The sequence below is a fragment of the Ricinus communis genome, chromosome 5 (genome assembly GCF_019578655.1).
Source record: "Ricinus communis isolate WT05 ecotype wild-type chromosome 5, ASM1957865v1, whole genome shotgun sequence".
In the NCBI taxonomy this organism is placed as follows: domain Eukaryota; kingdom Viridiplantae; phylum Streptophyta; class Magnoliopsida; order Malpighiales; family Euphorbiaceae; genus Ricinus; species Ricinus communis.
Window position 1 is genome coordinate 959269 of NC_063260.1, and position 69062 is coordinate 1028330.

The 69062-nt window shown below is 31.2% G+C and overlaps 9 protein-coding genes and 2 non-coding genes across 23 annotated transcripts in view; 6 read left to right on the forward strand and 5 right to left on the reverse strand.

The window, feature by feature from the left end:
* The first annotated feature begins 5262 nt into the window (after positions 1 to 5262).
* LOC8258346 (PHAF1 protein At3g51130) lies at positions 5263 to 10223 on the forward strand. Of its 5 annotated transcripts, none has more exons than XM_048374658.1 (15): positions 5263 to 5536; positions 5653 to 5735; positions 5816 to 5890; positions 6032 to 6099; positions 6179 to 6284; positions 6382 to 6442; positions 6521 to 6687; positions 6926 to 6988; positions 7365 to 7412; positions 7724 to 7867; positions 8030 to 8120; positions 8254 to 8279; positions 8731 to 8835; positions 9012 to 9074; positions 9860 to 10223. In XM_048374658.1, exons 1-14 carry the CDS (start codon positions 5428 to 5430, stop codon positions 9057 to 9059), a joined length of 1194 nt encoding a protein of 397 aa, XP_048230615.1. In that variant the 5' UTR covers positions 5263 to 5427; the 3' UTR covers positions 9060 to 9074; positions 9860 to 10223. The 5 variants fall into 5 exon arrangements, with proteins under 5 accessions (XP_048230615.1, XP_048230613.1, XP_048230614.1 ...); XM_048374656.1 differs by having other exon boundaries at positions 5266 to 5536; positions 8230 to 8279; positions 9796 to 10223; XM_048374657.1 differs by lacking the exon at positions 9860 to 10223 and adding an exon at positions 9248 to 9575 and having other exon boundaries at positions 5266 to 5536; positions 8230 to 8279.
* On the reverse strand, positions 9859 to 12091 carry LOC8286655 (probable pectinesterase 53). The gene is made up of 4 exons (XM_002531460.4): positions 11396 to 12091; positions 11066 to 11255; positions 10495 to 10937; positions 9859 to 10407 (listed from the first exon to the last, which is right to left on the reverse strand). Exons 1-4 carry the CDS (start codon positions 11713 to 11715, stop codon positions 10257 to 10259), a joined length of 1104 nt encoding a protein of 367 aa, XP_002531506.2. The 5' UTR covers positions 11716 to 12091; the 3' UTR covers positions 9859 to 10256.
* A 4800-nt stretch (positions 12092 to 16891) lies between these two features.
* LOC8286654 (protein CHAPERONE-LIKE PROTEIN OF POR1, chloroplastic) lies at positions 16892 to 19835 on the forward strand. 3 transcript variants are annotated; one of them, XM_025159511.2, is made up of 6 exons: positions 16931 to 17042; positions 17245 to 17274; positions 17483 to 17650; positions 17788 to 17867; positions 18600 to 19044; positions 19423 to 19835. In XM_025159511.2, the coding sequence occupies exons 3-6, from the start codon at positions 17505 to 17507 to the stop codon at positions 19577 to 19579; spliced, it is 828 nt and encodes a 275-aa protein (XP_025015279.1). In that variant the 5' UTR covers positions 16931 to 17042; positions 17245 to 17274; positions 17483 to 17504; the 3' UTR covers positions 19580 to 19835. The 3 variants fall into 3 exon arrangements, with proteins under 3 accessions (XP_015582297.1, XP_015582296.1, XP_025015279.1); XM_015726811.3 differs by lacking the exon at positions 17245 to 17274 and having other exon boundaries at positions 16892 to 17042; positions 17498 to 17650; XM_015726810.3 differs by lacking the exon at positions 17245 to 17274 and having other exon boundaries at positions 16893 to 17042.
* Positions 19836 to 21036: 1201 nt separating this feature from the next.
* Positions 21037 to 23060, forward strand: LOC8286656 (fructose-bisphosphate aldolase 1, chloroplastic). Its single transcript, XM_002531462.4, has 6 exons — positions 21037 to 21285; positions 21440 to 21709; positions 21802 to 21911; positions 22046 to 22136; positions 22228 to 22497; positions 22594 to 23060. The coding sequence occupies exons 1-6, from the start codon at positions 21115 to 21117 to the stop codon at positions 22870 to 22872; spliced, it is 1191 nt and encodes a 396-aa protein (XP_002531508.1). The 5' UTR covers positions 21037 to 21114; the 3' UTR covers positions 22873 to 23060.
* Positions 23061 to 24326: 1266 nt separating this feature from the next.
* LOC8286657 (probable serine protease EDA2) lies at positions 24327 to 30687 on the reverse strand. 5 transcript variants are annotated; one of them, XM_015726818.3, is made up of 13 exons: positions 30365 to 30687; positions 29892 to 30017; positions 29548 to 29703; positions 28730 to 28912; positions 28436 to 28552; positions 28252 to 28305; positions 28068 to 28172; positions 26334 to 26539; positions 26138 to 26232; positions 25498 to 25572; positions 24929 to 25012; positions 24465 to 24563; positions 24327 to 24364 (listed from the first exon to the last, which is right to left on the reverse strand). In XM_015726818.3, the coding sequence occupies exons 1-13, from the start codon at positions 30527 to 30529 to the stop codon at positions 24354 to 24356; spliced, it is 1476 nt and encodes a 491-aa protein (XP_015582304.2). In that variant the 5' UTR covers positions 30530 to 30687; the 3' UTR covers positions 24327 to 24353. The 5 variants fall into 5 exon arrangements, with proteins under 5 accessions (XP_015582304.2, XP_015582305.2, XP_015582303.2 ...); XM_015726819.3 differs by having other exon boundaries at positions 24327 to 24563; positions 28261 to 28305; XM_015726817.3 differs by having other exon boundaries at positions 24327 to 24563.
* Positions 30688 to 31617: 930 nt separating this feature from the next.
* On the reverse strand, positions 31618 to 31689 carry TRNAH-GUG. Its single transcript has one exon. It is a non-coding gene; the product is annotated as a tRNA-His (tRNA).
* Positions 31690 to 33528: 1839 nt separating this feature from the next.
* Positions 33529 to 42059, reverse strand: LOC8286659 (kinesin-like protein KIN-7H). Of its 2 annotated transcripts, XM_015726825.3 has the most exons (16): positions 41805 to 42059; positions 41320 to 41490; positions 41104 to 41185; positions 40471 to 40693; positions 39899 to 39988; positions 39696 to 39796; positions 39467 to 39580; positions 39300 to 39381; positions 39147 to 39214; positions 38993 to 39058; positions 38784 to 38908; positions 37279 to 37615; positions 36046 to 36150; positions 34991 to 35935; positions 34338 to 34657; positions 33529 to 34242 (listed from the first exon to the last, which is right to left on the reverse strand). In XM_015726825.3, exons 4-16 carry the CDS (start codon positions 40667 to 40669, stop codon positions 33915 to 33917), a joined length of 2880 nt encoding a protein of 959 aa, XP_015582311.1. In that variant the 5' UTR covers positions 40670 to 40693; positions 41104 to 41185; positions 41320 to 41490; positions 41805 to 42059; the 3' UTR covers positions 33529 to 33914. The 2 variants fall into 2 exon arrangements, with proteins under 2 accessions (XP_015582311.1, XP_002531511.1); XM_002531465.4 differs by lacking the exon at positions 41104 to 41185.
* An 8200-nt stretch (positions 42060 to 50259) lies between these two features.
* LOC8286660 (glyoxylase I 4) lies at positions 50260 to 51729 on the forward strand. Its single transcript, XM_002531466.3, has 3 exons — positions 50260 to 50519; positions 50876 to 50990; positions 51116 to 51729. Exons 1-3 carry the CDS (start codon positions 50356 to 50358, stop codon positions 51404 to 51406), a joined length of 570 nt encoding a protein of 189 aa, XP_002531512.1. The 5' UTR covers positions 50260 to 50355; the 3' UTR covers positions 51407 to 51729.
* A 1737-nt stretch (positions 51730 to 53466) lies between these two features.
* On the forward strand, positions 53467 to 53538 carry TRNAH-GUG. Its single transcript has one exon. It is a non-coding gene; the product is annotated as a tRNA-His (tRNA).
* A 688-nt stretch (positions 53539 to 54226) lies between these two features.
* LOC8258344 (purine permease 3) lies at positions 54227 to 57833 on the reverse strand. 2 transcript variants are annotated; one of them, XM_015726809.3, is made up of 3 exons: positions 56873 to 57833; positions 54929 to 55696; positions 54227 to 54831 (listed from the first exon to the last, which is right to left on the reverse strand). In XM_015726809.3, exons 2-3 carry the CDS (start codon positions 55676 to 55678, stop codon positions 54508 to 54510), a joined length of 1074 nt encoding a protein of 357 aa, XP_015582295.2. In that variant the 5' UTR covers positions 55679 to 55696; positions 56873 to 57833; the 3' UTR covers positions 54227 to 54507. The 2 variants fall into 2 exon arrangements, with proteins under 2 accessions (XP_015582295.2, XP_048230971.1); XM_048375014.1 differs by lacking the exon at positions 56873 to 57833 and having other exon boundaries at positions 54929 to 55814.
* An 8024-nt stretch (positions 57834 to 65857) lies between these two features.
* The window catches only part of LOC8286662 (probable LRR receptor-like serine/threonine-protein kinase At4g36180), a 4289-nt gene continuing 1084 nt past the window's right edge, over positions 65858 to 69062 (forward strand). Inside the window, exon 1 of the mRNA XM_002531468.4 lies at positions 65858 to 69062. This exon is cut by the window's right edge and continues 1084 nt beyond it. Coding sequence (XP_002531514.2) covers positions 66580 to 69062 — 2483 coding nt within the window. The 5' untranslated portion in view covers positions 65858 to 66579.

Genomic DNA, 69062 nt, shown 5'->3' on the forward strand with positions numbered 1-69062 from the left:
AAATCATGAACAATTGATGTAATTATAAAAAAATTACAATATATTAACTATCAATAATCATCTCAGGGACCAGCAGCCCTTGGTAAAAATATTAATTATTTTTATGTAATTATTGTTGATATATAATTATAATAAGGCTTTGTTAAATATTTAAGTATTTAAATAGTCCATTAATGCAAGAAGAAATGATATTTATAATATTCATGTAGTTTTTAACAGTGTGACCAAACAAGAAAGTAATTCATTTTCTTAAGAAATATTCATTTATTTAATATCTTTCAAAAATAAATTATTTCAAACAATCTCAAGGAGCATAAAACTATGAAAAACAATTTGGTGACTATACTTGTTAAGCATATTATTTCACTGAAGATTTTCTTGGGTTAATTTAGTTCGTAAAAAATAGAATGAAAATAGAAATAATATTTTTAATGTTTAGTTTATCAAAAATTACTCTGTAATTAAAATGAAATTACTCCATTAATGGAAAAATCACTCTTATTCTCTTACTTTTGAAAAATAAAAAAATTTATTCTCAAGTCAAATTAATTATAAAATTATTAAACAAATGAAATAATAACTTATCATTTATATAAATACTATCTTTATATATTTATTGTATATAATAATTGAAAATTAAATATTGCAGTTTTTAATTATAAATTATTAGTGTCAGCAATAAATAAATTTAATTTCTATTTCATATTAAAACAAATAACATATAAAATATAATAACCATTTTCATTCATCTCCATTCTTATTTTCATTTCTAATTTTGAATTAAACAGACTTTTTTTCCATATTATTAATTTAAAAGGAAAAATACTTTTTACTTTTTAATAGAATTCAATTAATGTCTATCGAGCAACCTTTTTATTTTAAATTTTAAATAAGGGTATTTTTATTTATATAATTAAAATTGCAAAAATTGTAGAAAATAATTGAAAAGAAAGTACTTTATTCTCTCCAAAATATACTGCCCAACATCATCTTTTAAATCCTACTTTCTGCTGCTTTTATGGTTTCATATATACTTGTATATATTCTACCACTTTTTTATGCTAAGAATTAATCATAATGATACCAAATGATGCCTTATACTCTTTGTGACAAAATAAGAATAAAGTAAAATCAGACCTTTTAAGTCAGTAGGATATATGGAAGCAAAATAATAAATTTAATTTAAATTTTAGGAATCATTATAATAGAATCTCTTATGGTTTCATCATATATTTTAGAGGTTTTAAATATACTTTAATATTGTTAAATATTAACCGTAATGTGAATCTATAATTTTATTATTTAATTATAAATTTTTATATAACTGAAAGATACAATTATACCTTTTTATTTTTATTTTTATATTCCAGTCTAAAAAAATTAAACTATTAAAACTCGCAGGGGCATATAATTACTTATAAGATTATAAATACATTAAATTAAATAAATTATAAAATTTAGGATTAAAATTTATTATCAAGGGCTCTTCCTAGATATTTAGCCATTAAAAAATCTCCTCCCTTTAGTTTTATTTTTTTCTTGATATATACTTATATTATCGACAGAAGAACATATATTTACTATAGTTAATACCAATTTATATAAATATAAATTGATATATTAAATAATACTGAAATATTAGTTAATATATATAGCCATATTACAACTAATGTATTAGTTCTAAAATATTTGAAATTATATTAAGAAAAGATTTTGAAATATTGAATTGGTTCTAATATTATCAAATATTTTATTTACTGCAATTTTTATATGTACTATATCTATTATTAACCACATTTTATATCTATCTTTTCTCCAACAAAAAATATAATTATAATCTTAAACTTATTTATAATTAATAATAAGTAATAGAAATAAACAACAAATGGATGGTAAATCTGGCAGGCTTAACATTGACTCAAATAGAATTATATAATAACTATTTTATAATAGATTGAAACATTGCCAGGTGTAAATTAATTTTAAACTAAATAATAAATTATATTAAGCAGTTGGAAATCAATTCACTGATTTATATAAATTAATTTTATTTATTTTTATCTTACATATATATTTTATATAATAAAATATATTCTATGAAAATTACAGTAAATTCTGACAATAATATACAGAATTTTATATTATGATATTCATTTTTTTCTTTCTATTTCTGCATTTAAAACGTCAAAATAAGCATTAATCTCTTATTAGTTATATATTTAATTTCTCTGTCTCCGGTACACGTATATGTATACTAGCTATGGTAATTTCAAATTTTAGTGACTTAAATTAAAGGGGAAATAAATAAGAAATTGGACGGTGGAAATGACAGCAATGTTATCCACATGGTTTACGTGCCTTAATTTGACCAGAATTACAAAAGTTCAAACGACAAAAATTAATGCGATAGTTAGGCCTAAAGACCGTGCGGCCGCCTTAATGAATTCACATTTCTTAGATTGTCACTCTAGCTGGCCTTTACCAATTTTTAGTTGTTCCCTTTAACTACCCCATTATGTCCTTGTTATTTTGAAAGAGACCCTTATAACTTTGCCTAGTTGGTGCCCTAGGAAAAATGGCGAGCAAACTAGCGGGATGGAAGGAGAGTTTATCAAAAAAAGCAACCGCGACGTATCTTCTGGTTTATATTATGTATTGTTTTCTATTTTTTTAAAATTTATATAAAAATATTAAGTAATTTCTAACGGGCACAACAATTAAAACTACAAAAATAATATATAGAGGTACTTAGAAAAGTCGTGCACAATAAAGAAAAGATGAGGATTTGGGTTTCTGAGATTTAGCAAGTCATAATCTTACTTCATTAGCGAAATAGTGTTAGCAATTAATTCAGATCCCTAACTCCTTACTAACTAAAGTTTTCAAAGAAAATATTCACCTTCTAATAATTTTATAAGTGTAAGTTCTAATCACATTTCTTCTTAAAACATGGAAAACCATTTTTAGAGGAAGGAGGTCATGGGGAGGGCAACAATGAAATTGAAGAACACTAAAAGATAAATGAGTGACTACTTACAAAATATCCCTTCAAAGCATCACTCTATGATCACTCTTCCTTAAGAAATCCATTAAGTCTTCCAATTGTTTGATGACCATTTAGAGCTATGGAAAGAGGATCCCCTGAAAAGTAGGTTCCATCTAGTAGATGCATCAAATGTTTTAGCTCCACCTACTAGCACCACAAGGGCCAATCTTTAAGAGTGTTTAATATTGAGGTTGGAAAAGTGTTATTTTTAACTTCAATTTTTATTTTATATTATTTTTAAAATTTTATAAATAACTTTTACAAAAACTTAATCAATTTTTTTTTTGTAAATAGATTTAAGAAAAATAATTTATAAATAATAAAAGAATTTAAACGTACCTTTTCAATACCGAGCAACAATTCCAAACACACGCTAAAGCAATTTTTATTTATATAATTATAAATTATATTATAAATATTAAATTAAGTGACGGGCTAGCAGTTGGAGATATATAATTAAAAGAAAACTTCCTCGGGTATTTCAAATCTCAAATGAGGTGAACTCTTCCGCAATGGCTAATTTATTATTCCTTTGAAAGGCCCTCTTATTTCAGCAATGACAATATACCTATTAGTTAACATAATTTTTGAAAGGTCTTCCAAACCTCATATAATCTTTGATGGAAAACTAGTAAGCTCATGCAGCTTCGAATGGTATTGTTGTTATCAACTTAAAATATGTTTAACGAATGATTCCTTCAGCCGATCTTTTAAAAAACTTAACTTTGATGTTGTGTTTGCATTACAATACCGGAAGAGAGTAGTTGCATAACAACTTCTAAATTTAAGTAATAGTTTTAATTATACATTATTATTTTATTTTTTTTGCCAATAAGACCCAATCATATAAGCAATTATGTTTTAACTCTATTAGCTAGTAGGGCAATAAATGAGTTGCGCCGCTCGTAAACTACTCGAAACTCGCCTAGATAGAAGCTCATTCGTCAAGATAAATGAGTCAAATTCCGGCTTCGTTTTCAAGCTCGTTTAATAAACAAGCTGAGTTCTAGCTTAGTAATGTCCAACTCATTTAAGCATGCAAGCTAGCTCGTTAATGAGCTCGCAAGCTGGCTTGTTTACTAGTTCGTGAGTTGGCTCGTTTATGAGCTTACGAGTTGAATTTATTTTTATATCACAAACTTGATCTAATTAATTAGGTTTTTGAATCTAAGTACACATTTTGCTCTATGTATAATTTATTTAAAATTTTAAGATTTACAATTACATATTTAGTAAGCTTAAAGCTACTTAACAAACTTTATTTCGAGCTTGAGTTTAAGTTTATATATGAGCCGAGCTCAAATTTAACTTATTTATATAGAATACCCAACTAATTTACAAGCCAAGGTTGAACTTAATTTGTTTATGTAAAATAAAAAATAATTATCGAACTCGAACTTAATTAACCTTATACGAGCTCGAGCTCGAGCTCGAGCTCGTGAGCTGAATTTAAATATTGACTAAGCCCATTTATACTCATATTAGTCAGCACTTACCGACTTTCACTAAAAAGTGAGTATTCATCCGATTCGTAAATCAAATTTATTAATAAGTCGACACTATTTTCTATATAAGTTGATTCCAATTTAACTCTCGTTTGAACTCGAACTTGACCTGTCATTATTTTTAATCCCACCTTTTATTCTATTACATCTTATAGTATATAAACATATTAGAATTAAAACTTGTACTTTTGTGTCCAATGTTTTCTATTACTCTTTAAATTATTTTTAAATGCAATCAAATCTTTAAATTGAAACTGAGCATTAATGTCGAAAAAAATATTAAATAATATTTAAATTAAATTAAAATTTTTAAATTAAAAATATTAATATATAATATATTTATTAAACTTTTATTTAATATTTTATTAAAATATTACATACTAAAGGATAAAAAATAAAAATAAAAATCAATGAAATGTTTAATATTTTTTGATTATAGATAGATTTGAAATAAAATTGACAGTCTAAATCAATTCAAATAAAAAAAGAAAAATATTATATAAACATATATATCTATATGTATATAATGATTATTTTTGCTAATATTAAATTTTCCATCTATTCATTTGTTATATTTTAAACTTAAATTAGACTTTAATTAATTAGAACCGGTATAGAAACAGAAAAGGGAAGCCATATGGTAATGGGGTTGATATGACCGGACCGGTTGTGGTCCGAATTGAACCTTTGGGCAGTTATAGGCGTGGGACCCCTAACACATTGATGTTTCGTGCACTGGGTGCCAACAATCGAACACAACACGTAAAAGCTGTTTGTTTAAACCAAAACGAAAACAAGAACACTTGTTCTCTAAACAAGCTTCGATTCGATCGCTAAAGCTAACCAAACCCAGAAACAATTGAATCCATTTCCTCAATGCTGCAGCCCCAATCTCACCGTCCTCGCCGCCGCTGCGAGGGCACAGCTATGGGCGCAATCATCCTCGATCTCCGCCCTGGTGTCGGAATCGGCCCTTTCTCTCTGGGTAATTATGTCTCTGTTCCGTTCAATTCTTTGTTATTATTGTTATAATTTTTGAATCTTAATAAAACTTATTAATTAATTAATTAATTTATTTATTTTTCTTGGGTTTGTTTTCAGGTATGCCTATATGCGAAGCGTTTGCCCAAATTGAGCAGCAACCTAATATATACGACGTCGTTCATGTTAAGTACTATGACGAGGTTTGTGTTTTTGCGCTAAAATGGTTAAATTTATGGGTTATATAATTACCACTGGTGAGTAATTATGGGTGTGAATGCAGGAGCCTCTTAAACTTGATATTGTTATTAGTTTTCCTGATCATGGGTTTCATCTCCGGTTTGATCCCTGGTCGCAGGTACTTCAGTTTCACTTCTATTTCATGGGCTTAGTGATACTTGGTCATAGAGTTTGTTTCTTTTTCTTTCTTATTTACTTAAGCTCTAATTCTGTGATTTTTCTCTCTCTCTCTCTTTTTTGGTAATTTGCATTCTCTTAGAGACTGCGGTTGATTGAAATTTTTGATGTCAAACGGCTTCAAATGCGCTATGCCACGTCTCTTATTGGGTATCATATGTTGTTAACTTTTACTTTATTAATGCATTCTATAAATTTTGAGTTAACTAACTATTGTTTTAACACTCAGGGGACCATCCACTCTAGCTACCTTTGTGGCTGTATATGCTCTTTTTGGTCCAACTTTTCCAGGCATTTATGACAAAGATAAAGGGGTCTACACTCTCTTCTACCCAGTATATATATCGAAAACTTATAGTCATAATTTTTTCTTTCTTGCAATGGATGTAGTTTTTCTAGTTTGTTTATTTTTTTGCTGGGCATTTTGCATAGGGCCTGTCCTTTGCATTTCCAATTCCTAGCCAATATACAGATTGCTGCCATGATGGAGAAGGTAATGTAGTCTATTTCAGTTCAAACATGTACTTTTTATTTTTGCAGTTTTTTTTTTCTAATTATATTTCTTGGGCAGCGGAACTGCCATTGGAGTTTCCAGATGGCACTACTCCAGTAACTTGCCGGGTCTCTATATATGACAGTTCTACTGATAAAAAAGTTGGTGTTGGATCCTTAATGGATAAGGCTTCTGCTCCTCCATTACCTGCTGGCAGCCTGTATATGGAAGAGGTGCATGTTAAGGTCTGACAATTTCTTTTCACCCCTGGATCCTTTCTCTTTAAAAGTTATAGTTTAATAAGTTAATCAATTATCTCTATTTAGTGGCTACCTCCTTAACTATTATTCTATCAGCATCAATTTTGGATAGTAATATCATGATGTGGTGTGTTGTGGTTTTTATTTTTAAGAGATTAAAGCTTTATTTTTTTTTTGTTTCTGCCTCTTCGATCTGTTTTTAATTCCATATTGATGTCTGCAGCTTGGTGAGGAGTTGTGTTTTTCGACAGGGGGCCAGCATATCCCTTTCGGTGCATCACCACAGGTACATTATGGTTGTATGTGGTTGAGCTCCAATCTTATCTTGTATTATGCATGTTTCATTCATATTTTCCATATATGTGATGTTTCTTCGCATGAATTTTGTGGAATCTTATCACATGCCTAATAAAATTAACTTGTTTGTCGATAAGTGGAAAGTGGGGATTTGGTGATTTTGATTTTTTGGTACTTCCTTAATTAAGTATTGATCTATACCGGTGAAGAATTGAGTTTTCATGATGAAAAGTTATCCTTTTTTTTTCTCTCCAATAAAAGCAATTTGAGTTTCATAATGAGGGCTCGTATTCACTCATATGTGGGGTGAAAATGCTATCAATATGCTACTTATGCTTTTGTATGCCCTCTTCTTCTAAATGCAGGATGTTTGGACTGAATTAGGTCGTCCTTGTGGAATTCATCAAAAGCAGGTATTGAAAACTTACTATTAATTGTTCAGCAAACAACGTACTACTTTTGCATCCAATCCTGACTCTATTATTATCTACCTGTTTTCTATATGGTTGATTGGGACCGTGTAGAACTATTACTGACCTAATAAGCAACATTACGATAATGTACTCCTCAGTTTGACTTAATCATGGTACATACATGGCGATGGAAATAAACTTTTATGCATTGGTGTTGGATCACCACTACTACTGATGACTATAGCTCAAGTATTAAATCATTATTCTTATTTGCTAGATAATGCTAAATCCGTGTCTTTAAACTCATTTAGACATGTGCTGGTTGGTACACATTAATACAGGTAGACCAAATGGTCATTCACTCTGCCTTAGACCCTCGTCCACGGACAACACTTTGTGGAGATTACTTCTATAACTACTTCACTCGTGGTTTGGACATCTTATTCGACGGACAGGTGTTAATTTCTCTCTGCATCATTTAACAATCCACCACAGCCTCCATTGCCTTTGTGGTTTTTGGAGCATGGTTTATTTGCAAGGGTTATATTATAGCATGTTACTGTGCAGTAGTAATTTCTGTTAACCAAATTATGCTGATAACCATTTTTGTTTTCTAGACTCATAAGATCAAGAAGTTCATTTTACACACAAACTATCCTGGTCATGCAGATTTTAATTCGTATATAAAGTGCAACTTCGTTATTCAAGGTTCTGACTGTACTTCTGTTCTTATAAGGTTTTGTTTGACACTAATAAGGCAGAAACAACTGACAAACTATTTTTCTTTTCTTGCTTGCAATTTGGAACTTGGCTGAAGTAAATAACTCGAAACATATTACAGCGAGTACAAAATGGGACCAAGTTAAGGTATGTTTTTCAACACTGCCTGTCTTCGATTTTAGTATGGATTTTATGTAAGTTGTGTTTGGGTATTTCAGTGATGGAACAACTTACCATATTAGTATAAATCTCTTGATGGGTTGCTGTTTGGTAGGATCTTTTTAATATATATATTTTTGTCATTTTCTCTTTTAAACAATAAAGTTTTAAGTGCCGGGAATATGTTTTCAAATGCATGTTCTTTGGGTGTTTCCTTTTAATGTCATCATGTGATCCTCAGATTTAAATCATCCTATTCAATCTATGTTTCTGGTATGAGTCTTGGGCATCTACTTCTGTTTTCCTTCTTTTCTTAGGCTGGGATCATATATTTGTGTGCTGTTAGTGAGATTCTTTGGTTGTATTTGCCTCATTTTCTTTCTGATATTATGGCGTTAGAATTTTTTCTTAAACGTTTTCCTCCACTTATTCATTTCAGGAAATCCTTGGGGACTGTGGCCGAGCAGCGATTCAAACACAGGGTTCTACTAGTAATCCTTTTGGATCCACATTTGTATATGGCTACCATAATATTGCCTTTGAGGTCAGCTCTTTATAAGTGTATGATTGATGTTGTGTTCTTGATCAAAGTTGAACTAATTCCAAAAGAAAAGAAATTTCTCTTCCTTGCAAGTATGTAATTTGATAATTCCACATTACGTATAGTTATGAATATGACTGCATACTCTTGCTAATTAATATCCTTTTTGATGTGAACAGGTGATGAAAAATGGTTATATTGCAACTGTAACTCTCTTCCAGTCATGATGATTTTCTTCTCTGGTACATGCCCCCATATATATTTCTATTTTCTTTATAGTTCTATGTGTGCGTGTGCTTGTTCTTTTTCCCTTATTTTTCTGGATCTTTTGTCTGCTAGAAAATATTCTAAAATAAGAATTCAGTTAAATTGAACTCTATTTCACCTAATTTTGTTTTTGAATACCATCTTGTAGAATTAGACTACTAAAGGAGAGAGAAAAGTATTCTCTAGGTGGCAAGTCTGATCTGAACAAGTTAGATAATGGCATTATTCAGTTTACTTGTTTTAATAATAATACGATATGAACGGTCAAATATCCTATAAGCCCTTGGAATCTCCCTTGTCTTGTAACTAATAGATATATTATGGGACTCAGATAGATACAGTTTATTTTTCATATTTTCCTCAAGTGGTAAATTTCTTTGATTGTCCTTTTAATGTCTATTGTTCAACATCTTGAATTACAACATCTATTGAATTGAATTCTCTATAAACGTTCGTTTGAATGGGCATTGGTTTAATGTGAAAGATAATAGATCTGGATGAATAATGCCAAATTCTTTTTGGTCTGGATGAATAAGGTCAAGTTCCTTGCTCTATGATTGCAAATGTATTTGGCAAGTAATCTCTCTGAATGATCGTCGTATTGTGTTTATTGCTCCCGGCCTGTTTATCTGTATGGCTGATTTAGCAACACTTTTTGTAACCTTAGCAATTGCTCAACTTCTATATTTGCATCAGGATTACTTGTTGCTATGATGGTGCTTCTATGTGTGTTGATTTTCTATTCTGTTTGGTTGCCTAGCTTGGATGCTGCCACTTGCTTTGAGTGGGTGGATATTGTACAGTATTTAGTGGAAAGCATCACGAGTTGCTCACAGCATTGTCACGCAGAGAAGCAATGTTCAAATTGTAAATAACTTAATACTGCGTATAAGGTTGGTTTGTACATGTAATTAGCATCTACCTTCTGTAACTGTTAAGTAACTTATACAAGGCTCTGCACTCTGCAACTCTGGTCGGTTCAAGCTGGAAGTACTTGCTTTCTCTTTAGTGCTTCCTGGTCTAATTGTGCAATTTGTTTATAAACCAAAATTTGTAACGCTTCCAAGTTAAAAGTAACGAGTTTCTTGGGTATCTCTAATCAAGATAGATACTGCTTTTTCTGATATCATGCACTTTTCTTAGTACAATTGGATAAATCATGAGTGAAGAAGCCAGTCTTGGCCATCAATGAAATCAATTGAAACAAATGGTTTGGCCTCTTGCTCAGTAAGCTCCCTAGACCATGACACTCTTCCTCCAAACTGAGCCCCTGGCCCTGAACATTTGTACTGTCCGTAGAAGACAGTCCTGCAAGATGTTTGCAGCACAAGTGAGTTTATCTAGACGTGCATATGACTGCAGGCGAGAGAGAGAGAGATGGAGATGAGCACTTACATTTCCCTATTTTTATCTCCCCAGTCATACCATCCTGTAGGAGTAATGATCTTGTCCATATAAGTGTAAGCAAAGACAACCCTAGAGAAACTGCCCCATGCTCTGCCCAAGTAGAGGGCACCTGACCCTGTCACCTTGCAATTGACAAAGGAGAAGCCTGTTTCCTCAAGCATGCTTTCCCTTTTCTGCGCTGTTAGTGCTCCAAAGCTATTTGTAATGGCATGCAAATGGCAATCATCATACAGGGAGAGCCCGTTTCCGAATATGAAGTCAACAGAACCTTCAATATAGCATTCCTTGAAGAAATGTCTGCCAATGTGATCATAAAGGGTATCCTGTGCTCCGATGAATTTGCAGCCTATAAATGCTGCAGTATCTGCGGATATTCGGAGTGCGACTGCTTGCTTTCCGAGAGCTCCCGAGGGCGGAGATGGTGCCTTGTTCTGCAGATGAAGAACTCGAAAATTATATCAGACTATCCAAGCCTTGCAACGCTTGAAATAAAAGGTAATTCTTGAAACAGAAGCAGAAAGTTTTGTAACTAATCTAGATATATATTATAAGAATTTACCTTGAAGGTGATGTTCTTGGCAATGAAATAAGGAGAATTGATAGCAAATGTTGCAGAGCCATAGGTACCCAAGAGGTGTCCTCCCTGCCCCTGTTTGTCTGCTGTGTCATCCCACTCAATGGTGGTCTTGCCAGCACCAGCACCCTCCAACGTAATGTAACTCATGCTTCCAGGAATCTCAATCTTCTCCCTGCATTTTCAACCCATCCAATATCAAACATGCAACTTAACATTAACACACAAAAAGAAGAAGAAAATTAGAGGGAAATAAGACTACAATGTCCATCAACCAAATATACAAAATGCCTCTAAACAATTAAAGTGTTTTACCTGTAAGTCCCTGCACCAATAGAGATAATCACCCTGCAGTTATTGATAACTGGTATAGAATTGAGAGCCTTCTTTAGTGTAACAAAGTCTCCTGACTTTGATTTTTTGTTAACTTTTATTGTTAAACAAGGCTTGAACTTGTTCTTAGCTTTCTGAAAGAGAGCATGCTTGAAAGAGCCCATTTGTTTTGCTTTTAGCCATTGCAAGTATGCTTCCTCATTCACCACAAACCTATTAGAATTAGACCCATTTGATGTAAACCAAGAAGTTGCACTTCCAGACAATAAAATCAAACACAACAACTTAAACAACAACAACATTGTATGCAACAGATGATAATGTTCACCAGTTTTGGCAAAGAAGTTTTACCCTCCACCAATATAAAGGAAACTTAAAAATATAAGAAGATAATGTGAATAGCATATGAATTTTTTCAAAACAAAGAAGAAGGGAGAGAAAGGGCAAGAGACAATCTGACAAAGAAATGGCTATATATGCTTGTCTGTTTTCTCACCATACTCAAAGACACATTAGACCTAGCAGAGTCAAGTGGGTATTTCTTGTTGTCTGTTATTGGTTTGTCAGGGAGTCAAGAAAACTTGAGAAATGCAAAATACCAAAATATTATTACATCTAAGAAAAAGGGCATTAGTGTTGCTGCTCCATAACTTTGGGTCATAACATGATATAACAGTTGTACTTATTTTCCATTGACTCTGCCAGTGGTTGGTAGTACCAGCATGAAATGTATAACCATATATACATAAGATTGGAAAAAAATATAATAGAAATTTCTGGCAAGATGGCCCCTTTTACCTTTCACTTTTTCCAATCTTGTTTTTGTTCTTGCTTTTGCAATCTGATATGCATGTCTGTCCCTTGATGGTAATTTTTATTTATTTATTTTTAATGCTGAGGCCAGATGACTCTGAAAATAATGAAATACTATAGTCACAGTAAACTTTTTTTAATACCCTGTACTATTTTCCTAGAATAGGTCAATAATTGTTGAACCAACAACATTATATTATCTCTTAAATATAGAAAAATAATGGAATGGGATTGCACTACTGCCACATTTCATTCCCTTAGTAAATTGAAATAAGTGTCCACATTTCATTTAGCCCGTTTATTTGAATTTTTATTTAATTATTTTAATTGTAGGATGATTACTTTAACGCTGAAATTATCTAAAATGAAAAATAAAATAAGATAAAGCAGACCATTTTTTTTAAATAAAATAAAAAAGAGTTACCGAGATTGTTATTGGATGTTAAAAAAGAAGTTTTATAATTTCTTTAAATATTTAATAGATTATAAATTGTTTTTGTTACATATTGATGAGACTGTAAATACAATAAAGAATAAAAAATTTATATTGTGTTTGGTTAAAATTCATAAAATTTATAAAATTAACTTGCAAATTTAAAGTTTATTTGCTTTGAACGAAGTGAAAATTAATTTAAAATTATATATAATTAAATTTATTTTCTTTAAATGAAATGAAAATTAGATTAAAATTCTAAAAAATCAAATTTCTGTGGTATTTGTTATAACTAAACTAAATTCTAACAAAATAGATATAATTTTTAAATGGATTTCACATCAGTAAGTCAATATACTCTACGGCACTAGAATATCTATTTTAGCTTTATCATTTTCATTTTATTTTATTTTTCATATTTTTTTCTCAAATGAAATAATTTTTTTTATGAAATTCAATCAAATATAGCATTAAACGATTCAGTTTAGCTATTCCGCACCCATTTTATATTCGGTTTGGTCATATTACATAAGTAAAGAATTATCAGAAATGACTTGCACTATTAGGAGTAAGAAGATTACACCTATATAAAGGTAATACTGCATTCTCTTGTTTTTACAATACTAGAAACTAAATTCATTAAACTTTAGTTTTCAAAAAATATCAAATTACCTACTTTTCTCTAAAACTAGTTTTCAAAACTCAAATACAATTTTAAGAAAATGGGACTAAAGTCATTAAATCTTTATCTCGTGGACTGAAACCTTCTTTATTCAAAGCAATTCTGTAACACAGTAGGTTAGCTTTGTTGTTGGAAATTTATCACAAAATGATTGGGTTCCCAAAATAGGACAAGAGGCAGAATTGTCTTAAAAAAGAAGGAAACAATATGTTCTTTGTTATATATTTAATTATATGATTAGCAGTGGGCTTAGTAGTTAGGCAAGCGTCAGAGATTAGTTGGTCATCCAATTGGAATAGAGCACTGTGCATATATATATATATATATATATATATATAGGCACATAACAGAGCATATAATAGAGTGGTCCTTTGTCAAATTTAACTTTCCTATTTGTAGTTTGAAGTAGCTTTGCTAATGAGTTTGAGAGAAAGAACAAAAGAAATGTTTTATTTTGAGTATAGGCATGGCAGAAGAAGATGATGATAAGAGGTGTTTTGTTGATAAAATCATCATCATGATGAAGGTGAATAAAATTAAGGGTATATACAAGATTGGCGAACGATTCGTTTTCATTTTATTTTATTTTATTCGATTGAGTTTCGGTATGTTTATTTTATATTGATTAGAGATTTTTCTTTTATAAAAGAGTTTATCAATGTGAATTGTAAATATTGTGCAAATTAATTTTAAAAAAAAGAAAAAGAAAAAAGAACTTATATAATATAAAAAATATTTGGGAAAAAGAAATTTGTATGAAGTTTTCAAAACCCCAATTCTTATACTCCTTCAGTTTTATGCCTTATTTAACTTCTTTTTTGGCTTAAATTTCTTGTGTTCTTCAATCATGACTTACCATCAAGTACCAAGCCACTACATAGAAAATAATGAAGAACTTATGAAATATTGAAGGAAGGATTGTTGTTCTGGTTTAGAATTTGTGATTGGACATGATTCTGGTTGATGGTTTTCTTGTTGAGTGGATTGGATGCAATTGTTTGTTTTGGTAGATCAGGATTGATTAAGCATGATTTTGGTTGTCATTGAAAAACTTCTTATTGAGTATTTCCATAATTGACAAAGAAAAGAAAGAGGAGAAAGGGTTTCATTTTATTGGATAAATTAAATATAATTCTTTTGTGCTGGATTGGAGTTATTATTACAGAGCATGCACAATTTTGATAGACTAACATTTTTTTATGTTCAATTTGGACATAATAAATCATGTTTTTAATTTTCACTTTTAATTTTAAATTAAGTAGATGAGATTGTATTAAAAATTTAAATCTAAAATTTTAAAATAAATAGTTATGCATTAGATATCAAATTTCAACTATTTATATGAATTAATAACAAAATTATATAAAAATGACCGATTATAGTAACAACAGTAAGAGAAAATCTTATTGATGAGTTTATAAATTTTAAAAAACATAAAAAGAAGAAGAAGAAAAAAGCATATGTACATTATAATGATTAAAATAATTTTATTTCTCTTGTTATTAAGTTTGCCTTTTCCAATAAGAAACAAGCTACTAATCCACTCTCAGCAATTCTGTAAAGAAAAAGCACTTGCTAAAAAAATAAAATAAATGTTTAAGGACTCAATAGAATAAAATAAAAAAGTTAGAGGCTAAATAGAAAAACATAACAAATTCAAGGGCCAGTTAATGCATTTTTCTTGGAAGAAAACACATAACATTTTTCTCTCCAATGATCTAGTTATAGGATTACATGTACTTAGGGTGTCCTTGAGAATTTCTCAAGTTACCATACCCTTTTTCCATGCGAATTTATGAAAAATTGGTCCACACTTAAATATTTTCCAAATAAATTTTCACTAAGACATGGTTTTCTTGGATTGTTTTATATAGTATAGGATTAAAACTTAAATTATTTTTCATGATATTTCCATATTGTTAGTATGATTTGCCTAATTAATTTACTTGATTAAAAAATGAGAAAATTAATATGAACTTATCAACATTGTGAAAGGCATGATTTTGGATTTATCATAGCATGATTTCTTGACCTAATTTGGAGGAATGCTTGTCAATATAGTAGGTTAAGACAGGTGAGAAAATGATATCTTAAAATTGGTAAATTTTACCCTAGAGTGTATAGATGAGATAGCTTAACTAAGGTTTCGAGTTCGAACCTTGGATATGTAATTATGCTAAAACTCTTAAGGGAGTGCTTTGCCACTCATAAGGATCATATCCGACACTTTCGGATTATATATATATATATATATATATATATATATATATATATATAAAATTGGTACATTTTGATGAATTCCATACAAAGAAGGTTGTTGATGGAAAAATCCCTTAGCAAAAGGAATGATTGATGCGTGTGCTTCTTAGATATTTTATATGCATTTTAGCTCTTGCATTCTTCTTTCATTTAATCTTATACAAGATTCAATAGAGATATAAAGATAGAAATACTTGATATTAATTTTAAGAGAGAATAAGTAATGTATTAATGTATTGAGAATTGTTAATTTAAATATCAAGTGGATCTTTCAAGAAATTCTTATAATTTACTATTTTATAAATTGATCTAGATATTATTTATCATGTTTACTTTGAATTGGGACCAATGACAAAAATTAATTAAGAGAAATTATTAATTATTCAGATATTATTCTATCGAGAATATAAATTATTAAATGGGAAACACATTGATCAAATGAGATTTGCATATACATGCCACTCATTTACATATACATGCCTTTTCTGGCAACTTTGGGGTACATATATATGGATGGTCACATCTATTATTTTGCAAACCCTAAATTCTATATACTTCCTCTTAGACTTGACTAAGGGTATGAATCCACCCCCAACTACCGGTTCACGATCTATTTAGAGATTGAATCATGAATCAGAATTGATATATCTGGAAAATGAAAATTCACAATTCTAGGAGATCTTAAATGGGTACGACATAGGGTATGATTTGGTTGACTTGGCGTTGTAGCTGCTTTGGTGATGGTGGCTTATCATGGGATGAAACGAGTGGTTGATAATACCCTGGTTGAGGTAGAAGTTGAAGTTGAGGAATATAACTCGGCGTGGGTTGAGAAGCATAACTCGATGTGAGTTAGAAGGTGAAACCTGGTCGATTTATAAGATGGGCTTGCTTGAGAGACTACAAAAACTAGGAGGTTCAATTTATAGTTATACATTTAATGGTTCAAAGCTGATAAACTATTTTGATTTATATATGGTTCTGATTATGATTTAGTTTCACTTTAAATTTAAACTCTAATTAAAAAAGAATTAAAATCTTAATATACTTTTTAAAATTATTTAAAGTCATTACAACCTTTAATTTTTTTTATTATATTTTCTGTGACATCTATTCAGTTTGGTTTCGGTCTACTTCGCTCTTGAACTGGCCCATTTGCAAGGACTACTTCCACTTAAAGAGAAGGGCTTAATTGTAGTGTTCTAGACCAAAATTGGGCAAAAATTGGACCAAAAACAATACGAAGTGCCAATATAAGATTTTACCTAAACATTAAGGGTAAAATTGAACCTTTTTCTCCAATTAAGCTGCAAGGTTTAGCAGTCTTTCTCTTTTCAAGCCCTTTCTTCGGCTATCCAATTGCAGCACTAACTACACCTTTCAACTACTCAAAATTACACACTGTTTACTATTTCCAGTTATCTTTACTTCATCTTCATCAGGTAATATATATATTTTTTAAAACCTTTCCATCTTTAACTAACTTCAAATTCTAATTGCTTAATATCCCACTATTTATTTCGTTAAAGGTAATTTCTCCAATTTTAATAATTTCTTATAGATTTATGCTTCTCTGTTCTTTATAAATTCTGGGTATTAGCGGATTTTAATTGTTTTACTGATTCATACTTGTACTTGTGAAAGGCCAAGATTGTTGCTTTGGTGTGACAAGAGGTGAGAATTCTGTTGTTATATAGAGGGAAAATTAGGAGTAGAGAAAGTATTGTGTATGATTAGGTATTCTAATGGCAATATTTGAGGTCCTCTTGCCAATTTTATGATTGCTCCTGGTTCTGTTGTTGTTATTTGAAATGTAGCAATTCTCTCAAATGATTGCTGATATTGCTCTTTTTTTGGTGTTACATTTTTGTTGCAATTATAGCTGTTGTTGCTGCAGTGTGAGGATGACTGTATCTGGACTGACTGGTAGGCCTTCAAGGTGTTGTCTCTGGATACCTGTGAGTCGGCCGTTGTCATTTTGTAGGCGAGTTTCAGCTTTTACTTGTGTTGGGGAGCCTAAAGAAAGGATTAACTTTCTCCGAATAGATAGGTATTCTTAGTTGATTTTTTTAACCTTTAAACACTGCATAAGGATATGAGCTAAAGGATCTTTTTTTTAGATTTTAATTTTGTTTTATATCCTGCTGGAATCACACTAATGCCGTTTGGTTATTTTATTTTTCTAAGATCCAATGTAAAGAAAACTCACTTAATCAAGTGTGCAATGGATGCTTCCTACGGTGGTGACATGACAAATAATCAACCTGGTAACATTACTTACTTGAGTACTTGAAGAATGTGTAATCTGTATCTATATGTTAATAGGAATCTGCTTGAATTTTATTGTAAAATAATTTAATTGGAAAGGATGATTTTAGACGTAAACAAGTTTTCTTGTCAATTGGAGAACCCTTTATCTCTAACTAAATTACCAATGTATAATTGGCCATACTAATTGCCTTTAAGTCTGTATTGAAAATATAATGAATATGGTGGGAAATGGATTTGCCTCCTTAACATGTAACCCTAGCCTCCTCACTAGGACGAAAGGGTGGAGTAATTGGTTTAAGTTCCATCTGTGAAATCATGGTGTCCCTGTAAGTGAATAGTAGCAAGAACTTGTGGCAGATAACTGCGATTTCAAACAATTTAACTATTGGTGAGATCATGAACTTCACCTGTGATGGTATTGGTTGAACGTGTATTGCAGGGTTCCTTTGAGCCATTAATGCTCATATCTCCAAATGTTCTTTCAGAATTATCACTCTTTCCTATACCAAACTGTATAAAATACTAAAGTAACTTGAGATTTATTGTCACTTTTATTTCCATGAAGCTAATAATTATCAGTTGAATAATGTCTTTATTGCTACATGCTAGTCAAAAAACTGCCTTTATAACTTTGTTTATCTGAGGTTATGAATGTGTTTCGTTGATACTTTTGAAAAAGTAGCTCAATTCACTTTGAATCTTTCTATGCAACTGTCTTTGCAAATCAGTTATCTTTCCTAGAATTCATGTAAGGGACCCATACAAACGGCTTGGGATTAGCAGGGAGGCTTCAGAGGATGAAATTCAGGGTGCAAGAAACTTCCTTGTAAATAAATATTCTGGGCACAAACCAAGTGTGGACGCAATTGAGTCTGCCCATGACAAAATAATCATGCAGAAGTTTTATGAAAGGAAGAACCCAAAAATTGACATTGGGAAAAAGGTTAGGGAAGTAAAGCAGTCCCGTTTTGTGCAGGCTGTCACAAGCAGGTTTCGAACTCCATCCACATTCACCATCGTCAAAACATCAATTGCATTTCTAGTACTTGGAATTCTTACTGTTCTCTTTCCAACTGAAGAAGGGCCAACCCTCCAGGTAGCCATTTCCTTGATGGCTACCATATATTTTATACACGACCGGCTTAAGAGTAAAGTCCGAGCTTTTCTATATAGGTATGTTGATGAGATTTCAGTGATTTCTTTTTTCTCGCTATTGTTAAACCTATACTGTCTTACCTCCTAAATATTTGAGTATCATGAATGTTAATTTTAAGGTACTACTTTGACAATTTTCAATCTAGAAAAATTCCCTCACAGAAGCTATCTTTTCTTTTTATTCCCTACGATTTGTGTAATACAAAGAAAAAATATTTCAGTGATTAAAACTCCTAATATCATGAGTTTATCTACAATTCTGCTATATTATTCCATAATATAACAATCGATATTTTCCTTAAATGCATTCTTCAATCTTCTTGCTGTTCAAACCTAAATTACGTGACAACGAAATGTTCTGAGTCTTCTTATCTGCTATTTGTTCCCATGGTGCAGTGCTGGAGCTTTTATTTTCTCATGGCTGTTGGGAACCTTCTTGATGGTGTCTGTGATTCCACCGTTGCCATTTATTAAAGGACTAAGGAGTTTCGAAGTTACTACTTCATTGATTACTTATGTGCTACTGTGGGTTTCATCTACCTATTTGAAGTAGTGTCATTTTTCTCCTCGTATAAGTTTCCTTGCAGACCTCAGTTTTGTTGTGAGTGATCAGTGGTTCATCAATCTCACCTTTTCACTTTAAGCCGTGCCATGTTCCTAACTGTAGCATTGATATTTATAGTGTGGTAACATTTTTGTCCCTGAGCCACCTGTTAGGAAGAAAGGGTTTGTGGAAATGACTCACTTTTTTGAGGAAGATGTAAATTAGATGCAACTAAAAGATGAGTTTACATATTTGTTTTCATGGTCTCTTACATGGTTATCCTCCATATCTTTCCTTTCAAGTTCTCAATGAAGATGTATCCATCCCGGTCAAATATTGTCATGTGGATGATTTTGTTAGATTTGTAGCTTGTTATGCAGTCATTTGTGGAATGACCGAGCGACTCATGTGTAATAACAGTTCCTATGTGGGGCTATATTTGCTATGGAGGTAAGAACTTTGGTCTACTCTTTAGTTCATTTGAGCTGCGACATGCCCCAGGAATTGGTGGCTGAGGTTCGTCTAATATGGTTTTTGTAGACCTTGAGCTCACTCCCAGAAGATGTTTATGGACCGATGTCGAATTCATTGATGATGGCTCCTATGTCTTCTTGTGCTGTTTGCTCTATTCTTCAGCCACAATTTATTATGTGTATAATCACAGAATTTTGTGATCTCTAGGCCCTGAAGGGCCCCATATGTTTTAAGCAAGAGAACCACAGGTTAGGAACGCACGCCTTTCATGTACTTTCATTAGCATTGTCAAATTCATTGGTTTCTGACCATCAAATGCTTTATTCTTGCTGAATTACCTCTCCTCCATGGAATGCATAATTGCTGGAAAATTAAGATTATGGTGGTGAAAGACTGCTATTAATTGCCAGTTCACAAGCTCTGTGTTCTAAACATGACTCAAGATTTGTATTTACGTTTAACAGGTTCACTTCTAAGTTCTAATCAATATATTTTTTTTCTGTTTGCTTTTTTCCCCTTTTCTATTGTTGAGGAATACAAGGGTTTGATTTGAATGAAAACTCTCTTTAGGGAAGATATAGCAATTAATCAAAGTAAGCTGCCCTAAACAATGAAACAGTTAGCAGAAGTCTACATCTTGCCTTTTGTGTGATTTATTCTAGAGCAGAAAGACCCAAGAAAGGGCAAATTGATCCCTGCCATAAAAAAATTTAATTTATCAAAGAAGTGGCTATTCAACTCTCAAAAAAATATCTTAGGAGTTTAAGAATAAGAAAACTCCAATAATGCTGCTTTTAACAAATAGCAGTAGAAACAAAATCCAACCACTAATTTCAAACCCATATTCATGCCCTTCCAAGATGTCCCATATCAGCTCGAGCAGTAAACAATTATCATCCTACTTGGCAACCATTGGTTGGTCCTTGCATTACAGCCTCAAATGGGATATCACCATAGCAATAACTAGAACTATAAAATGCTGTGAATTATAGCAAATTCTGTGTTAAAGAGAGCCCATAAAAGAGCTCGAGTGAGAGAAGAGACTATACCTCTACAACCTTGTAACAGAAATGGCATCTACTTCTCTCCTCAAGACCTCACCAGTCCTAGACAAGTCAGACTGGGTTAAGGGTCAGGCTATCCGCCAACCCTCTGCCTCTGTTGTTAGGTGCCTCCCAGTTGCACCCTCTGCACTCTCAGTCCGGGCCAGCTCTTATGCTGATGAGCTTGTCAAGACAGCGGTATGTTTTACTCTCTCTATGCATAGTCTCTTCACTTGTGCAAAAATAATGTTAATAAACACGAGCAAGAAATGTAGTAGAAGTTCATCAATTTTAGAAGAAACAAAATCCATTTAGAAACAGGCATTTACTGAGCCTGTTGAAATGTATGTAGAAAACTATCGCATCTCCAGGCCGCGGAATCTTGGCCATGGACGAGTCGAATGCCACTTGTGGAAAGCGTTTGGCCTCAATTGGGCTAGAGAACACTGAGGCTAACCGCCAGGCATACAGAACACTCCTTGTCACTGCCCCTGGGCTTGGCCAATACGTCTCTGGTGCTATTCTCTTTGAGGAGACTCTTTACCAATCTACAACTGATGGCAAGAAGATGGTCGATGTGCTTGTCGAGCAAAACATTGTCCCTGGTATTAAGGTTGACAAGGTAAGTGACAATCTCTTTTAATTGGACCAAAATCTGTCATTATGGTTTGATAGTGTATGAAGGTACTAAACTCTGGATGATGGTTATCACAGGGTCTTGTTCCTTTGGCTGGTTCAAATGATGAATCTTGGTGCCAAGGTCTTGATGGCCTTGCCTCCCGCACTGCTGCTTACTACGAACAGGGTGCTCGTTTTGCTAAATGGTATGAGTCCTTATTCTGCTGCTAAGGTCTTGTGAAAACTCTATCTTGAATATCTTACAGTTACACATATGCATGTCATGATTAATTTGATCTTTCATTACAACCAAGTGTAATGTTCTAATCTTGTCTAAAAGGCGTACTGTGGTGAGCATTCCCAATGGCCCATCTGCACTTGCAGTGAAGGAGGCAGCCTGGGGTCTAGCTCGCTATGCTGCTATTTCTCAGGTAATCATAAAATAATTTCAACTATGCATGATTTCTATTTTGGTTTCTGGGGAGTGTTTATTTTAATGGTTATGGCATTTGAAATTTTCAGGATAGTGGTTTGGTTCCAATTGTAGAGCCTGAGATCTTGCTTGATGGGGACCATGGGATTGACAGGACTTTTGAAGTAGCTCAGAAGGTCTGGGCTGAGGTGTTCTTCTACCTTGCAGAGAACAATGTCATGTTTGAAGGCATCCTCCTCAAGCCCAGCATGGTTACTCCTGGTGCAGAGTGCAAGGACAGGGCCACACCTGAGCAGGTTGCTGACTACACACTCAAGCTCCTTAGCCGAAGAATTCCCCCAGCTGTCCCTGGAATCATGGTAAGCGACTCAAAACCAATTTCAAAGAAACCAGACTGATATACATTAACTCCATTTTTCAACTGCTAAATCGTTGAATTTATTTTGGCTGGTCAGTTTTTATCCGGTGGGCAATCTGAAGTGGAGGCGACCTTGAACTTGAACGCAATGAACCAATCTCCCAACCCATGGCACGTATCGTTTTCATATGCAAGAGCACTTCAAAACACTTGCCTGAAGAAGTGGGGAGGCAGACCTGAGAATTTGAAGGCCGCTCAGGAGGCACTACTTATCCGAGCAAAGGCCAACTCTCTTGCTCAGCTTGGCAAATACACAGGTGAAGGGGAGTCTGAGGAATCCAAGCAAGGAATGTTCGTCAAGGGCTATGTTTACTAGGCCAACCAATGATATAGACGAAATGATGTTTGATGAGGATAGTCATCATCAGGAAGAAAGTCCTGTGTTTGTCGTTGTAGCCCATGACTCCTTTTGTTTTTAGTATGTTCTTGTAGCAACTTATCCTTCGTGCTTCTATCGCTGTGTGTATACATTTTCTCTTTAATGCATTTTTGGGTACCTGAAAAGGCAATGCTTGAGCTGTGCATGCAGTTCCAAATCCTGATGAATTGATAACGCATGGGATAGCACTTTCAGGATTTTGTGGAAATAAAACATCAGGGTAAGCAGAGATGGATAATGCATGGGATCATTTCCTCGTCTAGAATGTTATCCATGACAACAACCTGCTTGATGGAGCTTGAAAAAAACTGAAACTGATGGAAAACCAACTATCATAGTCCGAATCGTCTACAGAGTATCCCATCATTTTGATCGAATCCTGAACCCCGATTGTGAAAGATCTTTTATAACGTGAACAACCTCTAATGCATATGCTTCCCATTGGAGGAATAAGCTCTTCAAAGAAATCTTATATATATCATATCCAATATCCATCCTGTAATCATTACGATTAGAAGAAAAGGAAGCACAGGAAAAAGAAAAGGAGAGAATGGAATAGATAAAATGATTCTTAGGAACAATTACAATGGCTAGCAATAGCAGGATGGCCTGCCCTGCTGTTTGGTAGGTACCAAACCTGGAAGTCCTTGAATAGGAATTAGGTCATTAAAACTACACTGACCTGTAAAAGATGAGCCCACAAATGCCCTAGAAATTAGATGGATTTCCTTCATAAAGCAATTGATTCACAAGAGACAAGATGAAAGCTAGTAAACTACAGAAGTTTGGGTGGATTTGTTTCCCAAAGAATATACAAACGTACTCAATGATAGTCTAAATGATCTCTAAAAGATAAATTACCATTAGCTTGATTACTCCATAAACCTGCCCATCCTACTAAATTATGCATGTAATGGATAGAATTATACCGATTAAATAATATCTGATAAAGCAAGTGCCACTGAATTTCTTTAAAAAAATTACTAGAAACTAGTTCTTTTCCTGTCTCTTTTAATTCTTTTTATCCACCACCAACCGCCTAATCACTACATAATCCCCAGAGATTATTGCCTCCTTTTTTTTTTTCTTTTTCTGTGTAATCACCTCTAACCCAATAATTCTTATGCATTATCATCTGTAAACTTTGAATTATTAAATCTACAAATATGTTTTGGTATTTGAGGAGTGCAGAAACGAACAAACTCAACTCAACCAAGCCTCCTCCCAAATTAGTTGGTCTCCCATGATTTTGAACGTCTTTGAAAAAATGCAAAGAATCCTCTTGTACAAAAAATTTCTATAAAACGTACAGAGACGAACAATGAAAGCAAGTAACAAGTAATGGTTGCCATAATCTATACCTATGGCTCCAGTGTGCACAAGATGGCTAATATTTGCAATGCCGTTTCATAGATGAGCTACTTAATATCTGTTCAGAAATTAATACATGAGATTTAAGTTAGTTAATTGATAAGTTCACTCATTTACAAGTTTTTTATGCTCTGAATAGGATTATATGTAACTCCTACCGCTAGCCTCGCACTCAGACAGCCACAAGTCTATGTGTTCAATGACCTGCTGCCTTACTTTCTGAACAGCATCTGGGGAACTGCAGTTCTGGGCATTACCTGCAAGAGATAAGAATGAGTTAAAAAGACCGAAGAGCAAGCAATCAGTATCACAATTAGCAAAAGGGGAAAGAAAAAAGAAGAGCTCGGGGAAAAATATATTTATATATACATACACATATACATATATATACATATACATATATATAGGTATATTATTGCTTTTAAAAGCATGCTACCAAAATTAGTCACAGATGTATAATTTATGGCTGATGTGCGGCCATAGCGGTCATTTGAAAGATAGATAGCTTCAAGCAACCAGCAAAAATTCAGATGGCAATAAACCGGTTACTATTCTGTGCCAAATTACTAATATAAATATGCAAATCTTTGTTCATTAAGAAGAAAAGGAGAACTATACATACCTTCAAGACTTAAAGGAGATTGCGGACATCCTCGCATATCGGTACCATGACCACAATTGTGGCATGTGATTATGTAGGAAGGCGCTGTAAAGTTTAGAACAAACTTCTCAAATCAACATATAAGAAACTAAACAGATTTTCAACATTATTATCTCACATGCTTCTGGATTTCGAAATGCATGTCATGAACATTATATCATTCATATATAACTAATAAGTCAAAATAAGTGATTCTCAAAGAGAAAACTAGATAAGCAAAGCAGGTACAATGATAATAAAGAAAACCAGTTACATCTAAGGCATACTTGAGAAAAGCCCAGCTGCTAGTGTAAGTAAATAGTATTTAATCTAAGTTCAAGTTTATGGTAGAAGGATTGAGCACTATTCAAAACTTACAAACCAGTGGATCAATAACTGAAAACTTCACACAATGATAAGGTGCACTTTAATTGGTGTGTCATATTGGTTTGACTATTATCCCAAGTAAATTGCCTGCTTAGCGCCCCTCCTACAATTTTCCTTCCCGGGATTAGAATATGAGATATCCAAATAAGTTAACAGAAACTTACTATCAGGAGATGAGATCTGTTTTGAAGCATGACGCCAGGGATCTTGCGAGCCATTTGTAAAAACAATTTTGGATCCTGCAAGGATGGAGAAGCTATTTAAATAAATGAGTGATTTGAGTGGTGATTTCTTAAGCTCATAATATAAAGAAGATGAATGCCATATTTACAAGTAATCATTTTTGTCCATTAAATGCTATAAATTATCTCCTAAACTAGCCATCATTTGACATAGAAATCCTCTATTTTCTTCTGAAGTATTGATTAGCTTATAATTCAGCATATATGGGCTTTATTTCTCCAGAAAACATAACTTGGTCAAGTACTCGGATTAAGAGTCTGAAGTCTGTCCAAGAGACGAGACCAATTTAGTAGCAGCAACTACCAAACAACAGACTAACATAAAGCCTATAAAGGATCTTGCACATCCATGGTTTACACATAATAATTTGCATACATCGTATTGTGTTTGAGAGGAATTTCGATTTCAGTTACTCAATAGTATAAAAAGGAATAGGAAATTATCAAAGGAGATAGGAAGTTGCATGATGAGCAATCCAAAATGGTAGACGTAATAGTAACATATAATATGATTGATAATGTACATGAAAGTAATAAACAAAATAAAGGTCAATGTCTGGACCTGCAATTTTTGTGCCACCATAGTATATATTTGTGGTATCAACTTCAGGATAGATGCCCTCCCCAAAGACGTTCTTGCATAGGTCCAAATGGTATCTGTAACATGTAAGTGACAATAATATAAATATACAATTTTTAGAAGTATGGAGAGTATAAACAGAAGTAGGACACATAAAACATTATGATTAAGAACATGCCTTGTGTTAACTTTTGAGGAGCGAATACTGTCATTTGAGGGCGCCACTTGAAAATATGCAACTTCAGTGCAAACTTGGAACCACCATAACCGATCAGAACTATTTTCATTAATAGCAGTGTCTTTCAAATGTTTTTGATTGTATGTTTCAACACTGACACCAAAACTTCCAACATAGTACTCTTTAACATATTTGGCATAAGCTTCCTGCATGAATATTGTTATTAATTAATTGATTTTCCATTAGAAGCATGTTAGACAATAAAGTCATGATTCACCATACACTTTATTATCATGTTAAATGGGAATAGGTAAAAACTGATACGATCATTGGTTATGAAAAAAATCATAACCACCATTAGAAAAAAAAACTAGTAATTCATAAATCTTGACCTATCCAAATCCCGCCTTACTTCATCATATGGGGAATAAAAACACAATAAAACAATCAATCTTGGAGAACATTTTTGTTAGATAAAGTTCTGGAAAGATAATTAACAGCACTGGAGTAAAAACACGATTAGAAAAATTTGATACCCAGGTGGAATTAGTCAAAAGACATAAATTTTCAGCATGTAAAAAGATGCAAGGGAAAGAGGCAAAGAATGATATAACCTATGCAGTCGGTATAAAGTCCTGCAAGAACCACCTACTTTCCTCGCATGCCTATTAAATGCACAAAATATGGATGGTCTAATATATGTTTAATTCTTGGACAGGACACACTCATGCAGACACTCAATTCACCTCATAGCTTTATTTTGCTAATCTACAGTAGCAAGATCGTTGAGAGCAAGCCTTGGAGTAATTAGAAAGTTGCTCCTTTGGGCCTGGTAAAAGACTCCACTCCAACGGGAACTTTTACACAATTAATATGCAAGAAAACTAGGGCAAGGCCTAGAGTTTTCACTGGCCAATGAGCAACAAACAACAAATAACAATCACTGAAGGCACTATGAAGGCACAGTCCTCATAATTACATCTAACAACCATGGTAGCAAGATTGTTATGGCAAGCCTTGGCCCAATTAGAAAGTTGCCCCTTTTGGTACAAGGCATCGAAACAGCCTCTCTGAGAAAAGCATCAGGAGAGTTGCATGCAAATGCACCCTGCCTCCCCCTTCCTCCCACACTAGCGGAGGAGTACTTTGCACGTAGTGAGCTCTTTCTTTATGGTAGCGATTATTATGGTTCTCAACCTTTTACCTAAGAAGCAATATGCAAGAAACTAGACCAACATTGATCAATGGGCAACAAACAACAAAATAATCACTGAAAGTGCTATTAATGCACATTCACAATCACATCTTAAAGAATAGGGTACATTGCAAAAGAAAACCTTGACATTAAGCCAAACTATACAACTAGGTGCTCGTTTCTCAAAAGGCAATTTGTTGTCCTTAACTTTTTTAATTCTTTAATGCTTTAATCCCACCACTAAAATATTATTTTAAATGGAACAACCTTTCAGTCTCTGAAAATTGAACTGAAGCAGCCTTTCAATCTTTAAGTTTTCATCACATTAGTCCACTTTAGTAAGTACTAAAGGCTATCTATAATCTATGAAAACTTAACATATTAATTTCTGAAAGTTGAGAGATTAAGCTGTAAATTAAGGGCTAAAGTTTAGTGAACCTTGAAAATTCAAGGACCACAAAATTCACCTCGGCAGGAAAAAGAAAAAGAATTCAAGTGTGTAATTTAGCAAGTCCTAGGGGCAGCTTTTTTTATTTTACCCTGAAGAACAATGGCAAGAAAATAAGTATTACCACTAAATCCTCTCCAGCCTTCTTTGCTTCAACAAGAGGAGAGCATAACTTATCAGGATTCCCATATTGAAACTGCAAATTAGGATAATAACAAAATCAATATCAATAAATGATAGTAAGTAACAAAACCAAAATAAGGTATGACAAATACTGCTATAACTGCTGCATCCGCCAGGAAATACAAGAAATCACCGTCAATCTCAAGCTGCAAAAGAGATCAAATGTAAACATGTGAGATGTGCACCACAAATGAAAAGCCACCTAGTTCAAGTGTCTAGTTCATCCTACTGTTCAGGTTCTGAAACTTTGAATTACTGTGAGAACAGATGAAGCACCTCAGCAGCATTAAATAATGTTTTTACTGCCTTTCTGTTTGATGCTAGCCTTTCATCAACAAGTTGAGTAGTTTCTTGAAGTGCAGCTTTACATTCAGCACCAGCTGATTCACCAATCTGGAAAGACATGGAGCAAGGACAGAAAAAGCTTACACCAAAGCATATGAAGACGAAAAATAATCAGGACATAAAAGAACAAGCAAGCACCAAGGACATTGTTACAACAATTATTTGATCTTTTTGCCATTAATTTTCTTTTTTTTTTTGTGGCTAAAGAGTCAACATTGTGTTTACCTGCTGATCAAATTCAGTGAAGTTGTAAACAGCAAGAACTACTGCAGAACTTGCAACACTTCCGCATGTTAAATGTGGAAATTTTAGACGATACCATGCACTGAGAGCTCCTGAATATGATATCCCAAAAACAATCCAAGGGTTTTCAACATTTGTTCTATTGAGCTTCAGGTTTAAGGCTTCCTACATAGGAAATTATCGCCACATATGAGAAATTAAACAGCACTAAAATGCAAAATTGGATTGCATTAATGAATAGCAGTCATAGTTACGCTCCTCAAGAAGGGACAAAGAAATTAATAAAATCCTTTTCAACCAAGATTGAGAAGCTGTTAGGATCACTGCTGGAAGAGATCAGGATAAACATGCTAAAGCATACCTTGTTATGTATACAACAAATCAACATCTCAAACTATGATGTCTCTGAATTTTTAGCTTTTGTTATACATCCTTGCAAACACACAGACAGGCATAAATATATGAAACCATATAGCTTTAAATAAGATTATTGGCATTTCACATGTGTGATTGTTTGTGCAGTTCCACTTCTGATCGAACTGAGAAAAATGACAACAAAAGGTAATTCAATGGCTCTCAAGGCCCAGAACAAAATGAAGGTATTGCAAACTATGCTTCATTTGCAGCATAGTAATTGTTGAATTGAATAAGCATTTGGCTCCATATGTCTTCACTAGATTGATCTACGCTTTCATTCATTTAAGTCAAGACAGAGAGATGCCATTAATTACATATTCCCTTTACCTTCACAATGATCTTGAAAATGGAACAAATGCTGAGGAAATTAGAAAAGAGCTTGCCTGGTAATGCTGACAAAAAACAGCCAAGTCAAAGAGCGCCTGTTTAGAGGAAAGATATCTCAAATTCTTTGTCTCTGACGATTTGAAGGGTGTGCTTTTACCATAGTATCGATGCTCAAGTGAAACAACTGCAGCTCCAAACTTTTTAGCCAAAACCTGTGTAACATAACAAGATTAATTAATTCTTTACCTCGTAACCCGCTCCAAAGGAAATTTCTTCTTTTAAGAAAAAAAGAAGAAGAATCCATTTTCACAATTACAATAATCTCAAATGAGACAAATAAATAACTGATAGGTTAGTTAACCAAAGTACTAAACTTGAGAAAAAAGAGCATAAAACCTACACTGATATAGTCATTCGCTATGCCATTGCATGAAGATTCCCCACATATTTTCAAAAAAATAGGTCCACCTGGAGCTCTGAAGTAGTCAAGGTATTCATAGTAACGCTGTTGAAATCTACGGTGATCCTGCAAAATTCAAGTCAACCCAAAGCTCATTCCACCTCTTTCCAGTGTGCCGAAAAAAAAAAAAAACCAAAAGAGCCCAGTTGTAGAATAACAAGAACTCAATTGAGCACAAAATTAGCAACTGACTCTTGAACATCCAAATTAAATGTATTCGTATAATCCAATCTCAACAATTAATAAGCAAAATAAAACTACTCATATCAAATGGAACAGCATCATAAACTTTGGAAAATTTGTAAAACCGTAAACCCATTTTCATTCTCTGAAAAAGAAACAATTAATTCGCAATATAATCAACTTCAAGAAAAACTAATGAGCGAGCGAGAGCGAGAGAGAGAGAGAGAGACATATGGAGAATAGTGATCAAGAATCTGATTGAACCAGAGCTCTTTAGTAGTCAAGTAAGTATTGCTTCCAGACAAGCTCTGAAGAAAGGAACGGGGAGGAGCAAAGCCATGAGAGACGGTGAAGAGAAGCAAGAAGGACGACAGCAACACGGTTATCGGAACCATTATTGCCTTGACCTGTATCTGTTCGTTTCTATGTCTAACTTAGGAAGGAATTATGAGGTTTGATTAGAAGAGTTGATCACTTCTGTTCTGTTCTCTTGTTGCTTTGCTGTTACGGGAAGATCAGCCAGTGCTATTAACCGTACGATTCGTTGAGACATGAGCATATGGTGAACTACTAGTCTAGCCTGTTGAAAATTCTCAAGAGTCTTACTCACTTTTACAATTGGCTCCTCAAATTCAGAATTATTGTCAATTGGGTCCTCATTATTTTGAACAACACTACGTGGCACGGAGAATTTGAATTTAAAGAATAATATGGCGCTTAATGGTACATTTTTTGTTCTCTTTTCATTTTTTTGAAAAGAACGAAAATAATGGGCCAAGGAAAATATTTTATTATTGGAAATTTTTATTCCTTTTTACTCTCTTTTTCCAAATAAAAAAATATTAATTCCTCATTTATTTTTTTATATTTCTCTCCTCCTTGAAAATTAGTTTAATGCATCAAAATTTAAAAAATAAATTTAATATCATATAATATTTTTAAGTGAGACATAATAAATGTCAAGTAATTAATTATATTTTAAAATAAAAGTCAAAAATTTATTTGTATTTTTTTTATTAAAATATTTCATCTTTCATTTTATATTTCTTATTTATTTATAAACTTAATCTAATAATAAATATATACCTAAATTTAAATAAAATGTTTAATTCAAATATTTTTCATCATTTGTAAAAAAGAAAACAATGTTTGACTCTTTTTTTTCACTCGTACACTCTCTCACTCTTTTCAAGAACTATTCCTCATTTTTTAAATTTGTATATTTACACAATGTCTCTGATTAGTCCGACACGGCATAAAATTAACAGCTTTACTTAGGACAACCAATATGTAGAAACAGAATTAATATTCCAATTATTTTAATTAAATTTTTTGAAATTAAAATTACTCATATTGAGTTCTCACATATCTTTTTTCTTAAAAAAAATATTTAAAACTAACGAGACTTTTCACATGGATATCGTAAGGCACTGTTAGCTTCTGAATAAAAGATTCACTGACAAAAGAACATAAGAAACTTTAATGTGGCTGCTGGGATTCGAGCCCAGGTCTCCACGGCCACAACGTGGAATTCTTACCACTAAACTACAGCCACTAATGATGCTCTTCAACTATAAGCTTAAATAGCCCTTTATATACTAATTAATATCTTTTGATTTATAATAATTATATTAGATGGCAGAGTATTAAAGTACAAGAAAAATCAAACATAGGAGACTTCCTTATTAAGAAAAAACTGCAATAAAAATTGTAAAAGACTTTTTCTTATAAAGTAAGAAGGCAATTTTTTATTCTCTGCACTTTCAAGTTTTATTTTATTAAATTAAGCTTTTGTATTTTTATTTATGTTTCCTTAAGCTCGTATTTTACTTGATTTTTACTAAGGAGTTATTTAATGGCACACACAAACACTTTGTTATGGCTTAGTGTAAGATAAACAAAAATATTTACTAATACAAATAATACACTATAAATATAAGTTATCTATTTGAAAAAAGAAAAAGATAATTAATGAATGTATGGTTTATATTGTGTTAACAGGGCGTTCGTTTCTGCCGTTAAATAAGTTTTTAATAAATATAAAAATTTAATGTAATGGTTATAAAAATATAAAGGCTTAATGCAATATAAATAGAAAAATATAAAGGTTTAATACAATAAAATCAAAGTTTATGGCTCACTATGATAAAATGCAAAAATTTAAGGCATTAATTATGTTTTGCCCAACTGAGAATTAGTAATCTTAGGCTAAACTAAAAAGAAAACTAAATAAAACAGGAGTACTCAGGAACGCATAGAACCCACAAAAGAAAGAAATTAAATTAAAATTTTAATTAAAACCAAGAAAAAATATTAAGCCCAAAGAAAAGGATGACAATAACCAATAAATAACAAAGGGCAAAAGAAAAAAAATGAAATAATTTACAGGCTATTGGCAAGCTAAACCATGGATTGAACATCTTGGGCCATGAAAGTGGGCACAGTTGTAATTTCAATCTTGCTCTTTGGTGTAGACAATGAAGGTAAAGAAGCAAGATTCTTCTTGGAAGAAGCTTTATGAAAGACATTAAAGAAAGCTGCACCAGCAAAAAGGAAACAAAAGCAGGCAACAGGAATGCCAAAGAAAGTGTTAATGGCAATGTAAATAGTGTCTGGACTGTCTTCTTCATCTACATATTTTATATCCATAGTCACTGCTAACACTATAAATCCACCAGTTCCTGCTGCTTGAAGACCCATCAATACCCAAAATATAGTTGAACTGAATAACTTATCTATGCAATAATTATCCATAAAATTCAGCCTGAAAATATAAGACAGAACATAAGGGAAAAAGATCTGTGGAAAGAGAGAAGAGACTAATAGAGTCATATACAACTGCTCTGGAACTAATAACCTTGATAGACTATGGCTTTTAAAAAAAAAAAATTATATAATGCAACATCAGAATTTTCACCCAATCATGCAATAATTTGTGCAATGAGACAAAAATAGGTAGCCATGGAATAATGAGACAATGAGAAGGTAAGGGATGGATTAAGACAGCAAGAAAGACAAAAGAGACTTGAATTTATTAAGAGCTGATAGTCATGAAGGTTCTTAATTGCCAAAACCATCTTTTAGTTAAAATTTGCTGCCAAGATGATAACTGTTTAGTTGGCCTGCAATGCAAGCACCTAATCATATGCGCACATTTTCCTCATAGATATTGTTGCCCCTGAAAGTTCTTCATTGGGGAGAAAAAAAGAAAGCAGTAAAAATGTTTGGTATTTTGATCTTACCTGTAATCATGTACCGAGATGATATTACTTGGTCCAATAGCTAGTTTGAACAATCGCTAATGAGATTAGAATAATGGCAGTGAATCATTGAGTACAAACTAACAAAGGAAGATGCCTAACATTGAGAAATCACTGAAGATTGAAGAAATACGAAAAGGGAAAAATGGCAGTAACAACTTTCATATACAATACAGATTCATAATTTCCCTAGGTCATTAAATTTCATCACTACAATCAAGAGACTTTCTTATGAAGCTAATACATATTACAGAATCATATTTGGACACTCATTGTACATATTTTTCTTCTTGTTACACCCCAAAAATGAAAATGTAGATAAGTGGAAACATCAGCCTTACAACAATAAAATATTTCTAGCATGAACAGATTTACAAACTCTCTCACAACCAATAGCAGTTAGAATCAGGAATTCCAAATGAATAGTATGTTTAAGTTGACGAATTATCTACCTGTACTCGTACTGTCTGAATCATTAATTAGCCACGAACTTTTTTACTCTAAGATGCTCCATGAAAACTTACAAAAGAGATAATACACCGCGTTTCCAAATAGAAGACTTCCTCCTGCTTGGGTGTTGGGGTGTAAAGTTGAGAAGCCCAAACATCTCCTTCAAAGTTTGCTCCTGACCTTCAAACCCAATCAGTTTTGCAACGAGAGTGGCACTCTCTATAATATGGTCCATGTCTGTTGTCTTAGTCCACAAGCGATGAACCAACTGCATTCTTCTATTGCTTGCAGTTAATGCAATACCCCATTTCAGAAAAAGGTTCTCTCTCTCTTCTCTAGAGAGCCTCTTCTGCATTTGCCTACATAGCATCTGCCTCTCATGATTCAAGGTCCTCTTGCTGTTTGCAAAGGTAAACATATCATATCTATCATCTTATTCTGCTTTCTAGGTGTGTATAACTTGATGTTAGATATGTAAATGTAACTACTATACCTTAAATTAAGACTTAAAATTCTTCCATCAACCATAGTTTCACGACCATTCGAAAATGTGTCCTTGAGGAAGGATAGCTTCCTGATCTCCACCTCCATGTAGAAGGAATCAGTTGAATCCCCCTTGAACAGCAGGAAGAAGTAGGTCCTGTGAATCAGTGAGACACTGCACACATGCCAAAGTTCAATGATCTCCCCTTGAAGCCTCTTAAATTCTGAAGGCCACTTCGTAGCGCTATCTAAATCATCTTGAATTGGATCCAACCCAATATCTTTTACGTTCTTTTTAGATTCAATGGCATGTGAAGTCGTTTCTTGTTCCTATCAATCATGAGAACCAGTATAAAATGGACGACTAGTTAGCTCCTCAATCAAACTATTTTACTGAAAGGGGAAAAATGAATTGACATAGGAGAGAAAAGGAGAAGGAAAGAACTGCTATGATACATAATACTACATAGCTAAGTAGGTTTTGCAATTCCTACTGGATTTGATGATGACAGTCAGTTATTGATGTATCAGGAAAAGATAGGGTGTCAATTATTCCCATTTTTTCTAAATAAATTCCATAATTGATTAATAAAGACAGAAGAATCAGAAAATTATCAAGCGTTTAAGAAAAGAAACCACGATAAAAGAAAAAAAAATACTGACCAAATGATCAACCAAGTACTTTGTTTCGGCATCTGAATTACTGACACTAGTTTTACTCTTCCAATCAATGGAAGCTTCAACAGTCTGCAATTGATAATCATCAATGGCTGCACTAACAACAGAAATTGCAGAAACATTTCTTGATAGCTCTTGAACATCAGGACAAGGCTTCAGTGCAGTAAGTGTTGTTTCAGATACCTCAGTTCTCTTAGGGGAATCGTTCTCAAACCCCACCAATGGTGTGCTGTTATTATTTTCTATCTTCTCAAACAAACAAGCACGCATATCCATAAGTCTTGCTCTGCAACTTCTACTCCTGGTCATCTTCAAGCTTCTAGAAGTAGACATCCCCTCTTCCAACAGCCATGAGGATGTTTTTTCAGGAATTGGTTTTATAAAATTAGAATGTAAGAAATTCAACTCATTCTGTTCCTTTAACTGGGGTGACCCTAGATCTTGATTTTCTCTATCTTCATTTTCAGCCTCTGTCAGTCCCGAGGTGCCTGTGTTTACATTAGGAGATGACATATCAGAATCCGGATATCTGTGTGGACTGGTTTCAAACATTTGCGAACTTTCGTATCTATTTACACTTGACTCCCCATCCGTGATGCACTGAACTTCCTTGCAAATATTTCCTAAATTTTCACGATTTTCGTCTTCGCCATTCTTCACATGTAGATCATGTTCAACAGGATTAGCATTACAATTTGACAGTTCCGAAGAGGCATTTGTTTGAACAAAGTTCTCTTCAAACTCAGCGAGATGGATAAAGGTTTCATCAGAAGTGCTACTATTATCTCCAGCTGAGCACTGAGATGCATCAAAAGACCTGGTGCCAATATCTAGGAAGTGAGGATCCACTGAAGCAGGTGAATACGACACTGAATTTACAGATCTAAATGATCGCACTCGCAATCTAGGGTAATGATGATCTGCATCTCCCTGGACGAGGAATATAACTTAGATTGAAAAGGCATATGGAGATGATATTGGATACTTCAGCTAGATAAGAATATGATGTAATAGAAGGAAAAGGGGTTAAATGTGCATACTGATATTGTTGAAGATCTATCATCTTCTGCCACTCTTAATAGATTCTCAACCTGGCAATGAGCGAGCTCCAGTTGCCGATTCAGCTCCACAACCTCATTCATTAGCTGCATAAGGAAAAAAAAAAACTGTAAATTCAAGTTTTGAACAAAAGAAAATAACTATGTATCGCAAAAAATGGATAAAGAATAATTCAATTCCCAAATTCCTCGTGCATGTGGACATGCGGTGCTTGGCACATGGTTAAAACCTGAAGCAATAAAATGACATTAAAAGAAAAAAGAAAAGGAGGAACCAATATCTGATGCAAGTTACCTAACAACACAGGTAGAGCAAACTGATTCTTAGAAGTGCCTGATCTTAATTTAAGTTTACATACAGGTTAATGGAGTAGGCTTTGGGAAGTTTTGTGATGTTATATGAGAGAATGGGAGAGGCTAGCAGAGGTTTTGAGAGGTTTCATCATGTAATAGGGGGGAAAAGAGAGAGGTGTGTGTTCATAGGAATCAACTACATAATTTGCTTAGTTTAACTTCTTGTATAATCCAACTCTTACTCTACTGTAGGTGAATCATCAAATGTAAGGAACACTACAATCTAAAACAAGGGAAACTTAAGATTTAGAAACATTAAGCCGAGGTCATTCATAGAGAGTCCATATCATATTCTATCTTCTGGTAAGTCAATGGGTTAGCCTCTTGCAACTGGACATGCTTCAGAGGTGTCAAGGTTCTACTTGCTAGATTTGACCCCCTGAGGATTATTAGGGACATGCCAATTTCCTTGGGTTAATGCTCCAGACTGGGGGGGTTCATCATGACATATATGTAATACATGTACATATATATATGTGTATGAATGCAAGTGTACCAATGCATGAAATGTGTACCCGTGTGCAGATATTGAAATTGTTTTACGTGGTGCAGAGATAACATATCCAGAGGGAAGTTTCTAGTTCTTGCCATTTGCAGAATATGACAAACACACTAAGAGCATAAATGCAGGAAGATAAACAAATTTCAAAGCTTCAAGAGCTTCCTATCCTCAAAAGAATAGCGAGGACTCCATATATTGTGACTACACTCAATCAGGCACTTTAACTCATTCAGTTCTCCAGAATTGCACCTCTATTACCTTGATTCAAGTGAGCTGTCATTATATTAAGATGGAGGCTAATGATTCTTAAGAGGAAGTAACAGGTACTCAAATGTGATAATATGAGTGTATTACATCACCTTTTCAATCTGAAGGTCTTTCTCTTTTAGTACTGCTGTGGAAACTGATGTAACAGAATCTGACCCTGCACTTCTCAGTTCACTCTCCAATCTAGCCAATTCCCTTTGCAGTTGCTTTACCAATGCCTTATCAGAAACAACCACATTGACACGTGCATTTGTTGACACTTCCTTAGCACAACTTGCAAACAGGAGGGTATTTCTAGACTGCTCAACATGGCTTCGTGCAGGGCTTATAGTACAGATGATGGCAGTCCTAGCATTGCCTCCTAAGGAAGACTGCAGTATGCGTGTCAGCTTTGAGTCTCTGAAAGGAATGTGCCCATTTCTTCCTTTGCTGGATTCAGCCATAATGTTATATAAAATAGCAGTAGATTTTATACAGTTTGATGAACTTAATTTGTTCAAACACTATGGGAAAAATTAAAACAAAAAGGAGCAGGAAGCTCCAAAAATTCAGAAGCTTCCAACATCAATCGCATGAAGAATTTAAAACAAAAACGAAATCCTTTTGAATAGACGATAGAAATTTCTGTTGTAAGCAGTCCTTGAAGTATTCCAAGAAAGTTAATTAGTTATTGCCAGAAAATGCACATCTCAACTCTTTAAAGAGTACCAGAACTATAAGGTATATGGTTGATGACATAACAAATGTGTAAAGTAATGAGACATGTGATGAATTTTCCTGAAATGAGGTTCTGAATAAGGTTGTCGATTGTAAGTTTTGTCAATTACTACAAGAGAAAGGGAACAGGGACAAGGAAAAGTCTTTCTAATGAATGAAAAATGAACAACTATAGGAGAATAGGACTTGATACATCTAGTTCATATAACCATGCATCAAACCATCTACTGTTGCTGCATCTCATTCATATTATGAAAGACAGATTACACAACAAAATCTGTGGGTATCTCTTGTTCATGTTAATATAATTCATAGTCAAAATTTATTCTGGTTAGAGCAGTTGCTGCATGGCAACATAGTTTGCCTCTATTCTTTCTTTTTTTTGTTTTCTTCTTCAGAACTTAAAGTTGCATGATTTGACAATTAGGTTCTAAAATCTAAAGACACTATTCTGGGGACAGACAACATAAATACACAGATGCACTAATTCAAGGATAAAAAAGAACATTATGTGGAATTTCTTTAAATGCCTCTATAATGTCTGTCTTCCTATTTCCTCCTTAGAAAAAATAACACAAAAATGTTTTTCATAATGGCTTCAGGAAGATGAGATGTGTTACACTTCCAGGCTACATTGAAGAAAGCAATGGAGGCATAAATTACATGATTCTTATGTCACTGCTGCCAATAACAGCGAGGTCAGAAGTTAAGATTTGAAAGGTTAAAGAAATAACATCTATTGATGGGCTCACAGTTGCAGATTGTTGAAGAAATAGAGTTCGTACTTGCAACATTTAAAGTAGATGCTACCAACAATATTTCTTAAGAATTACTGCAATTTGAAAAATGAAAAAGAAAAAAACACGTTAAGAGAACTAACCTTAGCTTGCGAATAACAGTTCCCAATGTCAGTAAACTGCGATTTATGTGGCAACCTTCTTTCAACCTCATGCCAGCTGATGAAGATTGAGATGCACGCTCACTTCCTGCTAAATCAACAAAATTCTGCGCAGAGAACAATGGTCATTATATATATTGCTGTCAGTATTACAAGATGAATAAATGATTCAGAAATTTAATGATTCGAACCACAGTAGCTGCAAGGTTGCTTGACTTGTCATTGCCTATAAACTCACGAGCAGAACTTTCCATCGTCTGAAATGGACATATTATCAATACAACAAAAAATTATAGAGCAGTGTCTAACTTGAAACTTCATAGTAATTTAATCACCAACATATACCAGTCTCAGAATCTGATGAGATCTTGAGCTTGTCTCATTCATGGAAGTCTCCCCTATTTGTCTCTGAGCTGCAGCAATCCACCAGAACATCATTAAATTTCCAGTCACCAATCTTCTACTTATAATATACACAGACAAAAAAGTGTGATTTACCTTCACAGACAGATAAAAGTTCTTTAAAATGATTCCAGTCCCTTAGAGTTTCCTCTGTGAGTCTCTCGACAACAGTCCCTCTCTAAGGACAGTGACAAGGTCACAACTGTCATTGCAGTGGATTGTCCTCATATAACAGTTTTTTCCAGCCATAAAATGAGACTTACCTCTGGATCATCTAGAAGCCGAAGAGGAGTTGTATCCATAATAAGAAGGTCTCGGACAGATTCATTGTAAATTTCCATGGCAGAGAACTTCAAAACAAATTCTCTTTCCTTGTGCTACAGAAAGGGTAAGAAAAACAGAATGATTTAACCAAATGAAGGGGAAACTTCAAGGACGTGATAAAACAACGGGACAACAGTAATGGACAATAGGAATACCTATTCGCATTACCTTGTCCATATAGTCATATATATCTGCTACAGTATACTCAGTAATCCCACTCATGGTGTATGTCTTTCCACTGCTTGTTTGTCCATATGCAAATACACTTGCTGAAAATTTTTCGAAAGGAGAAAAGATAGAAAAATAATCGTGAATTTAAAGTGAAGTTCATCTGGCAGGTAGAACAAGAAATAAAAGGAGGTTGTACTCACAGTTTATACCACTGACAACTGAAAGTGCAACTTCCTTGGCTCCTTCCTCGTACACCTGCCCCGTGGTGCAATCAGGCCTAAATACTCTGTCTAGAACCAGAGAATAGAAAAGAATAAGAACAACACTAACGAACATCGAACAGATATCCATTTAGAGTGACCTAAGAAGCCTCGCTCAATGGTATATGAGTCCAAAAAAAAAAAAAAAAATTCAATTCGTGGGATCCGGGCAGTCCAGGGGGACCACCACGGCAATCAAATAAAATAAAGCGAAGGCAGCATGCATTGCTAGATCCATAGACAAGAAAAACCAATATGATATCCAGTTCTCAACATTATGAACAAATTCAAGCAACACCGTCTCAGACAGCAGACTAATCTTTTCTTTTCTTTCTCACTGTCTTTCTTATTTTTTCCTTTGAACAAGCAGTAGACTGATCTTCAATGAATGAATAAATTAACAGTGCATTTGATCACGTAACGCTGACAGCCACGTTAATCCTTTTAACTTACAAGAAAGACAGGGATGCAATTAAAAGAGTATATTAAGCTGTGACAGAAAAATTTCTTACCAAATGCATAAGCAGTTGGGTACATGGACCTCTCTGAAACTGAAAGATTATTCCTATAAATGACAGTGTTATCATTAATGCATTCCCAATCTGATACATCATTTCTTGCAGTTTCCTTCTCATTTAAAGGCCGCAATCGAACTGAAACAAGAATTTTCTCTGCACCACCACTCGGCTCCTCCTCATCAGCCGCACCCATCTCTCAACTTCTACTCCAACAAGACTGAAAAAGCATACCACATAGTCAATTGTATGCTAATACAAATCATACAAATATCTAATCCTTGCCTGTTTAATTTCTTGTATCTCCCTCTTTCACTTGTTTATTTTTTCTTTTTTCAGCTAATGCATTATGGCTGGAATTTGTTTAATTAAAGATTTTTTCTGGACTTTCCTACAGAACATAAGGGCCACGCAACCTTAACAGCCACAATCATTACACATCAGCAAACTAATCATAGGTTAGTGCTAAATTCACCGACACTTTTGGTCAGTTCTTTGTCTGAAACATGAAAAAAAAAAAAACGAACAATTTCTTTTTATCCTCCAATTTTCTTATTTTTTTAATTTTATATAATAATATAATATAAAAAAAAAAAAAAAAAAAAAAGAGAAGAAGAACACAAGCCTTACCAAATACATAAATGCCCATATAATTGGAGTCAACCAAACAACGGGTGGTTCTCTACTTTCATTTGACAATTTTGGGGTTTTCCTGAAATGGTCCCCATTAACAGTCTGTCAAACACCACCCTGTACCTCTCTTATTATATTATTACACCATATACATATAGAATTTATTCATTTTGGAATTTATTTTTAAAAAGTAAGTAAATTAATAAATAAAACCTTGAAGAGTGAGAATTCACAGTTTCCTTCTGAGAATGTTTGCGGCCTTTGGAAGAATCTTCACTGACTCCATGTGCAGATGACTATCTGTATATTACCACCATAAAGCCTTGACTCTTGACAAAACGACTCCATTTTCTTTATTCTTCTCCGAGATTAAACACCGTGTGGCTGTTTTCGTTTTTAAACAAAGAGGAAAAGAAAAAGAAAAACCATCACAGGTTAATTATAACCAGAATTGCAGACAAAAAGAAGACAAAATTCAAAATCATATCGAACGCGACCAAGCAATGCCTAAGCAACTCTGGAAAAATCGACAAAATTCAATCTCCTGTGGAAATTGAATTTGAATTTAAACGCAAACCAAACGATACCTTAATAAACTAAAATTTCGAGAAAATATTGTCCCAAACCCTCTGCATTCTCAAAATGATGCAAACAAAATTATAAAAGAGAAAAAGCAAACTAATGTATGAATGTCTCACCTCGTGCAAGCTCTGATCGTAGCCAGAAAACTGCAAAACAAAAAGAAAATGCAAATATTTTGGAGCAAAACCAGAGACAGATAGAAAAAGAAAATTCTCTGGAATTTTGTGTTTGTGATTATGATTTCTTTGTGTTGTGTTTGTAAGAGAATGGATTATAAAAGAGAATAATGAGATATTTAGGAAGAAATTTAAAAAAAAAAATGAATAAATGGAATTAATTGTTATGAGGTTGTGTTGGTTAGTTGCTTTCTTTGTTTGATGAATGGATGTTATTAGCCTTTTATTTTAAAACTACCGCGCTAATCTATTCTTTTATAGATTTTATTTTTACTAATTAGCCCTTTGTACCATGTTATTTACTTAAACATCCCTATTATTTTCCTTATTACATATTTTATTCTTTACTTTTGTTTTTTTAATTGTTCATCCTTGTTAAGTGCATAATCGAGCCCGATTGAGTCCAAATCTTGCAAGCTCAAATTTGACTTGGTTTAGTAATTTAAAACTCAAAACCTATTGAGTCTCAACTTGATGATGTATAAAATCATAAAATAATATAAATTTCGACTCAATTAAGCTTCAACTTTTAAGCTCGTACCTGATTCGATACAACTCTACCGATATATAAAGAGTATAATCAAAGAACAATAAAAGTTTGATCACTCTCGTCAGCTTGTTAAATTAGATATTGTGAAACTTTTAAGCTTGATTTAATTATACCTCCATTATTTATTTATAATTATTGTAAAAAGTGTTGCAACTTTCTAATTTTTATAAATAATGATGATATCCTTTTTCGATTCACTTTTCAGTTATTTAGTTTATTAATTCATCTTTATATCATACTTAGTAAATATAAAATATTTTTTAGAAATTAAATTGTATTATAATATAAGAGGTTGATGAGTAAACTATAATTAATTTAACATGCTAGAGATTGAAATGTGATTAGATTTTAAATATAAGAAATTGAAGTAGAATAAAATTTTGTATTTCTTTTATTACTAAAAACTAAGGTATAGAGGCTCTAATGAACTTTATGATAAAAAAAAATAAAAAGCTATTTTAGAATAGCAGGGAGTGAACTATATATCAATTAAACTTTAAGAATGTTTCAGTAATTAATCCTTTGAGAGCATTTTAGCCTTGTTTATAATTATGTTCTTACCTAGTTTGCTTGTTATTCAAGCTTAATTGATTCATTAATCATATATGTTAGTTCAATCACCAGAATTAGATTACACCACATAATGTTTATATTTATATAATCATATTAATTAAAAGTTTGGCATTGATATTACAATTTTTGTATGAGAAAATTGATATTTCAACATTTTTAGAGGAAAATATATATATTTCAATTATGTTTATTTAGTAAAAATTTAAGACAGCACATTTTGTAATACCACCTATAACATATTGTAGAAAGAGATACTGCGAATTTTTAAAAAAAAAAATTAAATTAAATTTCACAGTAAAAATATTATATATTTTTATTAATATTAATAAAAATATAAATAAATAATAATAATAAATCTCAATTTTTTTAATTATTTTAAAATATCAATCAGTTCGCTCTTTAATTGCACGCATAGATATCGAAAATAAATAAATAAATAAATAACTGAAAATAAATTCCACCGTCCAAAAGGTATGACAATTTTGCAAAGTAATGTTGATGGAAAGGGGTTTGATTGTTTATTGCTAATGTCAAAGACAAGGACTTGTGAATCAAAGTCAATTTCTATTCTTATACCAATTGAATTTTAAATTATTATGAGTATATAATCTCTTTTGAGGAAATTAATAACAAATATTTATGGTTTGGATGTTTTATCTGAGGTATTATTCATAACATTTGTGTTTATCAATCTTAATTTTTCTTTTTTTGAGTTTCAATTTTTATTAGAGAGCCCTAATAGATTTTTATTATACTATAATAATGAATATTCATTTTCTTATATTTATCATAAAAAAATAATATAAAACAGACTAGTATTTTACAAAACTCTCACTTAAAGTAAATTATATATATATATATATATATATATAATATAATAATTTTATATATGTTATTAATTATTGGAGTTCTACACTTCATAATTTTTTTGAAAGGCAGACATTCTAATTATATATAAATTAAAATGTATATATTAATAATGTATTTACCGATTTAATTTGCAATAAATGTATATTTGAATTTGAAAAAAAATTATACTCGGGTTTCTCTTCCTCATTTTCAAATTTTTTTTTTAAAAGATAAATTATATCAATAGAATTAATACTCGTAACAATAGAATTTGTCCAAGCAAAATACTTCTAGAAGCTAGAATTAATACACGAAAATTACATAGGGATGATATAATATTCAGGAAATAACATATTATTATAATTATATTATAATAAAATTTAAGAAATAAATAATATTAATGGTGCATTATATACTCAATTTATTTATTTATTTATTTCAATGTATTTTGTATTAATGTTTCATTACCATCAAATTGAACCCCAAAAAGTTACTCCAATAAATTATCATTTCATTAAAAAATGGCTATTGACTATGTATGAAGTGCAAAAGACAGTTTTAGAATGTACACTAGCACTTGATGTTATGAAAAAGGCAAATTTACTTTACTCCTTCAACACAATAATAAATATAAAATAAGAAATATTAAATTTAACAAAAGAAAACTTCATCTATATTAAGAAAAATAAAAAGATAAAATTTGGTCAATAGAAAATTAAGGTGGCATTAATTAGTAAAGGCTTAAGCACAAAAAATAAAAAAAATATATGATTTCTTGGGTCGACTTTGAGACAAAGAAAAAAGAAAAAGCTTCAAAACGAAGAGAGTGGGGACCGTTTTGACCAAAAGAAAAGAAAAATTGTGCCAAGAAATGGCAATGTAAAACAACCCATGTGGCAAGAAAAACCAAACTTAATTATGCTTATTCACATTCGTCCCCTCATGCATGTGTTCATGAACAAAATTCATCAAACTAATTTTATTTATTTATTTATTTTTATAAAGGAAAGCTAAATTCTTTTTAATTTCTTTTTTGACAGAAAAGAAAAAGGCAAAAGTGAAAGAACATGTGTGGTGAATAGAGCCATGACACAACTAAAATTGATATCTATAATTAAATTTGCAATGGGAAATTAGTTTTCTTTTTAAAAAAAATAATAATTATTGAATACACAAGGAAGGAGAAAAACCATATTATATAAAAATCATCATTCTTCTGACTTTCTTTTTTTATAAATACTTTTCTTAATAAAGAAGCTTGAGGAGAACTTTATTAAAATGAGTGTCTCATTTTGTCTTTCAAAAGTTAATTTCCTATTTTATTATTTTTATAATAGACAGAAAGATGCCTTAATGTTTACAATATCTCTTAGACCATGTGAAATAGATTAATAAATTAATTTTGACAAAATTCTTAAGGTAAAACAATTAGAATGGCAACAAAAGAAAATAATATTAAATAGAATCTCAATCACATGAGGTATTTTCTTTTTCTTTTTTTTTTTTTTTTCCCATGAATAGTGGTAACAACTAGCAACCAAACCATCAATTTCAAAAATTTAATTTTCTCATATGACAATCTCTCTTTTTTTTTTTTTTTTGGTTCCTTAAATTGTAGTCCTTTTCAAATATACAATAAAAACCAATGTAATAGATGGCCATATAACTACATGTTGCTCCATAATTGAAAACCCAACTAAGTTAGATGTTTGTTCAACATCTATAATTACTCATTTTGCCTCATGACTTTGTGTTGAAATATCATAAAGGGTAAAACTAAACCTTTTTAGTCAAAAAAGAAATCCATAACTTATCATTTTTATATCAATTAAATCCAAATTTTGACTCATTAAGGAAAAGATTATTTCAAGATGTAAGATTCAGGGGGGCAAATTGAACTTTTCCCATATATTACTCAATATTACTATATAGTTGTCATCTCAAAATGTCCATCCTTAATTGGTCCTTTTATGGTTATTCCAACCTTAGAAGAGTGTGCTTAAATTTGTCTGATTATTGTAAAGTAAATTGCTTTCTTGTGTTTGATGGTTAGGTAGCATGTTGTAGGTTAACCCTTCTTTATCTTGAAAATTGAGCAAAATTTTGGTACATTAATCAATGATATATGTGGAGGAATGAATTTAAAATTATTGATATATAAATCTTTTAAATAATTATATTTTGGTGATAGTTATTTATATTTTACTAATTCCTGAAGTTGACTCAATGTGGCATAAATATAATAAGTGTGAAAGGTGTGGGCGGTAAGTCTTTTGATTAATATAAACCTTTCAATTGAAGTCACTACCAATTAATTAACTAGTAAATCAATTCATTCAAAGCCTTTAAACTTTTATTTTAAATTAATAAGATCTGAAGAATAGAAATTTCTAAGACTATATAAGTTGTTATAAATATAAAAACAATTTGACTTTCATAAGAAAAATACAAAGACAATTTTAAAAATTAAATTTTAGAACTATACCACAACTTAATTTCTTTTATTCAATAACCATTAGCCATCATTATCTTATTAAATAAATAAATAATATCAAATTTGACCATGTAGTTTAACTTGTTGACATAAGAAATTTTATAATTTTTTTATGACATTTTAATACTCTGAGAATTAAAATGTTAACAATTTATACTCAAATTTATTAATACTGTTAATTAAATAGTTGTAGTTCATTTATTCAGTGTTAATTGGTTGTGATTCCACCATCATTTCATTCTTTATCAATTTAGTTTTCATCCAATACTAGCTAAAATCAAAAATAGAAAAAATAGTCTTATGATTTGATTTTTTTTTTCTTTAATCCTAGTCAATTCTGACGATTTTAAATGATCTGATAAAACTAGAGAATTTTATATTTCGTCATCTATCCAACAAGGCCGATTTTATAACGATCGGACTTTATATGAAATTTAATTTTCAAAACTATTAACAGTGTTAATGAATTTATATACATAATACTAATAATATAATTCTCAGAGTATTAAAGTGTCACAAAAAGAAATACAAGATCACAACATTAGCACTACGTGCACATCATATATAATAGTTTTTCTTATATAGTAGACCCAAATTAACTTTTGAAAGAAAACCTAGAGGAGAGAACATAAAAATATCAAGAGCAACTTAAATTCAATATAGTTAATTTTTGCACATATTTTTTGAAGTTTTTGTCTTTTTTAAATTATAAAATAATAAATATTTTAATAAACACTTAAAATTTATTAAAATAATAAGAGAAATTACTTTTGAAAAATATAAAAATTTCAAATTTAGATTTTTATTTATGTATTAGAGGAGATATCACCTTCTATAACGAATGTAAAAAAAATTTATTGTGCGGCAAATAATTCATTTAGATTTTTGTTTTTTGTTTTTTTTTTTTAATTTCCAATGGAAGGTGCATGAGAAGAAGTACTAATCCATTAGATATTCCAGTTGAAAAAGAATAGTACAATAATTGGAAGAATAAATGGTCAATGACACAAAAAATAGATTGCCTCCCTTGGGCTTTAATTAGTTAAGGTGCATGTTTTAATGGCAGCAAGGTCCAAACAAAAACATGAAAACAAAACAATTGATTGGTTTGGTGGTGCAAACAGGAAAAGATAAAATAATAATAATATTAATAAAAATATTAGGAGGCATGTCAAATGGGCTGTTGGTATGCCATCATTTTGCCAACAGCAAGGGCCCAAGTGCTTAAATATGAATGGTAGGGAAGCCCTCAAAATGGCAAAATCCTTTTCAAGGCTTCTGGACCCGCATATCTCTGCCTTTGCAATAATTCTAAACCCATTGATCAACTTTTGCCTTTTCTTTGAAAATATGAAAGAAAAAAAAATTATAATATTGATAAATGTTAATATAAACATGTAGCACATAAGAAAAAAATACAAGTAAATTATAGGTTAATTTATCTGACTCTCAAATTTAGTACAGTGATAGATGCATATTTCAGTTTAATTTAAGTTTCTAATTTTGAATATTTTTAAATTTTGTTTATGAAATAATTATAAAGATTCTATAAATAATGAGTACTCAAGTATATCGATCTGCTCCGACTTTATATTACCTCAAAAACTATTTTTAATTTTAAATAAAAAATTATTATTTTTATATTTAATATAAAAAATAAAAATTTTAAATTTATAAATTTTAGTTAAGGCCATAAATTCTAAATCCCTTCAACCTAAACTATTATATATCTTGAGTAGTTTCTGCATGACCTATGTTCTCTCTAAACTAGTCATTTCAACACATGTGTGAATGTTAGAATAACCCAAACTCAACACTTAGACAAAAATTAAAAATAATATATATATATATATATATATATATAAACAGAAAAGAATTGTACAAGATACTAAAATGGCCCAAAAATAAAAAGAAAACACAGGTCCTAATATAAAAGGTTCACTAAAACCACATGATGGTTTATTAATTTTTTCGTAAACTTTATATTAGGAAGAGAAGAGAACAGGAAATGGGAAAAAAGAAAAAGAAAAAAGAAGTCTTCATTATAGTTTAAAAGTACATAATGAAAATATGGTGTATGAAGTTGGAGGCAATTATATTAGACTTTTCTTTGTGCTGTTTCCCCAGTGATTCCTGCTAATGACAATGTAATGCCGTCCGAGGAAACCTCCAAGAAATTTCTAGGGCTTTTGGAACTGTAATTTTGCACTTTCAGCACTAAGAACCTTTCGAAGGGCCAAAAGGGCATCTCCACCTTTCAAAATTAAGTCATCAGTGAATCATCTTTTCAAGAACAACCAAACTCTATAATCAAACGAAACTAATAGGATATCAAAGTAATTAAGACAATCTTGTATTTAACTAATACAATATCTAACCAAAAAAAAGTTTTCTACTCCACCTTGATGTCAAACCGATAGACTAGTAATAAATAATTAAAATATCTATGGGTCATTTCATTTTTAAGTAAAATATTTATAATACGTCTCACTCGCATATATGTTATGATGTATATACCAAAATTAAATAAATTTTATTTACTAGTTTTCTTCTTTATAGATGCATGAATAATGTATTTATGGAAATAAAAAGATAAATTTAGATTGCAAAATTATAAAAATTATTTACTTAATCCAGGTGTATATCTCTATTTATACACCAAATTAATATATTAGTGATATGTTATCATATAATTGATATATATTTATTAATTTTAAATAATAGAGTATGTGTCGGTCATCTAATACCAAAATATAAAATATTTATATATATGTATTATTCTCATATTTGTTGTAATGTATACACCTAATCTACATAAATTTTTTAAATTTATTATTATACTAATGTTATTGAAGAATTCCACCCTTGATTTAGAAGATTAAAACCTTGTAATTTTCTAAAGATGGACTCACAAAATATTGTACACAATAAAGTTGAAGCAATTGGATCTCGGTGATTATAAATATGTCCACTTCAAACCCTACTTCTCCGAAGCCAACAATGTTACCATATATGATTTGAAACCAACTGAAAAAGTGTAGAAAGAGCCAATGCCTTTTGCTTTCAATTATTATGTTGTCGCTGCTTTAGGCCAGAGCTTAACAATTATTCATCATATTTGATCATGATCTTGCTTCCTGGGAAAAATACTTTCACTCAAACTGTTGCTTTTGCCATTCAGTATATGTACAATGGCTCACTATTTGCACTTTTCCTCTTTCCCGGTCAATCATTTCTTTTTCTTTTTTTATATAAAAAAAAAATGGAAGCCGAGCCGAATTTAGTTTAAATTGAGATATGCATTTATATGTACAAACAAATACAGCAATATAACTGAGTCGCTTTATAACATAAGGCTAGTTAGAGTTTATTTTCAGTTTAAATATTAATGATTGATTAGGATTCTAATAAGTTTTACTTTTTATGATTGAATTGAAAAGTAAAATAAAGTTTAAGATACTCAAAATCAAGCTCATTTCAACTCAAATGTCTTTACAAACTCTAATAAGAATTTATTATTTTCAAGTTACTATACTATATAAACTCAAATTCTAGCTCACATTAATATCTAGTATGGCTATGATTAAATTATAACTAGAACATAATAAGTTATTATTCAATTATATTAATTAAAAAATAAATTCACTTAAGTGATATATTATGATAATTTCAAACTTAATTTGTTGCTTGAGCTCAACATAGATTATATAATATATTATTATTATTATTATTATTTGGGTAAGAGAGTAAAATTCAGTAACTATAGCAAGAACTATTTATCTTTCAAGCTAATAGGAAAGATAACTGCATTTTATTTTGTCCCATTTGATAAAGAAAGAAAGAATCTGCAAGGAAAGTTCCTAATTTCAAGCGTAAATTTGAATTGAAATTGATGAGATATTTCCAACTTCTTGTTCTATAAAAGGAGCATTTGCTACTTATGAGCTTCATACTCACCAAGAAACAAGCAAAGAAAACCTTGAGTGAGCTTAGAGTTAAAGAAAGTCTATAGTGAAGAAAAAGAAATGGAGATTCAAGAAGTGAGCAGCTTTCAGTCACTGCCCCTCCTCTCCTTGAATCATGTCTCTTTGCTGTGCAGATCAGTTTGGGCTTCTGTAAGGTTCTATGAGGATGTTTTGGGCTTTGTTATGATCAAGCGCCCATCTTCTTTCAATTTCAATGGTGCCTGGTCAGTTTCTTTACTACCCCTTTCTAATGGAAGCTATTTCAGTTTATTATTAATCAATCTTATATTCAAGGGAGTTTGTGGACTCAATGTTTCTAAAAGGGTCTTTCAAAATGAAAGCAAAAAAAAAGAAAAAAATGCCTTTTAAGAACATGCATGTGCCCTAGAAAAGATTCTACTACTAGTTTTTGTAGCATGCATATGTCTCGAAAGCAATAGTTTCTCATTAATCAATTCAACTATGATCTAATTAATTATTTTATTTTATTTTTTCTTGTTACAGTAAGAATTAACTTATGATATTTCATTGGAACCAAAGTTGGATTGTTTTAGTAATCATTTGCATGTTCTTTTTGTAGGTTGTACAATTATGGCATTGGGATACATTTGATTGAAAATCCAGCTTTGGATGAATTCGATCCTATTATTGAACCTCGTCCCATTAATCCCAAGGATAATCACATCTCCTTCCAGGTAAGTTTATCACTCCAAAACCAACATCTAATATAGTTGTTCTTGCAGTGGAAGACAGAGACTTGAAAGGATAACAACAATATTATTAGTGACTGAATTGTTTTTTTTATTTCTTTTTTCTACAGTGCACTGATGTTGGACTTGTGAAGAGGAGGCTGCAAGAAATGGGAATGAGGTATGTGACAGCAGTGGTGGAAGATGCTGGGAACAAGGTTGATCAAGTTTTCTTCCATGACCCAGATGGGTACATGGTTGAGATCTGCAACTGTGAGAACATCCCAATTATTCCACTTTCCTCATGCATATTCAGGCCAAGCATGGGAAGCTTCAAGAGAGCAACTCCCAATACATGTGGGTTCATGGAGAATGTGATGATGGAGAGCTTTTGCATGGACATGATGAACATTTCATTCTGATCCATCAACCTCAAGATCAGCCTGAAAACACAAGTTTAAGTTCAATTTTTCTTCAATTGTTCATGTTGGGAAAATTTGCATGCCTTTTTAGAAGGCCTTAAAAATATTTTACATATATAAATATGCTAAAGTTTGGATTGGGTCATATTGTGAGTACTTAGTAATAAGATTTGTAAGAAAGAATGGATTGTATTGCGTCTGTTAAAAAAATACCCTAAAGCCAAGATGTGGCTTTTCTGAATTCTGTCAAAGTCAAATTGTGAAATATGCTTGTAATCATACAGTTTATTCAATGAGAATTCCCTGCAATGTGTTTTCTGTTATCTCTAGCTGTAGAATCAAACGATTTCTTCTTCTATATTTTTTCTCATTATATCAATCTTTTTCTTATATATATATCAAAATTGAAACCCACTTATTAGTAAATAATGAATGATTAAAGTACTTTTTCATTTGAAATTAATGAAAATAAAAGATAAAATTAATCTATCCACAACAAATCATTCAATAAACTAAAATGTATAGTAAAAAACATTCAAGAAGTTGTTGGATTTCATTTAATGATTCTTAAATTTGAATTAAAGGAGCTATTTTTCAAATTTATTTTAAAATTAAGAATTTTTTACTCACGTCTCAATTGTATAAAATTTTAAGTTTGAATTATCTCTTTACATTTCTATTAAAAAAAATAAAAAAATTCATTTAAATATTACCTTTTCGAATAAACGAGTATACCATTAACACTAAAACTGCAAATAAGTTGAGCTATTTAAAGTCTAATTCCATAACAATTGGTCTGATTTTATTTAGTAATGATAGGTTGATAAATGAGCTGAATTTATGCTAAAAGTTTAGTTCATTAGTTATATAATCGTGCTTGTTAATGGCGTCGTGTGCTAGCTTGTTAGTTAAAATTTAATATTTTTATACGATAATTTATTTATTTTTCCAATTAAATAGTTTTTAACTACTATTAATAAAACAACAGCATAGAAGTTTACCCATGTTAAGATCAGCTCCACCACTCTCCTCCATCGCCACACAAACCGCCGCCGCCGTACTCACAGCCGAAAAAAAAATGAAAATTTAAATCCAAATAGCCTAACGAAAAATTGAATTAACCGTTGCAGGCACATAAAATTGAGTCTCTTTAGGGTTTGCAATTGTCTCAATTAGATGCAAAAACTTTAAATTCACTGAAATATACACAAAATTTTATGCTCAATAACAAAAATAATTTTATTTTTTATCAGTTTCATCGATTTAATGTCAGACCTAAACGACAGCTCACTGATGCATCAACTTTTATAAAGTCATGTTGCTATGATTGAATTCAATTAAAATTTAAATTTTATACTCTGTAATTTTAAAATAAATATCTATATTTTTAATTTATTTTTAAAAATATTTTTAACAATAATTTTTAAAATCTTGTAATGATAAATACAACTTGGCAAGTCAACACTATTTATTAAAAGAAAAATGAGTGAATCAAAATAAAAATATATTACATTTAAATATAAGATGTGTAAAATGATATATATATGTGTGTGTGTGATATTTTTAATGACCATATTCAAACTATTTTTATTAATTAACTATTATTATTCTTTTAATAAACACAATCAACTGCCATAGTAAAATTTTAAAACTTATTTTCGAAATGTGTTTTTTGAAAATAAACTAAAAACATAAATATTTATTTTAAAAATTCAAAACAATTGAATAGAATGGTCACAAAATATAAAAATTAGAATTTAATTAATAATTAAACATTTTATATAACGTAAGCAAAAATTATATAACTTTTATGTTTAAGTCTTATTAACACATAAATTCATAATTTAGCTCCCAAACAGAATTTTACTGAACTTGAAATTTGACTCATTTATTAAATGAGTTTCAGTAAATTTCTATGAAGCCAAGATCAATTCTATTTATAGTTTTGTTTTTCTGTTTAGGTTTTGCAGGGATTCGTCATTCTGTCAGTTACTTCTGTTAAAAACCATAGGATTATCTTTTTTTTTTTTTTGTTTTCAAATTTGAGCATAGAAAAGCCAGTGGCTGTAGTTTAGTGGTAAGAATTCCACGTTGTGGCCGTGGAGACCTGGGCTCGAATCCCAACAGCCACATGAATTTTTTTAATATTTTTTTTGTTTTACAAATTTGATTTCATGTTTGGTAGTATGCAATGGAATATTGTTGTCTGAAAAGAATATAATGTATTTAGTAAAACTTTTTTTGATTCAATTCACCATAATGAACACATTATATAATTTCTTATATTAGATTGAGAAATGTATTATTAAGCCAAGAATTTATACTATTTACTTAAAAATTTTGTTTTGATACAAGTCAATTTCTGTTTTGATACATCTCCAATTCCTGTTATTTATAATGTCATTTTCCTGAAAGATTATTGAATTTAACTGTAGGAGATGCATACCTTTAACTTCTTGTAACTGTAGTAATCTAATTAGTGAACTATAGATGTTTATCACCATTTGAAATTCTTCAAAAATTATCCTTCCATTGGCAGTGAAAGAGTCAATAGTTTTAGTGTTCTTGTGATTCAGTTCTTTAAGCTGTTTCATAGTTTTATGGTTTCTGGTGTCTCACAATCAGAAAACCTGACAATAACTTAGTATCTCAGCTCAGGCCCATATCTTCAGAAAGAGGTATCAAGCATCCATGGCAATATTTGCACTATTTAGCCTAATTAAACTTCCTATATTGAATGCATAAAAACAAAGCTCCTTTGAACCTGTCATACAACCATTCCCACCAAAAGCTTGCTTAAGCTGCTTGATGAGTCTAGAGTTCAGGCATTGGATATTCCCATATTCGGGCCTATATTAATTCACGCTTCAAGTTCAAAGGATATTTTCCGTCCGTGCCAGGGCGGTGTCAAAATAATATAAAACTATTTTTGATACCTCTCTTAGAGAGTTGAAGCTTTTTTGGGTGGAATAATTCTTCCACAGAAAGGAGGCTATGCCAAAAATTGGTCTCAATCTGGCACTTTGGCTTTTGGTAAACTTATGTGACAATTAGCAACAAACATATACATTAACTTCCTTTTTCCTGTATTCAGGAAATGATCAAGTCACAGCTAGTTCTGAAGTCTGCTTCTTTTTCTTGTTCCGCTGGAGCTCACCATAGAAGTAAAACATGAAGCCCCACAGAGATAAAACAAGAGAAATCCCCTTCTCAACTCTGAATTTTTCATGGTAGAAAAACACAGCTAAAGTCTCTGTCACAGGCAGCAGAGTAGCAATTATAATACCAGAGAGCAATGAAGAACCACAGAAGACAACACCAACTGCTCCCATGAAGAACAACTGCCAAAAGATTGCATTAACCATCAGCACCACATAATATTTTGCTTTCCCCAGCTCGAACTCACTGGCCTCTCTTGGAATCGCCTGCATCAGACATGGCCATGGAAAGTACAGTCATTCATTTCAATATCAGTTTACAAGGCTAAGCTAATAAACTATGCCGTAACAAAAGAAAGGATACCGCAAAATCCTTATGCAGAAGCATCCCAGTAGTGCAGAATGCAGTAGCAAAGAAAGATATCACCAGCTGCATCTCCATAACCAGAGTATAAGTAATGGTCTGGTTTGCTTTCTTATATGTCAACTCGATCAACGGTAGCACAAACCCATAAAGAGCTGAAGCACCCAGAGTCATGAAAAATCCCGACAAGTACTGCCCATTGGTTTCATGAGGAGGGCGATCAGAACTAGCATGCAGCACCAGAACAACAGCTCCAATGGACAATAAGAAAATAGCATTAACAGTAAAAGGAGTGAACTTTTGCTTGACTAGAACGTAAGCAAATCCAGCCGTAAAGCCAAGCTGGGTAGCGATTATAAGAGCAGAAGTAGAGACAGGAAGAAGAGAAACACCATAGGCGGCAAGAAAATCATCCAAGCCTGTAAGAACACCTATAACAGCACAAGCTATGAAGAGACGAGGGGTTATGTAATAGAGCTTGGTGCTGCCAGCATTCTTGCTTCGACGATGAATGTAGGAAACAAAAAGGGGAAATATGATAAATGGCCAACCAGCTGTTTGCAGAAAGCTTGAAATCCAGACACCCTTGCCGCCTTTTAAGAAGTAGAGGCGCTGTATAAGTGGACCTCCGCAGTTGCCTATGGCCAGCATTGTACCATTCACTATGAGTAGGAATTTCTTCAGGGTACTGCTCATCTTTTCTTCTTCACCTGATACTGGGTTATTACTGACGATGTACTCAGTCTCCATCTTCACAAGCTCAGTTATCTGCTCAATATTCAATTTGTTAAAAGAAATTCTCGATACAAGAATGCCCATTAGATGTCAAATCTAGTTTCCTTGTAATTAAGATTAGTTTTGCCCCTCCATGATATCTCCTTAGTCTCTATTCAATGGAAAAATCACCTCCTTTAGATTTCATATGAAAAACTAACTCCATTTTAAAAAATAATAGTAATAGAACCTCCAAGAATATGTAGAAACTACTAATTAGAGACAAACCCCAAAACAAATCTATCTCCCAAGTGCTTTAGCTAAAATTAAATTTTCTACCATATTAAAAATAATCTGATTGGTATTTTTAGTTATGAGAATTAAAAAGATTCAATCTCCGCTATGATCTAGATAGTCATGATACGGATATTAATGGAGTTAGAACTATTATTCATATGGATATTAATGGAGTTAGAACTATTATTTTTATTTTTATAGGAGTCAAAATATAAAGAAAAAATAATTTAAAATAAACCAAAAAGTTGGAGGTGGTAGATTAAAATCAAAAGATAATAATTTGAAATACTCAGGTTAAACAAAATTAACAAACTTATTTATCACTATAGTAATGGCCCCTATTAGCAAGTTCCTATTTCAAACTTCTAAGACAAAAAGACAAAACTTATGAGGCATTGTATAGCAAAAGAAAGATGATAATTTCACAAAAAGAGGTAATTTAATTTTCATACAGTAGAAAACACTCCAAAAACAGAGTCAAATGTTGAATTGTCCCCTTGTCGCCTAACTAATCCATCAAACATAAAAGGACTGTTCAATCTGGGCTCTGTCAATACTATTGAAGCATGTATTTGAGATACTACAGTCAGAAATATGATCAGTATTTGATAATTGAGAGATGAGCAAGCTGAAAAAAAAAAATTAAAATTAAATAAATGAATATATCAGTTTAGCTTTTCCAAATCAGTTTCTTTAGTTTTTATTAAAGACTTTTCTTAGCATCTGTATTTTTAGAATCAGCTTTTAAAAATTATTAGAAAATACAACTTCTCCTGGAACTGTTCGTCCAAAATTCATAATCTCTATTTCAAAACCATTTTCGAAAGAAAAGTTCTAAAAAATATAATCTTTACATCCAAAAACTGTGTCTAACAAAAAACTGCAAACTCAAAGGAAAACGAGTATTCAAAGAAAAGGAATCACAGAGGTTACCTCTATCTATGAGCAAAGTAATTGAATATAAAGCAGAAGAAGATTTCTAGGCTGCAAGCCGCCATCTAAACATCAAAGAATTCCTCAATTCCAAGAACTACCTGAAAACTCCATTGTAACAGAGACGTGCCAAGGTGATTATTCCTAACCTATATATATATATATCATAACAATCACTACAGATTGTGTGGTATATAATTAGAGAGAGAGAGGCACAAGTGTAAGAAGCAATCTGACAAAAAAACAAGAACCCAAAAAGGCAATGCCTACAAATATATATATGTATGTATATACAGAGAAAGAAGAACTTATGCTTTATAATATACTTGGACATTTAAAGTATTAGGCAGATGCAGAAGGCACTGCAGTTTGTTGGACACGTATTCATATGAGCAGAGTCACTCCTTGAATTAGGGCATACGTGTAAAACACCCATGTCGTCACGAAAAAGTAGCAAATCTAAGAACCATGAAGTGAAAATCTGAGAAAAACCCCAGAAAAAGAAAGCTAAGAGATTAGAATTAATGTTAAGGGATTAAAATCAAAGTGGGTCAGAAATAGAGAAAAGAGTCAACCCCATAGCTTAAAATCTTAACTGCTGTACGTATTTTTTGTTGAACTATAATCAGTTTAGGTTTTGTATTTTAGTTGTTGTGTTCATGTTTATAGGAGTTTGTTCTCCGGGTTGAGTTCTACAGAAAAGAAGAAATTCGATGAAATCGAACTGATCTAAAAACTGACCAAAATGAATTTAAAATTGAGTTAATCGTATTAGTCAATTTAATTTCTTTTTTTTTTTTTTTTTTAAATATGCTTAACTGCTTTCTTTATTTTATTTTTTTTGTTTGAACAATCCGCTGTTAATTGATCCAACCTATTATATTTTAATGTTTGATTCTTTTAACTTTTTATATATTTTAAATAAATTTAATTTTTTATATAACTTTCAAAAAAAGTATCTTTTAACTTTTTAGAGTATTTCTAAAAATATAATTTTATCAGTTAACTAACCAAATTGATAACCCAAACTCTTTTTATTTTTTTAAACTTTTGATAGAAGAGATTTTATGGTTGATTTTATAATATTCTAATATCTAGAGAATTACAATTTTAGCAATTTATGTTAATATTTATTAACACATTAACATATTTATAATTGTTAATAGTTTGGATAATTGAATTTCAAACAAAGCCCGTCTTGACAGATATAATAAAATATTGAATTTTCTAGTTTTACTAAATCACTCAAAATTTATAGAATTAAAGAAAAATTATATTATAAAACTATTTTTCTCCCTTTAATTTTTATTATATTTGGATAAAGCTAATTTGGTAATAAATGTAACTGTATTGTAGTGAAATCACAAGCAACTGATACCAAATGAATGAGCTATAATTATTGAATTAATAGTGTTAGTGAATTTAAATATAAAATGTTAAGAGTTTAACTTTTAGAATACTACGTCAAAAAATAACTACATATAAAAATCTTTATTTTAAGTTAATTGAACATTTAATTTGATTTTTATTCATAACAATTTAAGAAAAAAAAGAAAAAGAACTTGACAATCGATTGTTCTTACTTGCTTACCTGTAAATTCTACATATATTAAAGGAAAAATTAAAGAAAATGCTAAACATCTCATTATCTTTTACTCTACCTAATGCGACATCCATTATATTTATAAAATTGACTTTTAATTTTAAAATATTAAAAAATAATTTTATAAAAATAAAAAAGACCATTATCAAATAGATAAAAAATGAAAAAAGAAAGTAGTGAAGTATATAAGATTACTAGTTAGAAGTTAATGTGGGAAATCCTCTCCCTCTTTCTAAAACGTCTTTCTTCTTTTTCTCCATATTGCAAGCTATTTTTGGCAGGCAAAAACATAAATAAAATGTGAAAGTATAACGTAAATGAAAGTCAGTATAATTAATCTTATTAATAAATAAAAATACCACATACTTAAAATTTGAAAAATAGCTTCAAATAAATCAAAGTGTGGTCTTGCAATGATTATAAATAAGTACCACTTTTCTTTATCCTTTTTTGACATTTACTTTATACAATTATAAGTACCTTCTCCGCACCAATGTTCTCCTTTTCTCCACTCATTGTCATTTATTAATTACCCTTTTCTGTATGTAATTGTAAAGTAAATTTTCAAGACAAAAAAGAAACCCATGGTGGTGGAGATATAGTCAGTAGTCACCCATAGCGTCCATTATGGAGTTAGTTTCTAGTTGTGGAGGAAGAGGAGAGGATGGAAATGGAAAACAATGAAATAAATCCTTTTTCTTCAGTTTGATTTCTTTTTTAAAGCAAAGCCGAACCGAACCGAATTGTACTTACCAATTAAACTAAATTTATTTGTGAGTATGACTGAATTTTTAAATAGAATGAAAGTAACCAAATTAAAATAACCAAGTTTTATATAAATATTAATCGAATTGAACTGAAATGAAATGAATAAAAGAATAGATTAAAAGAAATTAGAATAAGTAATTTGAATTACATAAAATTTAAATAAAAGATATTTAAAATTAATTATTTTTAAATTTTAAAATCAAGTTAAAAAATCAGTTTTAAAAATACAAACTAGATAAACTGAATTTATAAAAAAAAAATCTTTTTTTCCGTTGCTTGGTCTAGAGAGAGAGAGAGAGAGAGAGAGAGAGAGTATGTTAGTAGGTGATGAGTAGCCTGTTCATGAGCCGGGCTGGACGGGTCGGGCGGGTACCCAGGCTCTCTAGTGATGAGTGGTAGTGTGTGTGAAGAGGAAAAGGAAAAATAAAGAAAAGAAATAAAGGAGCAATGGTTGTTGTGGGGTTGTTTTCGTTATAATTAATGGAAAATGAAAAGATGGGGCGGGTGGGTTTGTTAAAGAAGTTGAAAGGGGACATACAAATCTTTTACTTGAATATCAGAGGTATTATGTGCTTTTGTAGTTTTAGAGATTTTTATGAAAAATAGGGTGTTTTTTCGATTTTATTTTATGCTATTCAATCTCATTGTTTCATATTATAATTTGAAATAGTATGTTATAATATGAAATAATTTAAAACTGTTGCTCCGATTGATAGCTGATAACCAATAATTAATAGTTAATAAATGTTAGCTAATAGTTGATAATAGATAGTTTGTGATGATAGTAAATTGATATTAAATGCTTGATAAATTATTATTATTAGCTCTTGTTGATAAAATATTTAATTACATGTATAAATATTAGATCAAAATTTTATTTTTAATAATGTATAACATAATATTATAATTTTAATGTGGCATGGTAATTATATATTATAATTTTTATATTAATAATTAAATATATTAAATATGGTATTATTATTTTTATTTTAATTTTAATTTTATAAAGAATGAATAAATAATATTTATTTTTATTGTTTTTAAAATCAAATTAATATTCTTAAAATATATAAGCAATAACTTAATTATTATTTTGTCATAAAAGAATACAAACTAAGTAACTAAAAATTAAAATTAATAATATAATAAATAATTAATTTATTCCATTTATTTTAAAAAAATTATTAGTGGAAAGTTTTCAATTGGAGCTATTATGACGTAAAGCAATTTAATATCCTACCAACTGTTGTTAAAAAATTCAACTAAATCCTTTGACCTAACTGTTGAAAACTATACAACTATCCGCTTCTTTCCAATATTAAAAAAAAATAATAAAAAAATGAGACAATTCACTTAAAAAATAAAGTCAAACAGATTTACTGTAATATTTTATTTTATATATTTTTCATTCACTTTTTTACTATATCTTCAAATCTATGTGCAACAATGGAAATCGGATTGTTATATTATGAACCCAGGAACAGCAAAATTCATGTACTAAGATCAATATTGTTAGATTATAAAATTAGATGTACGTTTTGATAAATTATAAATTCAGAGCTTATTTGGTTAGATATTAATTAACTTTTATATCATTAAATAGCTACTAAACTAAAAAAATAAAAAAAAATTAACACCACAATTTTAAATCCATTATAAAAATGATGAATTAATATATTATAAAATATTTTTTATCATATCTTTTCCTTATTTTTATATTATATTTTTATTATATTTTTATTTCAATTTTTATAATTGTTGTATTTTATATTTTTTTTACTACAATATTAAATTTATTCTTTAAGAATATATTAATATTTTTATAAGAGAAGTAATATATACATTAAAATAATAAAAACTTTAATCAACATAATTAAAAATAAATACAAGAAAAATAATTTTATGTTTCTAAAAGAATAAAAATACTTTTGATCTATTTTCCCTTCAAGCATCAACATTATGATTTAAATTTATAAAATGTCTTATAAATTTATATATTGTAAATTGTAGATTAATCACATGTATACCTGAGGTTCATAGATTATAACCTAAAAGAATTATAAACTAAAAAACAGGTCGATATGCTAAGAACAAGTTCATCAGTAAAAATTAATGAATATATACTTGATATTTAATTAGTATTACACTAATAATAAATGAATATACAATTTATAAGTAATAGATCTAAAATTTATGTGTTAATATACTTGACGCTAATAATAAATGAATATACATTTATAAATAATGAACCTAAAGTTTATGTTTAATGAACCTAACACTAATACTAAATGAATATACATTTTATAAGTAATAAATAATATATTCATATGTTAAGAACGAGTTCGTAAGTAAAAATTAATATACACTTTATATTTAATGAATCTTACACAAATAATAGATAAATATACAATTTATACGTAATGAATATAAAATTTATGTTTAATAAATCTGACACTAATGATAAATGAATGTATACTTTATAAGTGATGAATTTAAAGTTAATGTTTAATGAATCTGATACTAATAATAAATAAATATATACTTTATAAGTAATGAATATACTATATATACGTAAAATAAATTAGTATTTATAAATTAGAAAAACTAACATATTTATTATCTACAAACTATAAATTTATTAAATGTATACTTGAGTTTCATCTAATATAATACACATATTAACATTTATAGAATAGTTATTTAGTCTCAACTGGCTGTTTATTTCTTATAATTAAGCCATTAAATGTTTACTTAATCCAAATAAAATATTAAAAAAAGTAAAGTCAATTAATATGGAATGGAATGAGTAACTATTAATAAAATTTAAATAAAAATAATAATTTAATACTTAATAAAACTATTAATTTATCAAATATTAAATAAAAATTATATTCTGAATTTTACAATTAATTAGTTTGTGACGTTATTATTTTATTATCTAAAAGGTATAAAAAAAAAAGAAATTAAATACAATTAAAAGACAATCAAATAAAAACCTTAAAAAAGATATCATGTAAGTATAAAATGACTTAAATTCATCCACGATATAATTTATCGTGGGAATTGGGAATTTCAGGTAGACATTTCTTTTCCTCGTACAAAAAACTGGGCTTAGGCCCAACTCAATTGGGTTACAAGCTACAGCCCTTAATTGTCAATAGATTAGCCCGTTTGTATATAATCCTTTTTGTCAATAGTTTAGTTGGGGGATGAACTTAATTTTTTATACTTTAGGTTCTGCAAGTAGCATATATTTATTCAATAGTATTTTTTTATTTTATTTGGTTAGTTTAGATTTTATAATCTTTATAATTATTATTATTTCATTATAACATATTGTTTCATTGATTTTTTTTATCATTTGATCACATTAATAATTTATATATTAAATGGATTTTTTAAACCAGTTATTCATACAAACAAATTATTACTAAGTAGAATATCCATTAATTGGCTACAAATATAAAATATAATCAAATTTGGACTAATTTTTCAGTATGCAATAATACTAACCAGATTTGGAACGAATTCAAATAATAAAATTAAATTTTTAAACAAATTTAAATAAATTCTGATAGTTATTTTTTAAATGAGATCGAGTTTGTATAACTCTTATTGGATGAATACTTTAACCGTTGTCATTCTTCTATTGGATGTATTTAGTTAAGTTTATAGCAATCACTAATTGTATTTTTTTTTTCTTTAGTACAATATCAAATAATACTCAACTTTAGTACATTTTAATACGGATGTTCATGCAGCAAAATATTCTCCAAAAAGCTCAGAATTTGAGCTAAATTGAAAAAAAGAAAAAGAATCCTATTGAATGTGTTTTTAGTTAAGTATAATAATCACTATTTGTTCCACTTTGATAGTCCATTTCTTTTGTCTATTTATTTTTTTTAATTATTAGTTTAATAAGTAATTATCAAATGATGTTAAAAAAAAAGTAATTACAAATATACATTTCATTAAGTAACATATATATCACCATCCCTAGTTAATAAATGAGTTGAATGGAGAAGTATTCAGATTTTATTGGAATAAAATGAGTTAATGGATGAATTGGTAAATCTATTAATTTTTAGATTATTTCATATTATATTAAATATACTAAAAAGGATGTTATAAAAAAAATACAAAAATTTAATGAAATAACTGAAAATTAACTAATTTTCTTAATATATGTGTAAAGTAAAAATGAACTAATAAAATGGGAGGAAGGAATAATTTCCTTTTCAATTATAAAAATAAAATAGAGCTTCGAAAATAAAATTTAAAAAATAATAAATATTTTACCAATTTTTGTTCCAACTCTTACTTACCGGATGTAACACATAATATTTTTAAAAAAATAGTCTCGTAATTTCAAAGTATTAGAAGACAATTTAATAAATATATTATATATTAAGATCAAATGAATAAAAATTGAGACAAATATTAGTAGGTCTGTGTGGCATTACTCTTAAAATTTAGTTGAAGTTGTGATATGCAATACCATATGTGTAAGCATAGCAATCACTGATTGCATGTTGGGAAACTCTTTGCATGCTGAAGTTTGGTCCACTACTATTAGCAATAAGGATGATATGCAATAAAGCATTGGACATATGCCAATGCCATCATAGCATCACAATTTCAAAGTTTGTGATTTAGGGCTCCCGCTAACACAAAATCAATTTCAAATTTGCCACCAATAACTTGTTCCCAATTTCTCACATTCAATAAACATAGATTCTTGTTCAATCTAATTAAAAAGAATGCTTACCTTTACTTTTGCATTATTATTCAAAAAAAGTGCGCCCACTAATTATCCACCTAATTTGCTACCTATCTACTTAATTGACCTTTTTGGCAAGTGGGTCTATGTTGTTTATTTATTTATTTATTATTATTAATAATAAACTTATGGTTAATAATAAATATTTCCTCTTTGTACTTGCCCTACACAAACCAAAGCTACTCAACCCTGAAAGAATGTAATAATCATACACCCTTTTCACCTTAATCTCTTAATTTGGCATTTTGACCATTGAATCAAACAGGGAAAGAGGAACAAAACAAAGCAAGAAAAAGGTTCAAGAAGTGAAGTAAAAGTCAGAAATATAAGGAAAAGTATAGAAAAGAGAATTAGGGCAAAAGAGAAAGAAAAAAAAAAATGTCAAAGCACAAGAAAGAAAAAAAGGTGTACAATTGAAGTAAAAGCATAAAGGTAATTCTATAGCTTGACAGCAAATCCTCCTTTTTAGTTCATCTAATTCTGCTAGATAAGATATGGGAGATAAAAAGGACTTTGTTCCTATAGGATTTTACCTCATAGACATACTTTTTAAGAAGTTACTTGAAGAAAAGTGGTATTTTTTGAAATTAGATATGATCACAGATTCACAGGACAAATAGTGCATACCCTTCTGCTCAGAGTAGTAATTACCCAATAAATGATTTGATTATTATAATTATATATAAAATTTTAAAGAAATTAATAGAGAAGTACTAAAGTAAAAATAAAAAAATTATTTCACATATCTTAAAATAGATAAAAAAAATAATAATTACATATATTTAAGAGTTATAACTATAAGTTATATTCTTATTTTTACCTCTAAAGTTTTTATTTTCTCTATTAATATAATTAAGAAAACAGTATCGTAATAGTTCATTTTTTTACTATAATATGAATTTATATAATATATATTTTACGTCTTTATAAAAATATTATCATAATTTGGAGGAGTGATATCTGATGGCATAATCAGGAATTTAATTAATTCGAATTAGATTATAAATATATACTTATAATGACTATTACTAAATTATCCTGATTTAAGTTATATGTTCTTAAAATTATTTTTAAGTGAGTAAATTGACAAACTTAAAAGATAATCTTTTTCTACATTATCCCCTCCTCTTTCTTTGGAAAAAACATAGAGAATTACTTTTCAATCTTAATAGCAAATGACTCTAACTTTACGCACTCTTCACACTTAGCTGCAACATAATCGAAGTGTTGATCCTAATAACAAAACTAAAGAGCTATTTCGTACGTGAAGAGTGCTTTTTTAATTTTAATTTTGTCCTAATTTATGTTTTAATAACAATATTCTTCATATTTTTTAGATTATAGGATTTAGTTGACACTAATCTCTTTAAGGACTTCAACTATGGTTACCCAAAAACATTATCCATTCTAATCAAACCCTAAAACTGAGGTTAAGTCTCACCAAGGGGAAGAGAACAGTACCCAACTACTCAACCAAGAAGAAATGGAATAGAAAAAGAAAATCCTAACCTTAGTTCTAAAGAAGAGAAAAGAAAACCCTAAAAATAGAATAGGAGAAAGGACTTCAAATAAGAAATGCTTACTTGCTAGAAAGCTGGATTGCCCAAGTTTAGGCATGGAGAAACAAAAGAAACCATAAAAGCTTGCAGTATGAATGGTCAGGTTAATAATGGTATTCATGAGAATATCATTACTCTCGTGGATAAATAAATAATAATAAAAAAGTATATATTTGATATAGAAGTTATAAATTTGTTGAATAATAAAGAAAAGGGCCAAAATCAGGCAAATTGTAGGCAGACCAATCAATTAAATGACACAAAGGAATGGGGGTGTGAATCTTTGTAGTGGTCATACGTAACAATAAATACAAGGTTTTAATTTCCAAAACAAATACTATAACACAAGCAATATTTCTTTCTTTCTTTTTATTTTTTTCTTAAAAAACAAAACAGAAAAAAATAATAAAAAAAGAAGAAGAAAAGCAAAACGACAACAGAGCAGGGATAAGATCACACACACAGATACACAAAACTCAATGATTCAACCCATATCATATCATATGAAGTAAGTAGGTTATATTATTACTATCATTAATAAAAAATAAAAATAAAACTGGTCCACCAACATTTGCCGTTTTGAAAAAGTGCTTCTTCAAAGGCTTGTGAGGGAACAGAGGATATTAGCAAGAAAAAAAGAAAAAAAAAACCCACAATTGATTTAGTTTCTTTATGCAAAGAATCTCTGCATTTTCTCTGTGCAGTATTTTGTTGTTGTTCTTGTGTATGTAAGTGGGTCTCTCTCTCTCTCTCTCTCTCTCTCTCTCTCTCTCTCGTTTTCTTCTTCTCTTCCCATCTTTCTTTCTGCAACAAACACTGTACCCACTCTGTTTCTACACATGTCTTCTTCTTCTTTCTCTGCTATCTCTACGCTCCTCCTCTGCTACTTTCATTATCTTGAATCACCACTTTCTTTCTTTGATCTTTAGTCTTTAACGATTTTTTTTTTTTTTTAATATAACTTATAAAGATCCAGTCTTTCTTTGTTTCTTTAACGATGGCTGTTTTGATGTGTTTTTATCTCTCCATTAACTTGCTGATTCTATGTTCATCTGCTCAAACCCAACGCAGCCCTGAGAATCTTGCAGAAATCGAATCTTTAATGTCATTCAAGCTTAATCTTGACGACCCACTTGGTGCTTTAAATGGATGGGACTCTTCAACACCTTCAGCTCCATGTGACTGGCGTGGAGTTTTTTGTACTAAAAACCGAGTCACTGAACTTCGTCTTCCTAATCTTCAACTCGGTGGCAGACTCAGTGACCATTTATCTAACTTACAAATGTTAAGTAAGTTAAGTCTAAGATCGAACTCTTTTAATGGAACAATCCCTTCTTCTCTTTCAAAATGTACCCTTTTACGTGCTCTGTTCTTGCAGTATAACTCACTCTCTGGTAATCTTCCACCAGATATGAGTAACCTCACGCAACTTCAGGTGCTTAATGTAGCTCAAAATCATCTTTCTGGTCAAATCTCTAGTAATAATCTTCCTCCAAACTTGGTGTATATGGATCTTTCTTCAAACTCATTTATAAGTGCACTTCCAGAGAGCATTTCAAACATGTCTCAACTTCAACTTATCAATCTTTCATATAATCAGTTCTCTGGTCCTATTCCAGCCAGCTTTGGCCATCTTCAGTATCTCCAGTTTCTTTGGTTGGATTATAATCATTTAGTTGGTACTTTACCTTCTGCAATTGTTAATTGCTCTTCACTTGTGCATTTGAGTGCTAATGGTAATGCACTTGGAGGTGTTATTCCTGCTGCAATAGGAGCACTTCCTCACCTACAAGTCCTTTCTCTCTCTGAGAATAACCTATCTGGCTCTGTCCCTTTGTCCATTTTCTGCAATGTCTCTGTTTATCCGCCTTCGTTGCGGATCGTGCAGCTTGGATTTAATGGGTTCAGTGAGATTGTTGGTCCTGAATCAGGAGGAGATTGTTTTAGTGTTTTGCAGGTTTTGGATCTTTCAAAGAATCAAATTCATGGTGGGTTTCCTGTATGGTTAACGAAAGTTGCTTCTTTGACAATGTTGGATTTTTCAGGGAATTTATTTTCCGGTGAGATTCCGGCAGAGATTGGAGACATGTCGAGGTTAGAACAACTATGGATGGCTAACAACTCCTTCAGTGGTGCACTGCCGGTGGAGATGAAACAATGTAGCTCATTGCGAGTTCTTGATCTTGAAAGAAACAGATTTTCAGGTGAAATCCCTGCATTCTTGAGCGATATAAGAGCTTTAAAAGAGTTATCTTTGGGTGGGAATCAATTCTTTGGTTCAGTTCCAGCAACTTTTCGGAGTTTTACCCAGCTGGAAACTTTGAGTTTACATGATAATGGTTTGAACGGAAGCTTGCCAGAGGAGCTTATTACTATGAGCAACTTGACTACATTGGACGTTAGTGGGAACAAGTTTTCTGGTGAAATTCCTGCAAATATTGGGAATTTGAGTAGGATAATGTCATTGAATTTGAGTAGAAATGTTTTCTCAGGAAAGATTCCATCTAGTTTGGGAAATCTGTTGAGGCTAACGACTCTTGATTTGAGCAAACAGAATTTATCAGGTCAGGTGCCATCTGAACTTTCTGGCTTGCCAAATCTTCAAGTCATTGCTTTGCAAGAAAACAGGTTATCAGGTGATATTCGCGAAGGGTTCAGTAGTTTGATGGGTCTGCGATATTTGAACCTAAGTTCCAATGGCTTATCTGGTCAGATACCTCCAACTTATGGTTTTCTCAGGTCACTGGTTGTTCTTTCATTGTCCAATAATCACATCTCTGGAGTGATTCCACCAGAGCTTGGTAATTGCTCTGATCTTGAAATCCTTGAGTTGCAATCGAATTATGTTACTGGTCATATTCCTGCTGACCTCTCTCATCTTTCGCATCTGAAAGTGCTTAATTTGGGAAAGAACAATTTATCGGGTGACATCCCAGAGGAGATCTCTCAATGCTCATCCTTAACTTCATTGTTACTTGATACTAATCACCTATCAGGCAGCATTCCAGATTCATTGTCCAATTTATCCAACCTATCATCTCTTGATCTTTCCACTAATAACTTGAGTGGGGAGATTCCAGCTAATCTTACACGAATTGCTAGCTTGGCGTACTTGAATGTCTCGGGCAATAATCTTGAAGGTGAGATTCCATTTTTGCTGGGGTCTAGATTTAACGATCCATCGGCATTTGCGGGTAATGCAGAGCTTTGTGGAAAGCCATTGAACAGGAAATGTGTGGATTTAGCCGAGAGGGATAGAAGGAAAAGGTTGATTTTGTTGATTGTTATAGCTGCAAGTGGAGCTTGTCTCTTGACACTCTGTTGTTGCTTCTACGTTTTCAGTCTCTTGAGATGGCGAAAGAGGCTGAAACAAAGGGCAGCAGCAGGGGAGAAGAAACGCAGCCCAGCAAGGGCTAGCTCAGCGGCAAGTGGAGGTCGCGGCAGTACAGATAATGGAGGGCCAAAGCTTATCATGTTTAA

Bases quoted from the DNA above. Each gene is read 5' to 3' on its own strand.
- LOC8286654 (XM_015726811.3), top strand. From the start codon at position 17,505: ATGACTGTATCTGGACTGACTGGTAGGCCTTCAAGGTGTTGTCTCTGG. The intron at 17,651-17,787 runs GTATTCTTAGTT...TATTTTTCTAAG, and splicing joins AACTTTCTCCGAATAGATAG to ATCCAATGTAAAGAAAACTC. The intron at 19,045-19,422 runs GTATGTTGATGA...CCCATGGTGCAG, and splicing joins GTCCGAGCTTTTCTATATAG to TGCTGGAGCTTTTATTTTCT.
- LOC8258344 (XM_048375014.1), bottom strand. From the start codon at position 55,747: ATGGGCATTCTTGTATCGAGAATTTCTTTTAACAAATTGAATATTGAG. The intron at 54,832-54,928 runs GTATCCTTTCTT...TGTCTGATGCAG, and splicing joins TTCTGCATAAGGATTTTGCG to GCGATTCCAAGAGAGGCCAG.
- LOC8286655 (XM_002531460.4), bottom strand. From the start codon at position 11,715: ATGTTGTTGTTGTTTAAGTTGTTGTGTTTGATTTTATTGTCTGGAAGT. The intron at 10,938-11,065 runs GTAAATTCTTAT...CTTCATCTGCAG, and splicing joins CCAAGAACATCACCTTCAAG to AACAAGGCACCATCTCCGCC. The intron at 10,408-10,494 runs GTAAGTGCTCAT...AACATCTTGCAG, and splicing joins GGAGATAAAAATAGGGAAAT to GACTGTCTTCTACGGACAGT.
- LOC8286660 (XM_002531466.3), top strand. From the start codon at position 50,356: ATGGAGATTCAAGAAGTGAGCAGCTTTCAGTCACTGCCCCTCCTCTCC. The intron at 50,520-50,875 runs GTCAGTTTCTTT...TTCTTTTTGTAG, and splicing joins TTCAATTTCAATGGTGCCTG to GTTGTACAATTATGGCATTG. The intron at 50,991-51,115 runs GTAAGTTTATCA...TTTTTTCTACAG, and splicing joins ATAATCACATCTCCTTCCAG to TGCACTGATGTTGGACTTGT.
- LOC8286657 (XM_015726817.3), bottom strand. From the start codon at position 30,529: ATGGTTCCGATAACCGTGTTGCTGTCGTCCTTCTTGCTTCTCTTCACC. The intron at 25,013-25,497 runs GTAAGTTTCTGT...TAAACTTTACAG, and splicing joins ACAGATCTCATCTCCTGATA to CGCCTTCCTACATAATCACA. The intron at 24,564-24,928 runs GTATGTATAGTT...TATCTCTTGCAG, and splicing joins ATCTCCTTTAAGTCTTGAAG to GTAATGCCCAGAACTGCAGT.
- LOC8286656 (XM_002531462.4), top strand. From the start codon at position 21,115: ATGGCATCTACTTCTCTCCTCAAGACCTCACCAGTCCTAGACAAGTCA. The intron at 21,710-21,801 runs GTAAGTGACAAT...TGGTTATCACAG, and splicing joins CTGGTATTAAGGTTGACAAG to GGTCTTGTTCCTTTGGCTGG. The intron at 22,137-22,227 runs GTAATCATAAAA...TGAAATTTTCAG, and splicing joins GCTATGCTGCTATTTCTCAG to GATAGTGGTTTGGTTCCAAT.
- LOC8258346 (XM_048374656.1), top strand. From the start codon at position 5,428: ATGCTGCAGCCCCAATCTCACCGTCCTCGCCGCCGCTGCGAGGGCACA. The intron at 6,285-6,381 runs GTATATATATCG...CATTTTGCATAG, and splicing joins TCTACACTCTCTTCTACCCA to GGCCTGTCCTTTGCATTTCC. The intron at 8,280-8,730 runs GTATGTTTTTCA...TATTCATTTCAG, and splicing joins CAAAATGGGACCAAGTTAAG to GAAATCCTTGGGGACTGTGG.
- LOC8286659 (XM_002531465.4), bottom strand. From the start codon at position 40,669: ATGGGTGCGGCTGATGAGGAGGAGCCGAGTGGTGGTGCAGAGAAAATT. The intron at 39,581-39,695 runs GTAATGCGAATA...CCCTTTCTGTAG, and splicing joins TATATGACTATATGGACAAG to CACAAGGAAAGAGAATTTGT. The intron at 34,658-34,990 runs GTCAGTATTTTT...CATGATTGATAG, and splicing joins AGTACTTGGTTGATCATTTG to GAACAAGAAACGACTTCACA.